The sequence below is a fragment of the Astatotilapia calliptera genome, chromosome 6 (genome assembly GCF_900246225.1).
Source record: "Astatotilapia calliptera chromosome 6, fAstCal1.2, whole genome shotgun sequence".
Classification (NCBI taxonomy): Eukaryota; Metazoa; Chordata; class Actinopteri; order Cichliformes; family Cichlidae; genus Astatotilapia; species Astatotilapia calliptera.
Genome location: NC_039307.1, coordinates 25,581,683 through 25,653,771, shown reverse-complemented (window position 1 = coordinate 25,653,771; position 72,089 = coordinate 25,581,683). Strand labels below are relative to the sequence as shown.

Here is a 72,089-nt window from a genome sequence, read left to right as displayed (position 1 = left end):
GAGGTGATGGAAGACTGGCTTGTCTGCCAGAGAGTCGTCAGAAACAGGTGAGGTTGGGTCCTTGTGGGGAAGGTAAACCTGCATTACATTGAGACACTGACACTGGAGAGGAAATGATGGTACTCTTTAAAGGTACAGCAACTGAAGTATTGAATCAATCAAAAGAACAATAAAAGAAGATCAATCTGTACCTAGATCCTGCAGGTATCTGAGTTTTTTTCCACTTCAAACGTCAAAGTCTAACTTGAATATGCCTACAGTCACCGTGGCTGAAAAGTTTTAGCTTTCTTCCCTCGCAGTCTTTTCCTCCTGTCACCACTTTGTCATGGCTGTTAGGCTGTAGCTAAAGTGGGAGTACACAGTGTACAGAGAGGCAGTGCAGCCATTAGACACAGAGCTTTGGAGAGATTAGGATGCACACAGTACACCACCACCACCACAGGCAGTCTGTGTACCAAAACGAGGATTAAAGATTTGGCAATGGTGAGGCAGCACCAAAGAATAACTCTTATACATGCAAAAAAAAAGCTATCAGGAAATTGTTAAGAAAATTTATACACCAAATGTGTTTTTCCTCTTATGTGGCACCAATGAGAATGAATTGCTTCTTTCCTAAGAAGAAATGGGCCATATTTCTTTTTCAGTGCAATATTTCACAGAGAAAAGTCTGTAACCTTCCATTTCTGGATAAAAACAACTTGAGTTATTTATGATTAATTTTGTAGAGTGCATTCTGTCACTGCAGTTCGAATTATAGGGGTGCATTTGGGTGATTGTGTGTGGGTTTAACTGAGAGGCCGTGTACGGTTGCAATTTGTTGTGCTGGCAGGACCATAAACAATCAGATTTCTGTTTATCGAGGCTTTCGTTGCCTCTTTGTTACACAGTCAGTGTTGATTTATTAGTCAAGTTAAGAGGTTTTTCCCTTTCTTTAATGTTGACCTCAAAGGAATAGTTAATCATTTTAGGAAATAGAGTTTATTTAATTTCTCGCAGCTTGTTACTCAGCAGTTTATTGTTTGTACAGTAGGTATGAAACTGAAAGCAGATTAGGAGAACTTAGAGCGGTGTGTGTAAAAACACTCCTGCCATCGTAGTAACACATGCTCACAAAAACACGTTGGTGTTTGACAGATACCACAAACCAACTTCAGTAGCAAGGTGCGACTAGTCCATACACGTACTAGACACTTTATCATATCCACCTTGTTGGTACCGGCTCAGACCTCCTTTTGCCTTCAGAACTTCTATAATTCTTCATGGCAGAGATTCAAAAAAGAGCTGAAAACTTTGGCATGAGAGCATCGCACAGTTGCTGCAGACCTTCCAGCTGTGCATTCATGATGTGAATCCCAAAGATGCTCTATTGGACTGAGGCCTAGTGACAGTCGAGGTCATTTGAGTAGGGTGAATTCATCGTCATGTCAGGTCAGAGGGCCCGGTGGCGCCAGTGTTCGGCAGCCTCGCCTCTGTCAGTGCGTCCCAGGGTGGCTGTGGCTACAATGTAGCTTGCCATCACCAGTGTGTGAATGTGTGTGTGAATGGGTGGATGACTGAAAGCGCTTTGGGGTCCTTAGGGACTAGTAAAGCGCTATACAAATGCAGGCCATTTACCATTTACCATGTCCAAAAAAACTATTTGAAATGAAGACTTTTGTGACATGGTGTGTTATCCTATAGGAAGCATCAGAAGATGAGTACACTGTGGTCAGAAAGGCGTGGACATGATCAGCAACAATACTCAGATAGGGTCTGGTGGTCAAATTCTGACGTGTCCATCAATGTCACAGGAGGAATCAAGACTCATCAAGCCAGGCAACGTTTTTCCAATGTTTGGTGAGCCCGTGCAAATCTCAGCGGTGACTTCTGCTGCTGTAACCTATCTGCTTCAAGGTTCAACATGTTGAGTGTTTTGAGATGCTCTTCTGCATACTTTGGTTGAATTACTGCTGCCTTCCAATCAGCTCAAAGCTGTCTGACCGTTCTCCTCTGACCTCTGACGGCATTTCCGAGAACTCACAGAATGTTTTTCTCTTTCTCACACCGTTCTCTGTAAAACCCTGCATATGGTTGTGTGGGGAAAATCCCAGCAGATCAGCAGTTTTAGAAACACTCAGGCCAGCCTGTCTGGCACCAACAACCATGACACTGAAATCACCTTTCTTCCTCCTTCTGATGCAGGCTAATCTTGACCATTTCTACATGCCTGAATGCATTGATTTGTTGGATAATTAAATAAACTTTAAAAGGCACCAACACCATAGTCACGGCCTAGAGTTGAAATCGAGTGAATTAACACGGCAGGCACCTAGTGGCTATAAAGGAACCTGGGAATGTACTGGACGCAAACAAGATGTCAGCCCTGTTGGTGCATCTTGTGGGTTTGAACCACAGTCATTGGTGTGAAGGTAAGCTGACCTAAGAATTGTCACGTTTTATTTTATCGGTTCATCATAAATAACTTTTGAAAATAATATCGAGTAAATTGAGGAGAACCTTTGCACCTCTTTTCTCCTTCAGTAGGTTAAAAGCATCAGTCACATTGTTTTAGATCAGTTTTCTTGGAAACATCAAAAGTAGAATTAACCATTTGAGGAACTGCACTTCCATTATTTGCATATCTTTTGGAATTTAGGGAAAACAACGCCCACTCTGACTCTCTGCTTCCAGTTAGCCATCCACATCTGACTTTCAGATGCAGTTTCATCTAACTGCATCTGTGCTTAATTTTAGCCATTTAAACTGATGTAATCAGGTTTTGACTTTTGCCTTGCCTAGGCAAGACTGATCGAGAGTCCTGAGTATAAAACGATTACATGAAGAGGTCTACATTTGTTCCAAGGATGCATATAAATGCGTTTTGTGAGTCTGTGTGTTGCGCTATCACTTGTGCAAGACCCCAGCCTATTTGCCAGTGGTGTGTGATAAACACAGGAGAACAGACCATGCTGGTACAGATAAGAAGGTGGCAGGCATCTGGCAGAGTTCACTGGCCTGGACACAGAAACATGGACAGGCTGATGCAAGCAACAGCTCACTTCTCCTGGAGGAAACCACATCTTTGCAAGCACCGAGAAACCAATTGTGCTTCACTTTCTTTTTCTTCCTCTATTTCTTGTTGGGGAGCGAGTGTTTGAAGAGTAAATATGTACAAAGGCGTCGTCATCACGAAGTGCTTGCTGGTTACACAGATCTAGAAAATTGTTTTTAGCCATTTCTAATTGGGAGAAACCAAACAGAAGAGCAGCAAAACCGGGGACGTTTGCACTGCTGCAGTGGTCAGGTGCCTGTGAACATGGCTGGTTTCCTACACACACACACACACACACACACACACACACTATTTGACCCCAGTGTTAGCTCAAGTGTTAGCGGTAAGACTGCGGCGGATATCCCTCTGTTGACTCTTAGTGATGTAAGCTTGAGATGAGCCCTGCAGATTAAGAGTAAAGACAAACAAAAGGTCCTGCCAAGATGAGCCGCAGTGTATACAGATTAATTTAACAATACAGCCACACGAGCACTGCCGTAAACCATTTGCATAACTCCTTTTAATGTGTTTTGGAAAATTTCCTCGCTTTGCTTTGAGAATATACCCCCACGTGGAAACTTATACTTAGGTGGTCCATTCCAGCCGGCATCAGCTGTTTACCTAGCCTGCCCAAGGATCGTAGAGGGAAAGCAGGCAAAGAGCGCCGTGTTATCTTTGACAGCCACGCAAACGCTCACGTAGACTGGATCTTACACACAGACAAATATGTGATGCATGCAAATTTATACATATTTATGAACCTTTACAGTTCTCTCAAAGACCGATAACCAGCTTAATTGAGATGTTTGTGAACAAAATGCCAGTGGAGGATTTCGCCCTGGGTCAGCGGTTCTCTGACAGATGGAACGAACCCTTGAGAACCTCTTGGCAGCCACCATGTTGTTGATAACCCAGTTTGAGGTATAGTTAGCCATTTGAGGAACTGCAGTTGCTTGAATGTTGCTTGGCTTCATTTATCATTGCGCTACACATGAACACATAGAGCGCATAGTGTTTACTTGTAAAGAATCGGACTTTGGCACCAATCATCTTGCTTGTATAAAAAGAGTCTCTGCTCAACAGAACCTGCCGTCCAACATTTCGACTCCATCTAGACGCACATCATCAGGTCTGTCAAGCTATTCTTTTTTCCCATCAGGAGATACTAAATGTAAATTTTGACAGGATCCCCTCGTCATTCGTCTTTGACATCACAGATCAGTCGAATCCTGTCTGGAACATTTTGTTTCTTCTGCAGTTCAGGACATGAAACTCCTGCCCCCCCCCCCCCCCCCCCCCCCCCCCTTTCTCCCTTTTTTTTCAACCTCCATCCCTCACCCCCGTCACTCTTACCTGTCGGCCAACGCTCAGTGCTGCTCTGGGCTCTCTGTGGGGGTTTAGCATGTGTTAACATGACAGATTGAGCCCCAGTTGGAACCTTAATTGCATCATTTCATGGATGCGAGTCAGTGCTGTGGTCCGGGAGAGTAAACAAGCTCCGAATCCAGGAGCCGAAAGAGAGGAAGGAGGAGGAGGAGGAGGAGGGGGGTGGGGGAGTGAAGGAATGAAGAAATGATGGAGATGGGGATGAAGAGGATAAATACAAGTGCTGAGGAAGTGCTTGAGAATGGGAAATTTGAGTTAAACTGGGGGAAACACGAGAGAGCAGAAGTATAAAGAAGTGCAGGGTTGACAGCAGTGAAAAAGAAATCTCTAAGATAATAATAATAATTAAAAAAAGAGACAAAGTCAACAGCTGATATCCACCCAAACCTCCTCCAAGGTGGTCGGCGCGTGTGGTTTGTTTTGTTATGTGATGAATGGAGAGCTTGGTGAGGGAGGAGGGAAGGCGCAGCAGCAGCCTGGTTGGAAAGCGTGTCCTCATTAGTAAGAGATCGGGGGACAGGGGGAGGTAAGATTTCAGCAGCAGTACTCAGCGAGGCCGCCAGGAGTAAACACATGAGGTCAAGGAATACACTACAATTAGCATTGTGACAAAACCTGATATACAACTGGAAAACTTCAATTAGCACATGCAGTTGCAGACATGCAAGCTCAGAAGGAACCTTCACACACTCCACATCCAAAATTATCACATAAATCAGTTTTAGCTTATTCATCTATTTTAAATCACAAGAAACCTTTTTTTCTTTGGCTTTCTGTGTGAATGCAGAAGAAACATCACTGTTGCTCCCAAGCTCCTTCCTTGACAAGACACCATGATTTAAAAAGTTAACCTGTCACCACAAACTCAGCTAAATGTACAAACACACTCTAAATTTAACTGTGATTTTTGCGCTATTGTGGTGAAGACAGCGCTGCAGGGAAAGTCAGACAAGATATGAAGGAATGTCACAATCCTAATGAACATCAGGAGATGTTTTCAGAAAGTTGACATGTCACATGTGAGGTCACGGGTGGTGCCACGAAAACGCAATCGTCTGAGTTGTCATTTGAAATAACACAGTATAAATTGGCTTTGTGAAGGAAAGGAAGCGCCCGACAAGGAAAAACCCTCGAGACGTCTCGTTTTTCTGGGGAATAGTTAAAGGAAACATCACCCAGGGTGGTCTAAAAAATGGATCTACCAGCTTTAAGCGGCAAATCATATATGTGCAGCATATTCCTCATCCTCATACTACACTCAAAACCACAAAAAGACTGTTGAGAAATTAGGCCTTCGCCCATTTTAAACAGACTCAAATTATAAATAGAAAATTATATATAGTTTATCCAATGCAGAAATGGCCACATGTTCCTGAACTTGCACATTTCTGCTGTAGTTTTTGTTATAAAGCTGAAGTCTATATCCTGATTTTGACTTTTGTAGTGCCTACGACGTAACCTGCGTGACTGACAATGACTTGATTGGCATAGAAAGTTGCAGCTTAGGGTTATAGTTTCCTCTTACATCGTAAGTTAGGGCGTAGATTTCCCACAGAAGTCTATATCAGACTTAGGGAGGTGCACGTCAGGTTACATACTGGGTTATGGTGTAGGGTTCAGAGGGGTTTGATTTCCTGCTGAAGCATAAATTGGGTATAAGGGACCAAACTTTTTTTTATGGTTTATCTTTACTAAGTTCCCTTTCTTCATGTGTTGTGCTCTGAAATTTACAGAGAGAGAGAAAGAGTTTTCAAATAATGTTTTCAAGTTTTTTTTACAGGGGGGGGGATTCAGCTGTCATAGAGGGAGAGGTGGTGTAGGTCGCCCGTCTATCAAAGGGCTAACACTGAGTAACACAGGGCTGGAGACTGGTAGGTGACAGGCCTGGCCACCACCGGTTGCTAAGGAAAAATCACTATAAAAGTGATTACTAAAGCTCCAGTCATGCATGGCTAGAAATTGGTGCCCATTGGTCACAGTTTTTCCTATTATTATTAAAACCCTTGTTTAAAAATTGCTTTTCTTATTTACTCTGGTTATCTTTGTCTAATATTAAAATTAGACACATAGAGAGAATAGTGCCTTTAAACAGTTATAAATCAGGAAGGAGGCAAATACTTTTTAGCCATATATTTTATGCACTGCAGTGAAAGGCTAGTGCAAACCAACAAGCTGTGACAGCAGTGAGAAATGGCTCACCAGCACCATCAAAATAAAATTATTAGTAGCTTACAAAATAAATGTGTTTTAGTTAACTAACTAAATATTGTGTGGTGCTTGTGCTGAGGTTTCCACACCCTACAGGAGAACTGCGTCTAGATGCTCCAGACTGTTTAGGCAATCAGACTCTTGCACCTTAATAGCAACACATACAGATACACCCTAGACACACACACACACTGGCAGCCTGAACAGGGACTGTCGCAGTAAATTTATTAGTACAACAGTTTAATCAGTCTCATCTGTTAATGTCTTGCACAGTAAGTCTAATTTACTCCTTGTGCGCATCTATTCATTATTTATAGAGGTATTAATTATCATTTGCAGTCCCGAGAGTAACTGGCGACCTACTACGAAATAGAAACACAAGTAGATAGAGCTTAATGAATTATTTGCTTTGTTCTGGCTGAGGAGAAAAGGAATGACGTGTCTCGTTTTAATCACGGAGCTATTGTTCTGCTGCTCTGTGGGTCTCCTTCTGTTACCCTATAAGTATTGCTTGCGCTGACTCTTGCAGTCATGTATACAGTATTATAGCATGCACTTCCAGCCATCTCAGTCCTGCAAATATTTGGTATACAGGCTCCTCGTGTTTATTCAAAGTACTGGGTTACACTGTTTGGGAAAGATAGCCAGACAAGGGCCCGTTGGGAAGGAAAAAGAAAACTATTCCAAATGAAAAGAAATGATTCATGCCGCTGATAGTGTATAAACTAAAATATATGTTGGACCTCGCAGCACTATTGGACAGTTCCACTTTATGCAATTTTGATTGGATCTGAACATTGCATAGACAACTTAGTATCGCATTACTCTAAATATGGCAGTGCGGGCTCTTTGGTGTGTGTGTGTGAGTGAGTGAGACCAGAGTGAGGTGGGTGGTCTCCGCTCACTTATCATTACACAACACAAAAGCCTCATTGGTATTTTGAGAAGAAAATTAATATTGCCATCAGCAGCGGCTCTTGCGTGTGTGCCTCCATGCTCGGACCTGTTTGTGTACTTCCGAAAAACGGAGTGGAGAATTTCCACTTCAGATGTGGAATTTTCCCAGCCTGAACTTTGAGCGATGGCATGACGCTGCATGACGACATTGCAGCCATCACTGGGCTTGCTCCTCACTGACAGCTCTGAAGGCAGCTTTTCCATTTGAAGCGAGAATGAAGGGAAAATCTGCGGTTTGTAGGCGCGCTGTCTCCGGTTTAACTTAAAATATTTTCTCAGCATCCTCTTTTTTACTCTTCTTACCTGGCCGGAGGTAAAACTGACAGTGGAAATGTTGCAGCTGAGTTACCAGAAACTCACAATATGCGGCCAAAGGACGTGCTTTTTTTTCTTTGATTACCATCCCGTTTTGACAGATTTATCCAAAATCTTCGCTAACACTTCATTTTATGAAAGCCTGCATTTAGTAACTATACTGAGGAAATAGACACTGACAGGAAACATGCTGAAGGCGAGACAGGAAATATGTTAACTTTCCAATAAGTTCCAAGAATCGTTCAGCAATTTAGCATAAAATTTGGTGCAAATTACAGGAGAAAGTGACATGAAAGGAAATACAATTATAAAGTTCAATGCCTCGAGCCATAAAAAAACAAAAATCCTGGTTTTAATTTGGGCTTTTTCCCCTTTCGAGATCGTGTCCTCTTGCACATCTGGATAGCTTCCAGTGCTCCTGCTACTTTTAGATCGCTCTGTGGTTCTTGCACTTGTGGCTCAATCATCACTCTCTGTGAAATGACCTGACGTTCATGTCAATGATCTTTACTGGTGATGGGAGCTGGGTCTTTGGCTACAACTCAGCGTCAAAACAGCAGTTCTCAGTGGAAGATCCCACAGCGGCCATGCTAACAGTCCATGCCTCAGGTCAGGAGTGCAACATTCGACACCCACGGGGTCATGCACCCCATAGCATCAGACTTTCAGTGTGATATTCGTGCTGCAAGTTACTGGTTGAAATATTTATCCCAAATTACTAAACTGAGGTCATACTATTTGCCATTATGTACCAGGATACAGTGCTTTGAAAAGGAGTGGTTTAGCTAAGCTCTATGCTCCTCTGTGTTTTACCCAAAATGATGCCGTGTTCTATTTACCTCAGAAGTTGGATATTGGATTTGACATCACTCTCTGCATGCGAATGTTCCAGTAATAGAGTCAGAAAACCAAGAAAAACAGGATTTGTTTTGCCTCTTAGCGAGGTAGAGCATGTGTTTTTATGTTTGCAACCGCCATCTTGGATTGCTAACTGAGGGTTGGTGGGACTGCTTCGATCTTTTGAGCTGGAAATCGAGCTTGAGCGTTCCAGATGAAAAAAGTTAAGTCTGGGAAATGGAAATTTTAACTTCCTACTTCAAATGGAACTCAGTATGTCCCTGTTTTTGTTTTTTGTTTTGACACAGTGGAGATCCAGGAGACAAGTAGTGGGAACAGGACTTTCCCAGTGTACAGTGACGTTAACCTGAGCTGCATGAAGAAACATGGAGAGATTGCCCTAGCTGTGATTGAAAAGCGATATAATCACATGCTACTGTGAAAGGATGATTTTGTGGTCTGATTATTGAACTGCTTCCTGTTGGAGTGCTACCAAATTACTCGCCAAGGGACTTCCAGCTTGAATCAACACAGTGTTTGGATTCCTCCATCAGCTGAAGTCACCCAAATGACTGTGGTGAATGGATGTGGATAATTAATGGGATTGTTGTTATTTTACTTTAACAGTTAGTATGTAATAGTTGGTACCACACAGTGTAAAAGATGGGTGCTAATCACCTAAACTCACCTGTGTAAGGACACCTGTCAATCAGAAATACCATGCCCTTAACTCAGTTATCCAGCTGGACGAGTTTAAATATAAATCATCACATTCAAGACTTGTTTTGTGGAACACACTATCCACACAGGCCAATATTACTTTTTACACTTCTCGATACTTTAACTTGAGTTTGAGTTTAACATGGGAGTCTGTGGGGACTGACTCCCTTTAGGACCCAGCCTGAAGTGGCACCCACAGAGCTGTAGTCTCCGTTATCCCCGCATTGGCTTCATTTGTCATCTGTAGGGATGGGTATCGTTTAGGTTTTATTCGATACCAGTACCAAACCAGTACTTTTGAAACGGTGCCGGTGCTTAAACAGTGCTTGAACCGGTGCTTAAAGAATGGAGAACACAAAATTGGTCCAAAAACCTCTCATGTTCAGCTGGGTTTTTTTGTAAAAAGATTAAAAATAATAATAAAAAAAGATAACAAAAAGATAAAAAAGATAAAATGAAATAATGATAAATGATAAGTGATAAAATGATAAGATAAGATAAGATAAAAAGATAACAATGTTAGCCTTTTCTGCAGCTATGGGGCATATATGGTATCACTCTTGGATGGAAGCACTGCTTAAACAATGGAAAAAACACAAACTTTGTCCAAAAACCTCTCATGTTTAACTGTTTTCCACTTTTTCTTTGGTCATTTTAGCCTTTTTGGCCAGGGTGAAGGAAGTATCTGCCATCAAACAAGAAGACAGCCGCATGTAGCTATGATGATGTTTGCTACCTCACCTTACATGCATTAATGTAATAACGTGGTTAGCCTACTCAACGTAAATTACACACGAACAACATTAAGCTACTCACGCAGAGAAGCACGGCTGCTGCTGCCATCATCATCCGTCATCATTGTAATATTCTGTCTCAAACTTATGAATAACGTGTTCATAATCTGCTTCGTGAGCCACCATTATCTTTATTGCCGCTCGTCCATTTCAACATCAAACACACCCACTTTCGTGACAGCAAACACTCCCCGTTGCCACTACGGTGGACCACAAGGGACAGTAAGCACGGAGTGCAAACATTATCAGCAATACAACATCTCCCTTTTTTTTTAGATGCCCACCAGTGACACAGCTGGTATACATTTCAAAATAGAACATCCCGAACCTGAGGATAAGGAACAGTTTTTCAACATTGCCATGTGTAAAATTACTGCGGCCTAAACTAACAACAACAATGCGATGTGGGATATGCACTCATTAGTACATGGACATTTGACATGTTTCCTTTTTGTTTTTTGTTAGGGCAGCGATCCGCCTACATCCTTTACATCACAGGTCAAGAATAACCCTCGGTTTGACCACTCGTCCTGATCTGGTGGTCAGTGCAGGGCTAGTGTCCATGGTTGGTGTTGTAGTGTCTCTAGATAGTGACAGGGGCTCTGCTTGTTGTTGAGCCGCACTATCTGGCTGGGTTACCAGATCGGATGTTGGTGCTGAAGGTGCCAGTGACGCCTTGGCGCCTCTCAGGTGCCGTCGGTTACGCCGTATAGTCTGTCCCTCGCCAGTGCGGATCACGAAAGAGCGGGCAGTCTCTGCAGGTCGGATGATGACAGCCGGTTTCCAGGCTCCGGACTCGTGCTGAAAGCGAATGTGGTCCCCCTGCTGCAGCCTCGGTAGTGGTGTGGCGCTGCGATTGTAGTAACGCCTCTGATGCTCTTGTCTTTCCATCCGTGTTTTTTGCACAACCGTCGGGCTTATGATGCGAGGTACCAGGTGGCATCCGGTAACAGGAAGCACTGAGCGTAGACGTCGACTCATGAGGAGCTGCGCGGGTGACCTGAAGCTGTCGACTGGCGTGTTCCTTTGCTCCAATAGGGACAGGTAGGGATCTACTCCCTGAGCATGAGCTTTATCCAGAACTGATTTGGCCGTCTTGACTGTTCTTTCGGCAAGGCCGTTGCTTTGCGGGTACAAAGGACTTGAGGTCGTGTGGACAAAGTCCCATGTGACTGCAAAATCCTTGAACTCTCGAGAGCTGTATTGTGGGCCGTTATCTGAGATAAGCGTCTCTGGTATACCATGTCTGGCGAATATGGCCTTGAGCTTTTTGATGACGGACCCTGCAGTGGTAGAGAATAGCCTTTCGACCTCAAAGTAGCGGCTGTAGTAGTCCACAACTACCAAGTAGTCCCGTCCACGCCATGTGAAGAGATCTGAGGCCACTGCCTGCCATGGCCTCTCAGGGATCTGGTGTGGGATGAGAGGTTCTTTGGGATTCGCCGCGCGCCTCTCCTGACATATGGAACAGTTTTCCACCGTGGCAGCTATGTCCTTGCCCATGCCTGGCCAGAAGAGGGCGTCCCTTGCTCTCTGCTTACTCCTCTCAATCCCCATGTTCCCAGTGTGGATTCTCTCCAGCATGTTGTTTCTTAGGGCTGTTGGCACTATAATTTTGTCACCTTTGAAGATGATGCCATGGGAGTGTGAAATTTCATCTCTGAAAGTCCAGAAGTCCAAAAGGGTTTTGGGGCATTTTTTTCTGTCCTCAGGCCAGCCATCCTGCACAGTTTGCTTCAGCAGGGTGAGCTGCGGGTCGCATCCTGTTGCAGCCTGTATCTCTGAGAGTTTTTTGTCACTTACTGGGAGGCTGTTTATCACCGAGTGGATCTGGTCCTCCATGCCTTCACTCAGCGTGCTGTCTTGGTCGGGCAATGGTTTCCTGGACAGTGTGTCAGCCACAGGTATGTCTTTTCCGGGCCGGTGCACGATCTCTATGTCGTATCTCTGCAGCTGTAACAGCATGCGCTGCAGACGAGCAGGGGCTACAGAGATTGGTTTCTTCAGTATGTGCTCCAACGGCTTGTGGTCCGACTCTACGATGACTCTCCTGCCGTATATGTACGTGTGGAAACGCTTGCATCCAAACAGCACTGCAAAGAGCTCTTTTTCGATCTGTGCATAGTTGACTTCTGTTAGGGTCAGTGTCTTTGAAGCATATGCTATTGGATGTCCGTCCTGCATTAACACAGCTCCCAAACCATACTTTGATGCATCTACCTGTAGCCGTAGCTCCTTGGTCGTGTCGTAGTATGCCAGTATGGGGCCTGGTTCTCTGGTTATGAGATCTTTCATTTGCTGGAAGACTCTGTCGTGGGTCTGATCCCAGATGAACTCTGAGTCTTGTTTGAGCAGCTGACGCAGCGGTGCGTTCACCTCTGATAGTCGTGGTGCGAATCTGGACAGGTAGTTCGCCATTCCAAGGATTGTCTCAAGCTCATTCTTATTCTCAGGAGGTGGCATGTCCTTTATGGCCTGCAGTTTCTTTGGGTCTGGCTGGATGCCCTCCCGGGTGAGTTTGTGTCCAAAGTAGCTCACTTCTGTGGCGCCTATGACACATTTCTCTGGATTGAGACGTACTCCTCGCTCCCGTGTGCGCTCAAGCATGGCACGGAGGTTCTCGTCGTGTTCCTCCTTTGTCCTGCCAAACACGAGGATGTCATCCACGATGGCTGCCACTCCATTGAGCCCTTCATACGTCTCATCGATTTTCCTTTGGAAAATGTCCTGTGCTGATATTATCCCAAAAGGAAGGCGCAGAAAACGGTACCTGCCAAAGGTCGTGTTGAAGGTGGTGAGGAGCGATGACTTGGTGGTTAGTTGGATGGCCCAATAGCCTGAGCGAGCATCCATGACACTGAAGTACTGTGCTCCTGCCAGCTTTGGTGTGATGTCATCCAATGTTGGAAGCGGGTAATGAGGTCTTTTGATGGCTTTGTTTAATTCGCGAGGATCGAGGCATACTCTGAGCTTCCCAGTACGCTTCTCTGCGACCACCAGTCCGTTTACCCATTCTGTGGGTTCTTTTACTTTGATGATTATGCCGTTTTTCTCCATGTCATCCAACTCCCGTTTCAGTCGTTCCCGCAGTGTGAAAGGGATCCTCCGGGGGGGGGGGGGGGGGGGCACACAACGGGCATGGCGTCTGGGTCAATGTGTAAGTCGCATTCTCCTGGGAATTTCCCTATGCCCTCGAACACATCGGCAAACTCCTCCATGACATTTGTGATCTGTACTGACATGACCAGCTTGACTAGGTTTAGATCCAGGCATGCTCTCAACCCTAGGATGAGGGGTGCTGCAGTGTCTACTATGTCAAATGTCAGCATCTTGTGAATGCCTTTCCACCTGCACTTCAACTGGCATGTGCCCTTGATGTTGAGTTTTTCTCCTCCATAGCCAGATAGTGTGCGTGTGGGCGGTGCCAAGCTAACCTGCTTAAAACACTTCTTAAACAATCGGGCAGGGATGACGTTAGCAGTGGCTCCTGTGTCAAGCTTAAAACTCACGGTGTGATGCAGTGAGCCTACTTCTACGTCGGCGTAAGCCTGTTCATCGGCCTCCCCTTCGTTGCACTTTGTTATGGAATCTATGAATAGCTCCGCTTCATCGCTTGGAGTGTCAGGGTTAATAGAGTACACTGGGTTGGGTTGGTGTGGTGCTTGTGAACGGCATGCTTTGGCAAAGTGGTTCATTTTATTGCACTTTTTGCACCTCTTCCCTTTTGCAGGACACTCCTCCTTCTGGCTGTGTGCTCGTGCACATCTTCCACACACTTTTCCCATCTTATTATAATGAGGTGCCCTCCTATCTTTTTGCTGCGTACTCTGGCGCTTAGCGGATACTGCATGCGCGGGCGCTGCTCCCTGCAGGCTCGTGTGTGGGTCAACCATGGCTTTCAATTGCTCTCGTGCGATCTCATAGGAGCGTGCAATGTCTATGGCTTTTTCTAGAGTCAAATCTGACCCTTGGCTCAGCAGCTTTTCTCTGACTTGTGGTAAACTGGTTGCAAAGACAATCCTGTCTCGGACCATTTCATCACTGTTAACGTAGCCACACTGCTTGACGAGTAACTTTAACTCGGTCACAAAGTGTTCAAATGACTCCCCTTCACCTTGGAGTCTTTCATTAAACTTGTATCTGGCGAAAATGGTGTTCGTTTTCGGCATGAGGTACTGTTCAAACCTGTCGAGATATGTGGTCAGCTTTTTAGCTTCTTCATCAGACAGCTGCCATGTGTTATAAATGTCCCTGCCTCTTTCTCCTACCCACAGAAGAAGATAGCTGCACTGGGTCTCCTCGGGCTTGCCGCTTAGCGGGCCGCTAAACATTAGCTTCACATGTTGCACGAACCTCCGCCAGGCATCGGGAAGATTGGCTGAATCCCAGTCCATCCGTGGTGCAGGAACTCCCGACGAATCCATTTCGCTCTGTCGGTGGGCGTTTAGTTCGATTTACTCTGACACCATGTAATATTCTGTCTCAAACTTATGAATAACGTGTTGATAATCTGCTTCGTGAGCCACCATTATCTTTATTGCCGCTCGTCCATTTCAACATCAAACACACCCACTTTCGTGACAGCAAACACTCCCCGTTGCCACTACGGTGGACCACAAGGGACAGTAAGCACGGAGTGCAAACATTATCAGCAATACAACAATCATTTCTGCTACACTGGCAGGGCTAGGGGCCAGGACTCTACTCTTCGGGTTTTTGGGGGATGTTGCTAACTCCAGGTCCGATAACGGGCACCACACCCGCAGTAGATGTGCCCGGTGTGAGGTCTCGCAGCAAGCTATCAAATACGGCACATTTCTCGGCTTTTAACAAAATGCTATACGTCGCCAGGTTCGTCGAGTTACCTTCTTTGCACAGTATCACCTTATAGCACTTGTTGCAGGCTGCTGAGTTTGCATCTTTTGCTGTGAAGTACAGCCAGAGTTTGACCGCCTCGCCTTGGGCGTTTTTAATCTGTAGCTCTGCTCTAAAAGAACGTACGTACCTGGGCCCGCCTACTATCCTTGGAAACGTAAAATGATTGGCTAGAATCTAAAGTGTATGACATCTCAGGAAAAAAAAGCACAGAAATAAAGCACCAAAATGTGCGCTGCTTTTCGGTCTGGTTACTACCATTTTATATCAGAACCGATACCGGTACCCATCCCTAGTCATCTGTGAAGGTTGCTCCTTTTTCACCAAGCTCTGATTGAATAGGGAACCCTTTAATGGCTGTACCACTCCTTCATAAGTCATTCATGAAATGTTTTCACTCCTAATAGTTACATTTATAGTTATGTTGCTCCAAGTTGGTCAATTTTAACTGTTAAAATTTTTTTATGTTATAGTACACACTATGAACTGATTAGAAAATTTATATAAGAAAATAATTTTAAAAATAGATACTTTTTTTTAAAACATCTTAAACAAGAGAGACAAATATTTCAGACATGCTATACATTTTAATAGACATATTGATATTTCTGAAGAGAAACCAAGTTATCCCTACTTTTATTTACAATACAGGAATACAAAATTGTCACATACAGTACAATGGTAAAAACAACATAGAGAATTTAAATAATTATTTTATTTGTGTAACTACTTAAATAATGAAAATGGTTATTCTATTCACACCACGCCGTCTCAGCAGCTACAATGCAACTTTCACATTAAGTGCTAAAAAATTATAATTTTCCATTTTACAGCATGAATTCCTTTTTGATGTTTTAAGACCAGGTACAGTTGTTTTATTTCAGCAAACACAAGGAAAGCAGGAGATGAACAATAAGCACATCATTTATGGCCACTAAACTTCAATTGACTAAACTTTAATTGAAAATCAAGTTATTGAAACTAGATTTTCAAAATAAAAGCTGTGGATAAAGTACAAGGATAAATATTTTCCTTAAAAACTTAAAACAACAGCTGTCAGTTCTGGGAAGACTGGCTTTACGGGTAGTGAAGAAGAAAAGTAAAAAAATTAAATGTTCTTATTAGGATGAGTCTCGGGTTTGAAAGAATGCATCTATATGCATCTATAATAACAAACACATTCTTAAAATTTCTTGCCTTACTCTGGAAATGCTCACAAGAGAATTTGCACTTTCTTCCTCAGGTTAATGCCAGCCCTGTCTCTGAGCTCCTTCCACACTGACTTGGTGGCCTGTTGAGATCTTTGATCATCTTACTACAGAAGCACAATTCTGACGGTCTTGCTGTGGGGGTGGGGGTGGGTGGGTTTTAGATGAGCTTCACCAACTCCTCCGAATGACTATTTGCAGGCACAGACATGCGTTACTTGTACTCTGGGCAAAAAAAGAAAACATCCTCGCGTGTCTTTTATAAAAGCTGCATATGTATAAGTACAACATGAAATGACATGAACTGACGAGCTTAGTGTAAAATTGCTTTCTATAAACACCATATTCTCCCATATATTATTACGCTTAAAAAAATAAACCCTCCTCTATGATAACAATAGTAATGCTATAGATTTTTTTGTAGATTTTTTCTTGTATTACTAAGTAGGTAAGCTCTATTGGAAATATACATCAGCGCGTTTCATCCCTTCCCTTTATAGTTTTGACTTCAGCTTTCTGCTTCAGTGTGTGACGCAATGAAAAGAGTTTGTTAAACCATACCTGTGACAGTGTGCTGTGTGAACGTGTGGAGCTGAAACTACTCTCATTGCGCTTTTAATAAATGTTGAAATTAATTTTGAATAAAAAAGTGAATGAAAGGAAAACGATACAGTGCATGGGATTCGAACACTCCGTTCAAATTGCATGAAACTGGCGCTGACAAAGTACAATGTTCTCAACTCGCTCATTCCTACGTCTGTGTGTAGATCCTCTCTGTACACTGATAGCAAATGAGTGATACGTTCTTTATACTGTAAATTGCTGTTTATGACTATGTACCCACAAACTGAACACAACATAAATGAGTCAACACAGCCTTCCTCTTGTTAGTGCTTTTGGAATAGTAAAGCAAAAAGCACTGCAGGCTCTATGAGACGCATGCCTCGTGCTCACAGTCTGAGTGCGTAGACATTTATTTCTTTGCTAGGTTTTCAACGGACCGTGAACACAAACTGCATCTTGAGCCACCCAATTCTGAATCCTTAATGAACTCCTGAATAATCAACTGTCTCCACTGAAATGCCTCAAACTCCATTTTTCGTAAGGCAGCATAAAAGTCTCGGGGTTTTAACAGTCCGCTCCGGCAGAGTTCCTGTTCCTGTGGAGCCAGTGAAGGCGTTTTTAGAGCAGCAGAGGAAATGTCTTAGTGGAACTCATCAATCAGCTGTCTGCAGGGCTCTCTGAAATGTGAACACGGCTTGGATGCCAGGCCTGGTGTTCAGGAACAAGTAGCTTATAGGTAAGGAGAGGAAAAGCTTGGTATGGTGATGTGGTTTAAAAGCAGTCTGATGGGGTCCTGCATGTGTGTGTGTGTGTGTGTGTGTGTGTGTGTGTGTGCTTGCCCGTGAGAATGTGAGGGGAAATTAAGGGGCCACATTTAGCAAACCTCTTTAAGAGTCTTTTGAGGGCGAAAGGTAGATGTGTGTAGACTTGAGGATGGATGATGGGGAGCGGCCCCCTCCGCACACCACTATACGACGTACTTGGTCAGGTCTAAGAGGTACGAGGTCATGTCGATGATGTGGTCCACTATCCCGCCATTCTCCTGGTCGTTGGGCATACCCCGCTCGCTCTTCTCACACTGGTTTCCGGAGTAGCCACTCTTACACAGGCACTTGTTGGGCTCCACGCAGACTCCTCCATTGCGGCAGGCTGGTTCACATTTGGCTACAGTCACAGGGTATGAGAGAGTGAAAACACTTTAAACTTTGTTTTATTCAGACGTACTCTGATTTCTGATTAGGGAAACTATGGCAGATATTACTGAACATCTTTTCCACATCTGAAGTGAAAGAACACGTCGATGTTGGTCCATGTTATACGCTGAGGGCGACAGATGCACTCTTACCAACTCGGCAAAATTGTCCTTCCCAGCTGGGGTTGCAGCAGCATTTGCCGGTGGGAGTACAGCGGCCGTTCTTACAGTGTCTGGAACAAGCTGTCATCAGCAGCTCCGGTGGCTCCACCTGATGCTGGCACTCCTTAGGGGTGTAAGGCCTGCAGCAATTGTTAAAAAAACAGAAGAAGACAAAGTAAGTATTCAGCAGACAGAAGCCTCTCAATATGGTGATTAAGCCACAGCGACACAGCGACAATTTATTATAACCAAATAAATAATACAAGACATTTCAAGTTAATAACCGGAGAACATATTTCAACTCTTAATAATAATAATAACACAGAATCAGAATTGTGTTGATTTATGAAGGGAAAATGTGGTTTAAAGGCATGTAGCTTTGGTATAATTCACTGTTTGGATGACTGCATGTCAAGAGATGTGCTATATGTTGTTTAAATTCTACCTATTAATCAGCATCTGCCTCAAATGAATGAACTGCTGTTGTGTCCAAAACAGAAATCAGTCATTCAGCGTCCACGGGTCGTTTAATTGGGCTTACACAAGTCTGTTTAGAGGTTTGAGCCTCGCCCACAAACACATTTAGTTGCCAGATCACAACAGTTTCTACAAAGTTTCACGCAACCTTTAAAAAAAAAAGTCCTGTTAAACAAAAAGCTGAGACTAAACAAAAACAAAACACTCATCCAACTCACACTGGCTGAGCTACACAGTAACACTATACCATGATTTAGGATGGGACTGTAGGAAATGTGTTCTATTTAAGCATCTAACACTTGACTGTGATGTATTGTGGTAGCTATTTATTTACCGCAAAGCTATTTTTGAATGGTACAACAAGACAAATCTGCCATCGCACGCTGCGTCCGTGATCTCAGATTTTCGAGCCTATCAGGTTTTGTTGATATGTAACTTAAGTGGGAAAGCACTTTTGAAGTGAGGGACTTTAAGATGTAAATTTTTAACTTGCCAAGTTAAAAATTTATGTATTTGCTCCTGAAGGAGGCGTGTGTTTCTTTTTCCAGTGACATGCTGTTAAAGTGACGGCGGCTCTTTTTCTACGTATTACCAATTAATAGCAAGTTAATATTTAAGCGTGTAGTTGGGACATGAGCCGCTTCATGTGTGGTTGTTTTTATTTTGAATTCTTATTCGAAGAACGAAACGACATACGGGGTTAAAGCATGGCTCCCACAGATATGAACACGGTTTGGAAAATGCACACAGACACAAACAGAAACATCTCCACACCATATGTGTCAAGTTTGAACACCAGAGAAGCATATTATTCCATATTAAGACAAACATCCAGACACGCACATCAGCAAATGGGCTGAAACACAATTATTTCATATCACGCTCCACAAATCTGGAAATAATACAGTGAGTGCGTAATCAAGTTCGAATGTGAAGCGTCTGTTGGTGCCCACACACACACACACACACACACACACACACACACACACACACACACACACACACACACACACACACACATTTGCTAGTGTGTACATTTGTGAAAAGGAGAGAGAGGAAGAAAAATAGATGTGTAAACATTCTGCTACAAAACATTGTTGGACATTAAGGCGTGTGTGCATATGTCTGACACACAGGCAGGGTAACTGGACTCTTGTGGACCGGTGCTGGTATGAGAGGCGTGAGCAGTGAGGTCACTGAATGTGTATGTATGTAATTCTCACTCCACGATAGGACGGGCCTCATCAATCATGGCAGGGGAGCAAATAGTCAATCAGCAGGAGAAGCCAAAACTAGATTGAAGACATACAACCAGCAATTTGTATATTAAAGCTCAAATCAGCTATTTTTAGAATACATATTACTTCCATCTGGGTAGCTGTTCCTATGGTAGTCACGTTTTACGTTACAATAACATCTCAGAACTTATCAGAGTCTTACGATTGTGTTCTTTCCTGTTTTACCTGTCTCTAAGAGCGAAGGCTGCCCGCAAATGGCATCAATAAGCTTTTCCTCCATTTCTGAGTGTCGGAGGTGTCATAAGAGTTGCTCTGACAGGTTTTGGTAATGCGGTGTAAATGCCAACCTGGATTTGCATGTAGTAGCCCCACTGAGCAGGTTCTGTGAGTAATGAAGCTCCTCAAAGTGTTTACTTTGTGTTTGTTGTGGAAGCACCACTAGATACTCATTCTATTCTGCTTTGGTGAGGTGCTGATCACCTGTTCCAGCAGTCGGTACTTCGGTATAAATTATTTTCATTTTACTTGCTGTACAGATTTAAATGAAAGATGCAGTTTTATTACAAAAAATACTAACAACTGGGGGATAAATACACTTGATTTTGTGCATACTAATTATATATTTGAAGAATTTCACAAATATATGTTAAATAAAGAAAATCTTAAATGCTGATTTCCTGATTTGAAAAGTGTGCTGCAGGTGTTCTGACAGACACACTGCCTGTGTGTATGTGTTAAAGTTGCTTTAAATTTTGAGGATGGAGTGTCGGTGGGGGTTGATTCCCATGCTCCCATCAGCACCCAACTCCATACTCCATCTCTGCTGGCTTTTGTTGCTGCAGGCTGCATGTAGTTAAAAAAAAAAAAAAAAGAGCAAAAGAGGGGAGAAAACAGAAAGAGAAGGAGAGGGAGAAAGAGTAAGAGTCCCTAGAGAATTGGGGGGGCTGGTCTGTAGCTAACACTGTTAATAGCAGGCAGGGGTCAGCAGTGCTACTAAACAGCCTGTACGACTGCCAGGGTGGCTGTGAAAACAGCACCTGCTGGTAGCACCACTTGACAAAGGCAGCTGGGTCAACAGCCACTGTGGGAATTTATCAACTTTGGGAGGGGTGGCGTATGTGTGAGAGTAAGGGAGTGGGAGAAGGCGATAGTGCTTCCACAAGAGTTACAAGTGGAGAGACAGAAAGAGAACAACTAAAGTCAGAGAGTGGTATGAGACACTGATCATGCCATAACTGAACATAAAACAGAGCAAAAAGTGACAAAGCACGCAAGCACAGCTGCAAAGATAACATACAGAACAGGGCAGATGAATGCAGGATCAGGTTCTTTCTTTGTGTCCTCTCTTCTTCCCTTACGTCAGTTAAACATTAACAGTGACCATCCTTCAAATCTTCCATGTCGAAGGAGTGCGAATGCTCTGCCTCAAACTTGTTATCAGTGTGTATCTGTGTTTAGCTTGTTAGCTCGCAGGGTCTGTTTGATTGACACGAGGTGTATGTGAGAAAAGGGCTATGGAGTGGTGTACACTGTGCACTCTAACAATGGCCTAATCAAACGGCCCAGTGTGGTCTCTTTTGCTGTTTTGTCATCCAACTCCATTGTTTGGGGGCTCCTTTTGTAGCTTCTTTCCTTGTTTTAATTGTGTAAGAAATTTACTGTGTATTGTAGGAGCCAGGGCTATTCAGTGGGACTAGCAAGCAGCTTTGTCAAGGGGAGGACCACAGCGGAGATGTAGGAAGATTTAGGAGGGATAGGAAAATAAAGAAAAGACTTTTTTTTTCCTGTAGCGTGCTGGGAGCTGGCGTACCACACACGCACACAAGCTCGCATGTGTGTGTGTACCCACCACCCACATGGTTTACATCTATGCACACAACACACAGAAAAGCACACATATAGATAAATATATCCACGAAGGAGCACCCGTGGTCTCCTTCCTCAGCACATCTAGTGATTTGTGACTTCCATGTCTAATGCAGTTCATAAAGGAGGTCCCAGGGCCCTATTTGAAGTTCACTGTGTCTTTTTAAGGGCTCTGCTCACTGTAATTCAATCAGTCTAGCTTGCAGCTGACAAAACCCGAACGTGTGAAAAGTCCTTCTCAATACTGCTTTCCCTGTGACGAGCTGCAACATGAAGAATGGCAAATTGCATTTTGTACCAGAAAGCAGCAGGAGATCTGGCTCTATATGTTAATTAAGCTCCTGCCAAGGACTGACCATAGGAGCAAGGTGGGGGTGCAACGTGGGGATTCTGAATTATGATGTGATAAACACGTAACTTTACTGTATGACCCTCAGAACAGGTAAAAGGACATAAAACAGGTTTGTTCCTGGCACAAATATAATGCTTTCACTGTACAAATAATTGTTATTAAATGCAGACTCAGTGGGACAGAAAAGAAGCAAAACCCAGGCCCTGAATACCTGCAGTATGTTCGAGGCACACTCAGGAGTGCAGAACCAGGGTTACTGATGTATGTTAAAGACAAGCAACAAAGGGTAGAAATTACATTTAATCACTTTGCTGTGGAAAGGTGAAACATTAAACATGCTTCCACAGATACCTATTCTTATCTTCTAAACTCTAAGGTCCTCTCATTGATCGTTAAACCACAACCACATCTTACAGTCACCACACTGAGATACGGTCAGTAAAGATATTAATGATAAATATTAATGCATATTTCTATCCCACTGCAACACCAAAAACAAGCCGCGCCTTTCTACATTCTTGCTTTCTCTCGCGTACAACCTCAGTCACACCACACCCATTCGGCATGTTTCAAAATGCATGGTGGCCTATTTATTATTGGAGGGGTACTCCAACTGACAAACAAATACCTAAAAATGAAGTCATTTGGCCAGGACGTGTTTACACAAACACTGCTGAGGGATTTTATGGTTGATGTTTCCTTGTAAGCCTTTACCGCTCCCCTAACGGTTCCTCTTTTTCCCACTCTATGTTCCCAAACACAGAGTTGATTAAAACACAGCGTGAGATGCTATACCGGGCCACAAAAACCACCACACTCTAAAACAAACCTCTGTCTGAATGGGCTTCAGAGTCCAGATGTCCCTGCAGTAGGGAAGAGAAAAGAAGGGAGGACCACCAGACTTGATAACGTGCTGGGGTCAGACACGTTAGCTACCCTATTCATTTCCCCCCCTTTGCCCCCTCTCTCCATCCTCCCTGTAACAAAATCCTAATAACGAAGCCAGAGTGTATTAGGAGTCAGGACTCTAACACCACAGGGTCCACACAAACTAAACAAGTCCAGTTGATGGTGGAAAGAACTGTTCTCTGGGAGAAATGCGTCCAGCAGCCATGCCAGAAAACATAAATACGAAGCAAGCCATCAGGGCCCCCTTTGAAACATCTGTGCTGTAATTAACTGTGCTAATGCCTGGGTGGCACTGCCGTCACCCAGGAATAATAAGATGTGAATATGTTTCTATTGTGTTCTTTCTCCTCAGTATGCTTATGCTACTTTATTTACTTCTCTTAATCACAAGCCACTCATTCACTTGAACCGGTAGGCCTACAGGATCTTATGCTCTCATCTCCCTGCAAAAGCACTGATTAAAAAGATAAAGCACAATCACTGAGTGGGTTTGGCTTGAGACTTTATATGCAGTTGGTTTGAATTACAAAGTCTTCTTATGTTTGAAGTGATTTCTGTACTGCAAATATTACGGATCAAACTTTTTATACATCCCTCTTGTATTTTTGTGGGTCGAATTCATTCCGTTTTCATATTTCCTCATCTTGAGTGACAAATGTTTTTCACATGTACTTGGCTCTCCAAGCAGAGTTTATAGATCTATCACTATCAGAATGATTTCTAATACTGCGATGCATATGGTAAGGATTATGATATGGTGACATGTACTGACATATAAATGATGAAGCTGCACTTGTGCACATGTTCCCTCCACAGCTAATTAAGCATTAAACTGGAAAAGAAATGGATTTCACCTCCCAAAGGGAAGTAGACGTGTGCTGGAGGGTTCGAATCCACCACCCAGCTGTGGCCTTCTCTGCCTGCGTGTTTGAGCTTCCTCCCACAGTCCAAAGATACGCATGTTAGGTTAATTAGTGCTTCTAGACTGGATGTAGGTGTGAATGGCTGTCTGTCTCTCTGTGTTAGTCCTACAATAGACTGGCGACCTGTCCAAAGTGTACCCCACCTCTTCCCCTATGACAGCCAAGATAGACTCTAATCCCTCTGTGACCCTGAATTCAATAAGTGGAAGAAAATGAATGGATAGTGTATCTACATGGATATTTTGGCTATACAGAGTTTGTCCATATCACCCTGTTAGTGGTTAATATGTTGAAATGTCGCTACTTGACAACAGGTGTCTTTGTCTTTTCCCTCACACTTACCAAAATATCACTGTTGCATATTTAGCATCTAACCAGTAGACAAAAGTTGAATAAAGCAATAGAATCAGTGCTGCTAGCAGTGTTTTTCTAAGCAAACAATTTGAAAGGCTATTTTTTTTTCTCCAGTAACCACTCAGCATCCATTCTAGGAAGCTGTAATGTGCATAAACAATTCTACTTGCAGGAATGTGTGTAAGCAGTGAGGATGACACTGTTCTTCAATGTGATGATCTGTGAGTAACTAAGATCTCATAATATGCTGTTAGGCTCATCTAAATTTCACAACAAAACAATCACAGCATGAAAATAAAGCTGGTGGTTTACTGTAGTTCTTCCATCTGTAATAGGCAGTCCTGATTAGGGGTGTTAACGGATATGACTTTGCTAACAGTGAAGTATTCACCTGCATTAACACTTATTCACACATTAACACATATTGTAAAAAATATGTGTGTGTGTGTATATATATATATATATATATATATATATATATATATATATATATATATATATATATATATATATATATATATATATATATATATATATATATATATATATATATATATACACACATACACATATATATACGTATATATACACATATATATACACATACATACATACATACATACATACATACATATACATATACATATATCTCAATACTAAGAAACTAACTGACAATACAAAATTAATACTGATTAGATCATCTTTAGCAATAGTATTGATATCAGCACACACACACACACACACACACACACACACACACACACACACACACACACACACACACACACACACACACACATCATAGATAACTGCACAGAACCTAGCTGTTGTCTACAAGCATTATCCATCTACCGGTAAGTATTAACAGTTACCTTATAGCCACACTAGCTGTCTATTATCATTAAGAAAGAGGCTAGCAGCTATGGCTAATATAAAAAAAATGATAACCTTAATGCTTGAGAAAACCTCCTGCCTGTCTGTAATCCTAATACAATGAGTTCATTTACCATGATATCACAAATATTTGTATCTAGAAAGTATTGTGTTTCTTTTGTTTTTGATCAAAAATAAAAAATATGGTGCCAAGTCACGAAAAGTGCAGTGCGACCTCAGCCAACCTTACATGTTTACCTTACTGTATTTTCTTTATGTCTGGCAACCTAAAAATGCTGTCATCATTGATGTTATTCGTTTTATTGTTCTAAGAGGAAGTGTAATTTTTATCAAAATCAAAAATTCAAAAATTGTATCTAGTATTTAGAATATTTTCCTGGGTATAAGGAAAATCAAGTATCGTGACAACCTTAGTACGTACAGCGTTTGCTGCTTCACCTTTCAGATATCATCCTCCTGAATTATTTTTCCAAACTTTAGCTGTGATTATGAATTCATGATATCGGTTAAACAACTTCACACTGTTGAATTATTTGCTTGTATTTTTTAATTTTTTAAACCTCCTTAACTTTTTAAAGCTGCGTTAATATGCCTAAAACAGTTAACGGTAAGAATTGGCTAATAGGCTAATAACATGCTAAGGTAACAATTATAATTGCTGTCTAAAAAAAATCCCAAATTCTCCAATACTTGGGAACGGCTGTCCTGCTTGAATATACTGAAAATAATCTGTGTTGTTGTTGACAGGAATCACAATCAACACTTAAAGCTACTGAAAATGTTGTTCAGACTAACTCGAACGAATAACTCAATTACAACCTTTGGGGAATGAGTTTATAACTAAACTCAACTCAAGAGAGAGCGATTTACCAGTAGTTTTGTCTCTCATTGTCTTGGTTTGCCCTCTTGTGGACGTAATGCAGGATTTTTTAATGAACAGCTGAATGTCCTCCCCACTAAGAAGGAATCACTTAATCACCGAACAACTAACTACATACCAGCACAAATTACCAAGGGACTTCCTGCTTTTACCTTTTCGGGTCCACCAGCTTGTAGAGTTTCCCACTGTGTGACTGCACCATGCTTTTACTACTTGCAAGTATGTAGACTTCACCTGCAAAAGAAGAACAGTTAAGTGGGAATCCCATCAGCATCATCTGATGGAAATACTTCCAATGTCCGAACAACTATTCAGCAGATCCCAGTGCCTAACTAAAGAAGAGACAAGACAAGACAAGGAAACACAAGAAAATGAAAGGGGAGGACATGAGGGGTTTAGGAAAATGAGTGTATCACAGGCTTCTGCATTTCTGCACTTGCCAATGGATTTTAAAAAAGAGTTTAATGAGACAATTGGATACTCATGACTGGGAACCAGGCAGATGATTTAATGAGGAACAAGCCTGCAAGAAAATTCCATAGGGGGACAAATTGTAAACATCTGTCTGTGGGGCCTCTTTTTTGGGACATAGGCCTGGCCCCCGCTGCAATTCTTGCACCACTTGCAAATCCTGATCGAATACAGAAATCTTTAAATATCTCGTCAAACAATAACTCCAAGACCTGGCAACAACTGTGATCAAAGATTTCTGATGGCTGGGCGAACAATTTACATCATGTGTTCATTTTAATCAGAAACATCAGAGCTCACGGTTTACAATTCTTCGAGTGTGTGGTGGGGATCCAACTTATAAAACTGTCTTGTGTCAGTTCATTTCAGGTTACTCTGCATATATTAACTTAATCTTTAACTTGCCCAGAGAAACACTTAACACATGTCATGGTGGCACAGTGAATTAAGGAGGTTTGGAAGATTATGACTATCCTACAAAAATGACAACTAACTAAGATGTTTGGACTACTTAATGAGAGGCGTGTTGGCTTTATCATCCATCCATCCAGTCGCATCTTTATCAGGGTTGTGGGGGGCCTATCTCAGCTAACATAGGGCGAGAGGCAGGGTACACCCTTGACAGGTCACCAGTCTGATGCAGGGCTAACACATGCACACTCCACACAGAAAGGCCTTGGCCAGACAGTGGTGTTGTGAGGCAACAGTGCTAACCATCACGCCACCATGCTGCCTGTTTTCAGATTTTCAGTGGTGTTTTATGCTGTGGTTATGTGTGTTATGTATGTATGTGCTGTACACACAGACATACACACACAGAGTCAACAAGCCTTCAAGGAGTCATGGATTAAAACCCTTGCTTCAGAAAATATGTCATAACATAGGTCAGGTGTAAATCTAAAGAAAGATCAGTGCAAGAGAGAAAAGAAACAAAGATAAAAGATCTCAGAAGCAATTACATTTTTAGCTTTTTTATTAATTGCCATACTAACCCAGTTCATCCTCTCCAAAACCCAAGATGTGTCCAACAAGCATAGTGCCACAGGAGTCAGCTGAGCCCAGGCACAGAGCTTTTTCCTGCCACTCTTCACCACTCGCTGATGTGGAAGATGTAGACTTCTGAAGGATGCGAAGGTTACTAAAGTGAAAAGTAAAAATACTCATGGTAAGTGACTGCAGACTGGATGATACTGTAAAAGGTTTAGTACTACATTTGTGCACAGGGGAGAAAGCAAAAGAAATCAACTGTAGTAGCATGGTACAGCATGGTTCATGACCCATATTCTTTTTCTACACCATGTCCCACATGGTGTTAGTTAGGAAGTCAGCCTTTAGTTTCAAAACAAACATCATGCCGGAGCCTTCACTTTGCCACAACAAAATGCTCCCAAATTGTAATAAGGCACAGAATTAACTGATCACACATTGTTTTAAACACGGTGCCAGCTTGCGATAATTGGACGGATTGGGGAGGGGACACACTTTACCCCCTTTGTTTACTCAACTGTCAGTGTTTGACATCAGCAAAACAGAGAAAACCAGAGAAACCAGAGAAAAGTGTGAACAGCACAGAGAACAATGTGTAATCTCCACTGACACTCAATGGTCCGCGCTGTCATGGTGACATGGGAGTCTATGTTTTCCTCCCATGTGGATGAACTTGGTGTTTACACTGGCACATGCTAATGCAAAGGAAATAGTTTTTAATATTAGAAGAAAAGTCATGTTGATCTTACTAAGTCATAAATCAACTCTGGGAGGATAAAGATGTTAGAATGACTTTGAAATATAGATTTTTGTCATCATGTAAACACAGTTAATTCTTAAAAACATACAGCTACTTAAATAGTCTGTTTAAATATATTAATCAGTCATTTCTTTATTGTACTTACCCATTTTTATCTCCAAAGACATAACTGCCATAAAGTCTCCTAGACTGACAGCCCCTGTAGATGAAACCCCCCACAGGTGGTGCTCCACCACTGGAATGCAGGTCATAGGCAGAGGGCTCATTTTCTATTGGGACAAGGAGACATAGGTCTTATTTAGGCACTTCCAATAGACTCATAGACCTACTGCCATTCATCTGTAACACCATCACAAACTGTCTGCATGCATGTTTTATCCCAGAGACAATCTCTTCTGTCTCACTGATGTTGCAGGGATTGTAATCTACTTAACTGCTTTTCTTGATTCATGCACTGGTGTTGTTTTGTTTGTTTTGGAATCAAAAACATAGACCACGTTCATCAGACATAATTGCTGTGTTGTTTATATGAGACACAAAAAAGGAGGAAAGAGGGAATTCTAGATTTAAATCGGACGTGTTTTATCAAAACTGGAAAAGAATGTATTGATCTTTTATTCAAAAGCGTGATGGTGAGGCAATGTGGCACATTTACTGGATTACGATTTCTTGGCAAGGAAAAATATGAATGGAGGTTTGCCGCCCTTAAAAATTTATGATCCGAGACGGGGTGTGCTCATTTCCCAACCGTAATCACTTTGGAGTTTGGGTAACTGGCTAAATCGGGCATCAGGCCAAGAGAGAGGTGGTCTGTGGCAAGAAGTGACATTTTCAAATGGAGTGAGAGATCAAAGTTAAGGATTAACTTAGCGCAAGGATAACCTGCCTCATATATTTTGGAACAAAGAGCTGTAATTTTCTTTTTGTGGAAAAAGGAAGGATAAGCAGTGTAAAGTGCTGCTGTTATTGATTATTTTCTAAATGTGAGAAGAGCTAGATTCCTCTCAGCTGTGTTTTCAACAGCGCCAAACCATCATCTAGACAGTTATTATTGTTGACAGCTTTAAATCTTACTTGTGGACACCATCTTACATTCCACTGGCAAATCTACACACCACAAATGGGGAATATTTCTGGATCACATCATTTTTACATTTAACCTTCACTGTTTCTGCACTCAACCTGGTGTGTTTCTGAATCTGTTGCCAAAACACTGTTCTTACAAAATGAAAGACATTCATAAAAACACATGTCACTTTCAGGGAAATAAATGTGAAAGGTTATCCAGGATGCTAATGTATTTTCACTTCTTTCTCAGGATGTAATGCAATCAAACAAAACTCCAGCAAAGACTGTGCACAACTGGGTATATTAAAACTCCTTCCAAACATGCGAAAAAGGTAAATATTGTGAACATTTTTGGAAATTCTCATGGAAATTGTAACTCACCATAATCGCCCCCCTTAGTAATTTCCAGTATTCTTCCTGCTGTTGTGTTTCTGCCACTGGCATCTGTACAGAGGATTACAAGACTCCCATTGTCTGACTGAAGTCGATCTACTGCACACCTACAGAGCACAGCGTGCCAGGAATGAATATAACATAACTAGAAGTAATATCCAAACACCAAACAAATAAAAGGTGGCAATACAACACAAGCACAAAAAGGTAATTTGCATGCAGTTGACTATTTCTTTATTGTAACGATGCATCTTGGTAAGAACTTTTATACCGTTGGAAAGCGTGTTTATTTCCCATTAAAGCTAGTGCTACATTTGAGCACCAGAGTTGAGCATGTGCTGAACAGCTTGTTCTGCTATTGAGTTTTGTTTCGAACTTCTAGTAGCCTAGTTGCTGACAATCAGGTGCCTGACTGGCTAGTGTTTAGCAGCATCTTGAGATGAGCACGGACCGTGGTACACCGGTCAGTTGGTGTATGCCCCAGGCCATGTTTGACTGATCTTTATAGGGCTGTCCCATAGGGCTACTTCCAGCTGATGTTAAGCAAAAACCAAGCTGCTGCATTATTTGGAGGGAGGCCTACTGCCACCTCCAAAGTGAAGTTCCATAAATTGGGCAATGCCAGAGACAGGCTACAAGGTAGGCGTCTCCGTCAGGTTGTTTCCTCACTCTCAGCACTGGTGAATCATAGGCAGTCTTCTACAAAACTACAGTCAAGGTTTGCAAGATGACACGGCCAACAGCTTTCTACCAAGACAACCCTGAACAGTCTGCATACAGCTAGTCTCCAGTCTCACAGGGCTGCCATGACTGCCTTCCACTGCTGGCATCAGCAACATGTGCACAGGAACCTGAACATGTGGAGGAACGTGACATTTAGCAGTAAGTCCAGGTTGATGCCATCACACAGGAGTGTGACCAAGCTGGTGACCAGCTGTTGTGGCTGTGTATAGTTCTATATAGCATCAAATGACAACAGCAGTCACCTCAACATACTTTATACTGACATACTATATACTAAGGTAGAGACCCTACAATAATACAGAGAAAATCCCACCAATCAAATGAGACCTTTTGATCAAGCTCTTGGGAACAGTGGGAAGGAAAAACACTGTTTTAAAAAGGAAGAAGTTTTTATGGGTGCAGATCATATATCAAACTCTGTTGTTCAACCTGTAAATGGATTTTACTTGTGTCACCATATAAGAGGAAATAAACAGGCTTTCCAACTGCATAAGATTTATTGCCGGGAAGCATTGTTAACAACAGAGAAACAATCGACCCAACACAAAATGCCTTACTGTTTGTGCTAAGTTCATATTTTCTACAAGAGCAGTAATGAAAATACCCTATAGTATGAGCAGAATTTCTACATTTGAAAATTGCAAATCAGTCATAGCAAGAATCTTTAAAGAGTGCAGTGTTTCACTTACCTGCCTGGATCATGTAATCCATGTGCAAAGATTTCAGGTGGCTGGTTGGTGCTGTTGAAGTAAGGATTGCTCCGTGGTATGGAATATGGAGAAGCACAACTATCTGTGTCTATGTCGACCCTTAGCACAGACCCCGTGAAATCACTGCAAGCAAAAACAAGAACACGCATTCAAAATTGTACACGGTAGGTCACGATTGAAACATGGAGCACAAAGCAGTATATAAACATCAATAAAATGACCCTTGGACTTTTGATCTTACCTCAGTCCATCCATTTCTTCCATATCATCCAAAGTGATCATGCCATCTCCCAGGATGATGTGCAACAGACCATCAGGACTAAAAAGAAGTTGGCCCCCAAGGTGCTTCCTATGCAGCTCCGCCACTTCCATTAGTACTCGGACTGTCCTTGTGTCTACCTGGTTTGGGTTTTTCCTGAGAAAATCATAAAAAATTGCAAATGCAAAAAATATGTTTGCTAAACGGCATTTATAAGGAGTACCCACAACATTTCTATACCTTGATGCTTTTACGCTGTCTTATAAATAAATAAGGGGACTTTTGTCTGCTCCCTTATTTTTAAAGGGGTCTGAGTTCAAATGTATGATATCTGAAAGTGGACAAATGGCCAAAAAGGTCATTCTGACTGATGTAAAAGCCACAGACATATGGTCATATAGTGTTTTAAAATATACAATAAAAGATAATGCTTTTTGTAAATGAATTTTCTGAACTGTTATCTGCTTTTTTCTTCACTAATTTGGTGCAACTTTATATCACACAGACTGTTAATGGGGAGCTGGCAGGTTAAAGGCCATTCAATTCAGCGTTCATGTTTTCACATGTGAAAAGCTCATGGTGATAGTGCATGTTATACATGCACTATCACCATGGATTGTCTGTTTGCTTCAAATAATGACTCTGTTAATGGGTACAATGACACCAAGGCATGGATAAGATATGCTGACATGACACGCGGAACAAAATCCAACATTAAATTACTTTAAATACTTTGTTTTCTGCAGACATTTAGTCTTAATCTAATGTATCGCCAAAGACAGTGGGTGGAGATGTAAAGACAGGGTGCAAAATGTTGCACAATTTCAAGTGAAGTGCAAAATGAGAATTTAGTTTCACAGTATCAGCAACTAATATGGCAAGTTGCGTTGTTTTGGGTAGTCGTGCAATTTTTAAAAAGCCTAAAGTTAAAAAAAAAAAAAAAGTATTTTAAGCTACCATTAAGTACTTTAACTACCATTTCTCTATTGGACCCTCAAATTAAGGACTATGTGCTGCAGTTACCAAGACTGCATGCCAAGATTATAATTAAGATTAGATCATTAAGTCAAACATACAACTGTGATTATGAAAATGAAAATGTAACACTTAAACATGTTCGTGAGAAAAGATTGTTTTCTTAATCACAGGTCATTGTGAAGGGAGTGTAAGGTACAGACACAGGAAAAGGCAAAACACTGTTATGATAATGAGAGCGTTGCACATCTTATCAAAACACTTTTCTTGGCGATTTGACCTACTTTCTAAATCCTCAAAAGACAAAAATTATCTGTTTTGATTTCTTTGCATGTCTAGAAGAATCCTCAGTGTGCCTTTGAAGGTTTTGTTACCATGGTTTCTTGCAGAAATTGAGGTTAGCAGGTTGGATTTATTAGTGGTATAATCAAAAGATCCACAATTCAGTAATCAGAAACTTCCATATGAGAAAAGTTTGTCCTTTTTATCCGGTTGTTCAGTCTGACGTCACTAGCCGTGTCTGGACCTAAACTCCGCTGCAGGTCCATATATCAAACGATCACTATGGCATTACTGAGAGTTGAAAAACTGTCTAAAGTCTTTCATCTTTAATAAAATGATCAGCGTTCTGCTCTACCAGGTGTAACTATTGAGTTTAACATCCAGGCATCCATGAAAACGGAATTTATGACATTTAACGGAGTTAGAAGTTAGCAGGGAGTTAGCTCGCTAGCTTCTATCTAAATACAATATAGCATGTCCTGACTGCGGGGTTTTGGAAACAAATTAAAACGTACAGCTCTGTTATCACTTCCAGCATAAATGAAGACAGAAAACTAAAAAGCAGTGACGTTTGTAGGGTTACTGAAGTTGGGCTAGCTGGTATATAATGATGTGCTACGTGACCGCTAGCGACACAGCTATGTTAGCATAATATAAACAAGCTAACTTTTTTTCCACTCGATAAAAGTTAACGTGAGTGTTCTCGGTGGTCAGGAACAAATGTAATCGCATGGCAGGATGCTGTAAAAGGACCAAACTTCAGCCAGGAGAACAACTGAGTTAATCCATCCACAATACGAGGTTAGTCATTCATATACTGCTGCATGGGCTGGGCTGTAGTTACATTCTAAGGTTTTAAAAACTGAGCTTAAATAAATGATTAGCGGTAATAAAAGCCGAGGGAGGTCAACGGTGATCACTGACTGTTTTAGGAGCTTTTTGAGATCAAATAGAAGAAAATACATAACATTAAACATGTTAACAACACAAAAGCCATATTAAACGCAGACTACTTTAGGCCCGGAAGTAGGATTCGTCGTGTCATCACTGAACAACCGGATAGTGTTTAGAATTTAAATAAAATTAAAAACAATGGGAAATGGGAATGTTCACCACATTTCATAGGTACAGTACTACAAATCACAGTTGTCTAAAATGAAAACTGTTTTGCATTCATGTGCTAAAGATGTCTTAAAATAAGTTTGCATATCCAGTCTCTATTAACCTCGACCTTTTATGTACCCTTATGGTGTCATTTCAGGCAGTGGTTTGGTGCACTACTTCTCCCATTACCTCGAAACGGTGTATTCAACTACACGGAGAATGTGGTCGTGTGGTCCGATGGCCCAGCGCTCTTGGTTGGTGGTGTAGGAGACGTAGAGCTTGCCATTCTTCTTATAATTGGGGTGGAATGCCAAGCTTAGCAGGCCCCTTTCATCTCCGCCCTGCAGTCAGATGATAAACACAAAAGATCCAGGAGTTAATTATGTCCCTGCTTGGCTTGTGCTTGGCTGTGTGGGGTTGGAATCACCCCCCTTGGTCATCTTCATCATCCCCAACACACAGCCTCTATACATCCATAACCCCCTGCCTGTTTTAGTTCTCCCACTGTCCCCCCCCCCCCTTTTTTTTTTTTTTAAATTTGACGTTCATCTTCCCTTTCACTTCTTTGCTTTTCTCTCACTCTTGCTTCTATTTCACTACACACCTTTAAAACATATACTTTTACCAATCATTAGGAAGCATTTGACTCAGGGTTTAGCAGCATCTCCTCTGCAAATCATAGACTTTGCCAGGTCTTCTGCAGCCTGTTTATGTGCGCCTGTCCCCAGGGTCGGGGGCCCCAGTGACGCCCAGACCCTCCCGGTGGCCTCTATTGTGCGGTGATTTGTGTGTGTAATCTTTGGGGGATATCTGTGAATGCTATGCTGAGTGGCTGAAAGAATTTATTAGCTCACTCACAGTTCATAGAGAGCACAAAAGTGCAGAGTGCTTCAGTCCCTGCTTTTCGCTCCCCATCCCCTCACTCTTCACTGATTTACACAAAATCCATGCAAAATACGAGGCTTGGAAGGTGGTGGTGGTGGTGGTGGTGGGGGGGGGGGGGGGGGGGGGGGCAGTAGGGCTAGAGTAGAGTAAAAAAGGAAAAAAAAGACAACCTAAACAAGGAAAGAGCTGCCAACTCCCACTGTCTTGGCAACATGTTTAGAAAACATCTAAATTGCTTGTGTAATATGTAAACCTTTGTCTAACCCTGCAGGCAGCTACATCAGTTGTCGCTACCTTGGTGGTCCTCCTGTCATAGTTAGCTGTAGTAATCAGCTATAGCATTTCATTCCCCAGGCAAGGAAAGTCAAGTTGGCTTTTTTTTTATGTTTTACTCTCTCCCTGTATTTCTTCTTGACTACAGAATGAGCAGAATTCTCAGGTGTTAAGAACATTTTTTAAAGTGATCCTTAAGCAAGTATATAACAGCGTTTCATTTACTATCAATAATAGCTTTAAAAAGGTCTGCAGTTACTACAAAAGCACTGATATTGCACTCATATTCCTCAGGTATTCATTCTCAAAACAGTAACAATGAGAAAGAAAATCAGAAAAAATATATACATATAAATATTTGTTTGCACTATAGTGGCACTTTTCTGGATAGGTGTAGTTTATTTAACAGGACAAGAAAAACATAAACTGGTATACTGGATCTACTAGTTCGGTTCACACTGCACTGGACCCAGTGCAGTCCAAACACAGGCTCCATACACATGTAAAAAGATGACTCTTTGCCAAGGTATTACTCAAAGTACCAATGAGGAAAAACAGAGACCCACAGGATAAGCCACAGGAGGTCTATCAATCTGAATATAAAGTGAAATACTGTGAAGGTTTACAAATAAGTCTCCACCCCAAAAGGCAGGGTTCCTCTGCAAAAATTTATGAGTACTACTAAATGTCAGACCATTGAAGTCAAATAAAAACAAGAGTTATATGGGAGTGGATGCAGCACTCTTTACTTGGAGACACAGTGAGTATCCTGTGTCAAAAAGTTTCTTGATGGGAAGAGAAATTCTCCACCTCACCTTTGGAAATTTTGGATCCATATGTTAGATTGAGAGATGCAGTGACCCACATCCCCAAAATAAACTCACCATAGGGAGTGGGTCAAAAGCTGTGATTCCAAAGAGGCCTAGATCCGGAGCCAAAGGGGGACCACCAAGGTACACAGTGGTAAATGGGCTGAAATATTAGCTCCCTTGCTAATGACTAGCTCCTTCAGCAGCAGGCAGACAGCAGAGCTAGCACCAGAGCCATAAGAAACAAACACTGCATCAGCGAGCCTTTCACTGTAAGCCGGTCCATGGAGATAGCTTGATTAAAAGAAGACAAAGTGCCAAGCTGGGAATCGTGAGCAGTGATCATGTTAAAACTGCTGCCAAAGCTGCAGTAGGTAAGATATTTTTGGCATGGTTCAAAAACTTACAACTATATAAACAACCTCATTTAAAGAATGTACAAACTGCATTTTTGTGCATATTGTTAGGTGTAAAGCCAATTCTGAAGTTTTTAGGGTTCTCTAATGCACCTACATATAAAGATATTCAAGTACATTGACTAGAGTGATACCACGTGTGTAGCTGAATGCAGGAGGAGCTACATGTTTCTGCCATGTTTTTCCATCTATATAAGGGATGATTCTCGTAGTTATAGATGCTGCACCTGTACTTCAAAGCTCCCTGATTGTTGTAGTGACTCTGTCAAATTGTACAAATCACCATGCACATTGTGTCAACTTAAAACACATTTTTTCCATGAATTTCTTTGTCTTTTTTATGACTACCATCATTCTTCCAAAGCAAAGTAGGGGGCTTCTGATCTCTCACCAGGTATTATTTCTTCATTTTTCACAAATACCTGTCCCTGCATTTCACTTTTCCCTCAAACACTGTTCTCTGGAGCTCTGGGTTTGGCTCTATGGAACATGTGGCATCATTCCAAATAAACCTGGGAATGTGAGGTGCAGGGATAACAACCAGCTGATATCTCTCAGTGATTATTTTCACAGAATTATGAAGAAAATGTCACAAGAAATGCAGCAATTTCCAATTCTGCAGGGATAGCTGTCACTGAGCATCAGTGACACATGTGTTGGTTCATGCATTATAACCCTGAACCTTTTGATCCTCACTCCACAAAAAGACATTCCATTAGAGTTGATTGGAACAAAAACACCCTCTACACCCTTCACTCAAAGACAACCTGCAGCATGTATGCTCGTACCTCCCTCACAAACAACATACACAGTTTTTTTGCTGTCTCTTTTTTTCTTGTGCAATAAGAATCACACAGTCAAGTTTCCACTGCAATGCCTTCAGCTGGTGATACTTAAATTCTTGGACCATCGAGAAGCCATGCACAAATTCCACTCCAACTAACCAAGAACGAGATATAATCCATCATCAACCACAAAGATGATGATTTTTTTTAAAGCCAACAATATTTATATGAGCACTGCAGCATTTATGTGCAAAGCTGTTTTTATAGTACTGTGGTGTCCACTTGCATAGCTGTTCAGCTACAGAGAAGGAAGGATTATAGGATCTCGATCAGCGCAGTGGCTACAGAGATACACCTTTGTGCATACTATCACTTGTTTGTAATATGCTGATTGGTTAAAAAGTTTACTTAAACAGGAAAAGGAATAAGCACAAATAGGAAGAAGTGGGAAACAAACCCCAACAAAGATCAAGGATGCATGAATGAGAAATTCATGGCTGCAGTGGACAGTTTAAATTTTCCTTAACACTCGGTTTCACTCCACTACAAACATGTCCTTTATATAGCTCAACTTCTGCCCTCTCCACCATGGGCAAAGCTTAAGGTAGAACTACAACCTGAACAAGAGCAGCCAACATTACATACTGCTTTATTTTACTCCATCATCTCTGATCTTCTGATGCCAAGGACAGCACCAATGCTCTGAATCATTTGGCTGAATAGGGAAATATTTTATGAGAGGCCCACTCACCCACATGCATAGTGATTCATAGGACTACTGTTAGCTCTGGGATGCTGGTCACCCATATCTGTACACTGTTATTATCATGCATTGTACTCTCAAGTAGCATTTCTAAAGTTTTTTAGCACACCGTTTCTGATTGCATCTTCATAGGTTGCTTTGAGAGCAATTCCATACACGTTCAAGGATATTTGTGGTTCCTGACAGGTTTAATAGTGTTCAAATGTATGTTTGTAAAAGCACTATAAAATTTTATGTAATCTTTGTATGCTGCAAGCATTGCTTTCCATAAATCATGAAAAGTACGCAACTGGAAATACACCTGTGGTTCACTGTTACTGGCAAGTAAACAGGCTAACACATAACCATGTTTGCAAAAATAAGCTATATAATCTAAAATAAACTATTAAGTTTGCCGTCTTGATGCATTCTCAATCGAGTGACGAAATGTTTCTCCCACAAAACGCTACACCCAGATGAACACCATCAACTTTTGGAGATATTAAGTTTGCCCCAATAGATACTAATGCTGGGGAATGAAGTTCAAAAGATCAACGATAGCTTGCCAACTCACCAATCAAGGCTATTTTTAGCTCATTTCCAACTGATGCATTAAATAAATATTATTATTATTATTATTATTATGTGATTCATAATAAATTAAATCTGCCTTGCCATAGTTTCATGTCACATCTGGAGGATACTTATAGCAGCTGTTTTGATTTTTAAACTGTAGCGTAATGTGACTATACTTCCTCTATGTAACTTTTTGGTCCACCAAAGTGGGGAGAAAACGGTGATGAGTGAAGGGGAATTAGGTGAGGCATTTTAAACAGAGTGGATGAGTTAGTAGAGCTACAGGTGTAAAAAATTGGAACTGACATTTGAGAAATAAATTCTCAGTGTGTGTGTTTCTCTCTCACCAGTGTGTAATGAGTTTTCTGAATTTAGGCCACACATTGTATTTTAGGGAGTACAGCCCTAATTGGTGCATGTTAACCTCCTCTGCCATCCTTTCCTGGCAGCAATGCTTTGCAATCCAACAGGAGAAAGACAGTATGATTGAACTATGGAGCAAATCGCCCAGCCCTATAGGCTATGTAAAACATAGAGAGGATAAAAATAAATCTTTGTATAATTAACTTAAAACCTATATTCAATTAAAAACAATACAAATGTAACATATTAAAACAATCAAGAATATGCTCATTTGATGCCAGTAACAGATTAAAACAAACAAAAAAAACCCCCAACAAAACAAACTTGGAGCAGCATATGGGGCCATCCTTTTGTCCCAATTTATTGCTTAATATAGTGTCCAGTGTTTCTAATGGTTTACAGGTCTGAACTGCGGGTATGTGAGTTTTTCACCTGGGCTCTGTTATAGTGAATTATTGTTTTAAAATCTGGATGAGGAAAGCTATCATGTAAAAAGGCAAGAGATGTAAACCCAGTATATATTATCTTCACTGATGTGCACCTATGCCACAAACAGTAATATAACCACACACGATCACAGATAATCGCTTTGGAACTGTGCGCTGATAACAAACCCAATGGTCCCTATTCTTTTTAACCTGAAGGATGTGGAATAGATTTAAGAAACAACCCCCAAACCCCGGCAAAAAAAGAAAAAACAACATCAACAGTTACTCAGATTTGACATGCTATATTGTTTCTTTGCAAACAACAAGTCCAAAATAGGGCTTAAATTATTTTAACAATTATAGATTTCTGCAGACAGGATCCCGCTGAGTTACATAATCAACTGAAAGTTTGTAACATGAATATATAAATGGACAGTATGACTTTAAAAGCAAACTGAATTTCTAAGAACACCCACAGCCATGTAGAAGCCCACACCAGAGTGTAGTATTGTTTTTGTGCAGTTCAGCTAAATTGGCACCGAGGGATCCATGGAAGGAGGGGGACAGAAGAGTAAGAGGAAACATAGAACATTACAATCAAAGCATGTGCATGAGGTTGATGATTAACCCGTTATCTGCCTTGTCTCTTGAGAGCATGGGTTCCTCTTTATGTATAAAGGCAGCTCCATCCTGTTGATTCTGCCAGTAAACACCTTAGCCCTCCCTTGGAGTGGATTGCACCGTTATGGCAGCCAACAGTTCAGAATAGGACTCCTGGGGCTTGCAGGGGGATTGAGCCACATCTAATTGTCATAATAGTGACTTTATCCACAACTAGTTTGGAGTAAATTAAGATAAGAGAGCTGAGAAGAGTGGGGTGAGCATCCCAAAGGGTGCAGCTTAATATTCAAATGCTCTGCTCCGTTTGACTCCTTGTAAGCAGAGGACCTTGTCAGTGGAGGAGCAAGAGGCATGCGTGATGGATAAACTTCCTGTCTGGGAGTGTGCCCCCCACAGACATCTAAGCTACCACATCTCCTCATGCAATCTAAACAATTCCTGAACAATTACCAAATTCAAAATCTGTGATTACCCAAGCTCTACGGATATAAAAATAAATCTCAAGAAGATTAAGTGTCTTTGGAAATGATATATCCATAGAGAATTTATAAAAAAAAGAAAGAAGACATTTCAAGAACTAGCAGCGTAGCACGGCACACATACTTTTGAGAATACATCAACTCAAGGACACAGCAAGCCTAACTATTTCCAAAAGAGTGTATCATGTTCAAAAGACATAAACAATAAAATTCATGTGCACTTTTTTTTTTTATTGCTTTGGCTATGTTTACTTTTCCCACATAGGGCAGATAGCCAAACAAAAGTAGAACATATGTTTACCCTGCCATCCTCCCTCTTCTGGCAAGAGAGATGGTCAGACAGACAAGTTAAATGTTACAGAGGTGCGGCTAGATCCGCCTTTTCAGGTCTACAGGTTTTATTTGTATTAATAACACCCCAATGACTACACTAAGAGTGCAGGACGAGGAAAAAAAGATTTCACAGACCTCTAATATGAAGTTATTTGTTTAACTGAACTACAAGCATAAACAAGGTTACAATTTAAACTTAACTGTCATTCCCATTATCACGTGTGGTAGTCATATAAATAAGATCCTATAATATTGGAACCCTTAAAGGAACAATATGGAAGAGATTAAGAAAGCCATTAACCATTCTAATGAGAGGTAGCAGAAATTATCAGTTTGCTTAATGTTTGCACTGTGTACATTTAATTAGCAGGTAATAGCGCAATGCACAATCACAATTAATGAATGACTGCTTGTTTGGTCTAATCATATAATATAATACTAATAGTATGCAAGCAAGACTGCCAAGGGATTTTCCTTGCCTGGAGACATTTCATTACACAGGTGAAAACATTTTGTGTTGGGAAGACATGTGTTGTATTACTTCCTTACTCTAGAAATGTAGCAGAAATATTTTATGTACTCTCAGCCATGTTTCTTTCTTTCTTTCTTTTCCCCTTGTTCTTTACAACTATGATTATCTAGTTCAACATATTACCTCTATAATTCACAGGTAACAGTATGAGGCAAAGTTGGTCCTACCTTCAAGCCGCTCTGCACTATCTTGTGGATGTCCAAGAAAGGCTCCTTAATTAGCTCGAGGTTATGGTTGAGTATCCTGACAATTCCCTCCCTCTCAAGGACAAAGAGCCGCTGGGAACCATCTCCACAGTGCACCACAGCCACCGGCTGCCTTAGACCACTCAACACCTCCTGGGCACAGTAGCAGTTGTGTTTGTGTTTCCTGGGTAACAAGGAAGATACAAAATGTCAAGGGCCCTGTTCATATTTGCCATCAACATGCGTCTTGGGTGATCCGATCATAAACGGACCGTGCTAAGTGCGTCATTTCACACTTGGCATTAGCATACGTATCGAGTGACCACTTTTGACCGGATCTCACTCTCCCACTTTACAGGCAAACAAACAAGTACTCTACATTATTTCCGCTTGCTAAGACCAAATGTTAGAATCCTGCATGGGCTCAAGTTTGCAAACTCAATTCTGCTTGCAACCAGAGAGCAAACGGACTACTAAATTACTGGAACTTACTTGTTACCAACAATTATCTCTAAATTCCAATCCAGAACCACCACCCTGACTGACCAGTTTTGAGCACATGAGCTGAACCATAGCTAAGCAAGGTCAAACACTATAAAGTGTTTTATTTTTCCTTGCACAACAGTATTATTCAAAATAAATGGTTAATGATAGCTGCAGGTAAACAACTCAATTCACTCTGCCAAAGTGCTGTTTTTCACTAGGGAGAGGCAAATCACTAGAGTACTACTAAAAGAACTGATGCCATTTGCTGTGCAGACCACCAGAAATAATGGACTGACTGACTGACTCAATGTGACTGCTTCATGGGTGCATTCAATACTCTACTGTACTATACTATCTCTATACTTAGATTTATTCAGCAGTGAACAAATAATCTAAGACACATTTTAATGCCAGATATGAACAGGAACAGAGAATGACTATGTCAGTAAATCCAGCAATAAGACAGAACAGGAAGACTTTCAGGTAGCAGTACAGATGAAAGATAAAAACAAAATAACCCCCAAAACATACCAGGGTCTTTATAAGATATTTGGCAACCACCTGCCACCTCAACAAGTTCAGTGAATCTTGGCATTGATTCTACAGGAACATTTTTCTCACAAAAAGATATCTTGTCATTTTATCAGAACATAATCTAAAAGAAATGCAAATACCACCAAGAGCTATGGTTCACTGATCCACATCATTTTCATAATCATGACCTATTATGCTCTATAAATGTCTGATCACAGGCCAAAGGTGATCACACTGAACAGATCTGCAGTCACCCTTACCTCTACTGGGACAAACAGACCTGAAAGCAGTGAAACCTCCATAGCTTTACGCCGTAGGCTTCAAATGTTGAGGGTTTTTCCATACATAAACTAAAAGAATAATACACTATATCCAGCAACAGTATACATTACCTGGACAATGATTAAAAACAATTATTGCTGTAGGTATTTAAAAGGTGTCCTAGCTGATAACTACTAAATCCATTTACATGCAAAGCAAAACTAAATCAGCTGCACTGTCATATTTTATTGACTGTCATGATCCTGGGTCTTGGAGCTCTGAGGGTTTTTTTTAAGCTTTGTACTCTTTGTTCTTAGACATTTTATTTGGTTTCTTTGCGAGTTTATGTTCTTAGTTGTCTGATTATAGGTTGAGGGTTTACTCCTGGTTTAACTTTATTTCATTTTATAACCTGTTTACTCTCCTAGTGTGTTTCCCTGTATTTGTTGTGTCTCAGTTCGTGGACTTCATTATTTGATTATTGAACATCACGTCCACCTAATAAAGATAGATTTTCTGTTTAACCTGCCTGCCTCCAGGCATCTGCACTTGAGCACTCTATCTGCAATTCATGACACTCAGAACAATAAAATATTATAAGAAAAATGTCATTGCCCATCTTTATTCAAAACATTGATTTTTCTGGGCAATAATTGTGTGTGTCAGATCTGGCTCTTTGAAAGAAGAAAACCCAGTAAGTTCAACCTCATCCACCTACATTTACCCTCAAATGTGCCAGTGTGAGACGAGGGCAAGAACCCCTGCAGATTTCCAGGCTGTGGACATGACTACTTAGGTTAATCTACATAAGAGAGGTCAATATGAAGTGCTATGGCAAAAATCAGTCTATAATCATCCACACCACCCAGTGACAACATATATGACAATTTTTTTTGCCTATACCATAAAAGTGCACAATTGCCACACTGCATTGTGCAAGGAACACAGGGCATTTAAGCTCTGTGCCTTAAATCACCAAAATGAAGCTCATATTCTCAGTCGATAGCTCGGCTGACTTAATTCTGGCTCTTTCTCCCACTCTTTTAAAGTAATGGAGCCTGTTCACTGTCATTTATGTGCTTACACTTCTCAGAGGATATGAGACAGAAGAGACAATTTAAGCCCTTAACTCAGTGACTGTCGGAAGTTATTTGACGGAAAGTTGGTTGCTGCTGTTCAGGTGCCTAGTCTCTGGCCTTTCTGCCCTAGGGAAAACTGAGATGAAAGGCATCCCCCCCATGGACTAAAGGGCAAAGCTCTCTGTGATGTACAGACCTTTGCAGTGAGGGAGGAAAACAGAATGACGCAGGATAAGCATTTTCATTATGTTAGCAAAGCTGAGCAAAAGCAGTCTGTACAAACTTTAGGATTACAGGAGAAATTGCATGGCATGTCAGTTTGAAAGTATGGACCATGTCAAAATGGACCAGTGAACCCAAAACATGTTCCAAAGCTATGCCTGCTTCTCATAGGTATAGAAAAAAACCCAAGAAGCTAATTTTGTTAGAACATATGGCACTGTCAAAACTTATTTTAAAAATTACTTTAGAGCTTCCATAGTATCACGCAATCAATGCAGTAAAACACTGTAAAAGTCAGACTACATACCTGCTGATTTCTTCTATTTTCTCATCTCCCAAGTAGTTAGAATCCTGATGATGTGATTGCTTTCGTTGAAAATCTGGAAAACACAAACTGGCATCTCTCCTCCCATAGTATTGGCAGAACTCATCCACATCGGCTTGGAACAGTTCTAGAAAACACAACAGATACCGAGATATGGAGTCATACACACTAGATACTGCATGGCTTCTTATACTTGGCTCGTCTGGCCTGCTTGCTTTGGTTTGCCTATAATGTATTGTGGCTATTATGCAAGAGAAGATGAGATTGTAAGTGGAGGCAGAAGAAGAGAGATGTGATGAGAAATGATGTGATGTGCTAGTATGTCGGGGAGAGTTGGAGTTTTACTTGACGAGCCAAAACAAATCCTGGCTAGACTGAGCTGAAAAGAACAAGTGAAAGCAAACTGGGCCAAACCAAATGGATCACAGATTAGAAAGGGCTCTACAGTGAACTATACCTCTTCCGGAAAGAAGAATGACTGCATTCTAAATTTTAGTTTACCTTGTCATTATTTTTATTCATGAAATAATGCTCATGCCTTAGTCCTAGTAGAAGAGACTGTCTTTCTATTCAGTTGGTTCAACACCATGCAATAATGAGGTTGCATTTGCTACAGCTGGATGATCCTTTAATTATAACTGCTTTAGATAGTTAAACCCAGTGTGCGCTGTCGATGTACACTAAATGAAAGCTTACTGGAAATGAACAGCAACACATTGCAAGTGGCAGCAAAATTCATCAAGCTTGCTGAGGAAGTACACATCTCAGCCGTTGTACATGAAAAAAATCTGAAATAAACCTAGTACAAGAACTGGCATGATGAGGACTATAATTTTGTCTGTTTGGCACTAAAAATATAATTCTTCAACTGATTCATAGATCATTTGATGGTTGACTAGGTTGTGACATACACAGAAGTGGTCTTAAGAAAGCTATTTCTAGGGAAAAAAAGAAAAAGAAAAAAACCCCACTGCATCCCAACGAAGACTCCACAAAGCTCCACAAGGAGTTCAATCATTTTGAAAAATGTGAGACACAAAGAAAGCCAAATATATGATTACTAGAATTATTAACTAGGTAAACCCTTGCCAAAAGCATCTGACTCTATACCAGAAACAATATGTCTCCATCGCAGTGAATTATGGGAACCAAATTAATTTCATGAATCACACATATACCCCCTTGAATATATTCTGCAACACTATAGATACAGAAAAAATAATTTGAAAACAAATGTCAAAAAAGTTACCAAATTACAAAACTCTTCTAAAACTACATTTTTACAACTTTTCCCATCATTATTTCTCAAAATCAACACATTTAACGGTTAACTAATCTGGTGACGCTGGATGGCAGTTTCCAATTTTCAAACTGTGTTCATTCACTTAGCTGGAGTTAAAAATGTTATTCCTTCATTTTTCTTGCCAGTCACAGGTATCCTAAAATGTTCTTTGATCAAATAAAAACAAACAAACAAACAAAAAAACCCAACCAAATTACTTGTTTTACTCTTCTGGTCTGGCTGTTTTGCATTACAGAGCTGCACATGGGCATAGCCTGTGAAATGAAAAAGTCCACCTGTTTAATATGGCATGTGACTGAATAAACAAAATTGTTTTCAGGGTGAGAGCTTTTCATCACTTGAATTGCCAAACAAAGACATGATGTTCCGAAATGCTGACTGATTGTATTTCCATAAATTCTGCCCATGAGTTCAAGGTAAAACTGACATCACATCATTCCTTATTTCCCTTTGGCCTGCTAGTTTACCTAAAACGACTTAGTGCCAGAGGAGAGGGTAATCTGCATAAACACAGGAGTCACACAGAGCTGCCCCTCGAGCCAGTGCAGTCACAACATTATTCCCGGCAATAAGCAGAGTGCGCAGTGGGTCTTCGGGGCCCTTAGCGACCTAAAAACAATCTTACCAATATTGTTTCCTTTAGTCAATCCCTCAGAGGACAGAGGAAAGCAAATACACCAGTGGTAAAAACACAAACAGGACTCTCCCTGTCCCTCCTTTCATCTACTCCCTGTGCCCCACACCGCAAGGGTTGACCGCACCAAATACTGGAGGTGATAGGATATCCCCTCAAACATCTAAACATAACATGAAGATCAAACACACGTAGAAACACACACACAGCTCTGACTATACCACCCACACTCTAGTGTCTGCAGTTATCTTAACCATGCTGGTTGGGGACATCGAATGGAGGGTGCGGGGATGAGTGGAGGAGGACATAAGAGAAGTATGGAGAAGGTGGGAGGCCCCCAGGCAGAAGTGAGAGTCAAGGCAGTAAATAGCTTTATGGAGAAAAGGGGTACATGGGCTAATCAAGGACTGGTAGGAAGTTTCATGGGTGCAGAACGACAGTTATGGGTGCAGTAAAGGCTACTGTTTCAATTTAATACCTGTGACTGGTGATTTTGTATTAGCAAAACGGGTGACACTGATAGGCAAGGTTTGTGGTTATGTTCACTTTTGCTGCCTCCCATTACAATATTCAGGTACAATAAAAAAAAGGAATTGCACATTCAAAAATTCCAACTTAATTGTTACCATTTATGCAAATGCATAAGAAAAGCATTGCTCATATTGTACATCATTCAATCAAATTAATCTGTCTGTAGTTTGGAGATGATTTTCAGGAATCGCCAATACCTCCTTGTATGCTTGACAATGTCTTCTACCTTCATTGCAGGGTGTGCACTAACAAAAGATACTGTAAAAGAGTTAACATTAAAAAAAAAGGCAGGAAACAAATCAAAGGAGAAAAGAAGTGAGAGAACAAGGGAGCGAAGGCAAAGACACACAGAGTGAGAGACAGAACTCTGTCCATATTCCTGGCTCCCCACTGCTAAAGTTATACTTCCATCTGGTTATCTTCCAAGGCAACCTGGGTGGCCCACCCAAAGTACTTGACATCTTGATGCACTTCAGCAGTTTTACATACACACAACCTTTGTAGAAAAATAAATGTGTCATTCGTCACCACATATGCTGATCTGTGGGGGCTGATGGGGGGTGTACAGGGAGGAGCCTACAGTGGGGGGACGGGGTGGGAGTCTTGTCTGGATTCTTCTCTTGAGGTTTTCTGGTTTGACTCTCTGAGCCCATATGTCTATCAGTTCATAAGGAAACAATGTAACTCTGACAATGCCAGACTTCTTCTTCTTTGCCTTTGCTCTGTAGAGTCCGTCTCGCCAACATCAGTTGTAGTTGAATTGTTGTACATGATACTACGGTAGGCCATTAAATGCAGATGAGCAAGGACTCCGATGGAATGTATGTGTTTGATATTTGACTTGAGCTGCAGCGTATCATGTGGGTGGATTGCAGACAAGTGTGTTTGAAACTGTTCTCTGTTTGCAAATCTTAGCAGATCTAATCAGTTTGTGGCGACCGAGACTGGAAGAAGACTTGGCTGTAGGAGAAGAGACAGTCAAGAAGTGTTTGATCTTGTGTGGTGTGCACTCTGAAGGTACCTGTGATCTTCTGAGAAGAAAATGCTTCAGTGATAGAGGCGTCCCATTTAACAGTACATTACACATATAGAAAACTGTTGCATCAATGGCTTTTTTGTTTTTTTGTGTTTCTGCCATCTAATAGTCAGGAACGACAGAGGCCAGTACAGCAACACTTCAGCTATGTTTACAAATCATGTTAACCTACTACCCAAATGAAAACAGTTTAATGGCAGAGTATGAGAGAGTTTTTTTAGTTGACAGTTTATGTCTGAGGAAGGCAAAGCACCCAGCAGTCATGTCTAGACCACAGCTAGGGTGCATATGCATCCCAAATACAGAATCAACTCCAGCAGTTCAGTCTAGCAAGTTGCATCCAGGAACAGGTTATAAAATAGTTCACTTTTCTCCAGTCAGTCAAGTTTTCTGGAACACAGGTCAGGCCGGCTGGATTTTGTCAGTGCATTCATGAAATTTGTTTTCACACCCACCTTCGCATATCTAATATTTTCCATTCACATGTCACGAACTGTCTCAAGTCTGCATATTGTTACTACCTTCAAGGGCTTCAGAAAGTTAATTTATTGCAAATTTCTGCTGATTAAAATAACCCTGCATGATCCCAACAGACCTAACAGAGACGTGAGAACAACAATATCGGCACCTGATGACATAAACACAGCTAGACTCGATACTGTGTCATAAGAAGCACAAAAATCACTCTCCAAATTTGATTACTCAAATGTGCTAGGCCAGCCTGCACACTAATCAGGTGCTGGGTCCGTACAGCCAGAGTGTGGCAAGTGATTTTACTGATGCATTAAGAAACGAGGTAGAAAGCAAGAAAAATGGGTGAGACAAGCAACAGCAAATCGGGGTGAGGTCAGATGAGGTAAGAGCTGAATAAATAAATATCCACAGACCAGACTATTGACGCACCACTTCTTGCATAAGTTCAAAAATCTTCCAGCTGCACATGCATGTGAAAGCTGAGTCTCAATGAGAAGTGTGGCTGGGTTTGATTTTTTTTTTTTTAATAAATCAAAATCAACATGTTCGCATCAATTTGAATTTATGAAAATTACAAATGACCAAATATAGCACATGCTTACTTTAACTTAATCTTTTCCACTATGTATGTTTACTTGGATACCATCAGGTAACCACACTGGCAACATTAAAGTTATAATAATGGCTATTATTATCTGTGTAATTACCTGGTATGTGCCCCCTGCAGGTGTAGTAGAACTCGCGGCAGAAGTTCTGGCAGAGCCGTGGCAGGTCTGGCTCCCTGTGTGGCATCTTATCCATGTCCAAGGAGTGGAACAACACCTGGGCATTGGGGGAGCAGCGAGCACACTTGATCTCCTCCAGGAGACGTCCACATTCTGTATTGTTGGTGGAGAAAATCTGGAGACCACACGCAACAAGGGCATACGCCTGATTAGAACGGCTTGCTGTTTGCTTTTACCTCTCACTTCACACTCACTACGCAAGCAAACATATAGTTTAGGTTTAGCTGGACATTTGGTGATAGCAGCATGATAAATATTACACTATGAAGAAGGGAGAGTTTAGATTGTGAGATTCATTTTCAAATCTTTGTTATAAATTCCTGAATATGACGACACTGAGAATTTAGAAAAACTACGCAAGATGCTTTCAAATGATCTCACTGAGTTCAAATTATATACTTTTATATATTTTTGTATATTTATTTCAGTGTTAGGCTTGTATATATCAGCTCAGTAAATATGTGTATATGATGTCTAACATTATGCTCCCATTTAACTACATGAAATTAGCCAATGTGATATATATAAAGCAAGTACTCACAAGATTTAAAGATAGTTATAAGATATATATGACGTATAATTTGTTCACTACATACATGAAAAGCTTAATGTTAATGCCATGGACTCTGTTAATGTTCTACAGTGGATATGTTTGGGGTGTTTTTATTTAGTTTTAGTTTTTATTTCTTTCAGTTTGAAGTCTTCAAAAACTCCACAATTGCATCTGCATCACCCGACTCCACATTTTCAGCAGCAACTAGTGATGTCACTTACCTCCTTGTTCTCCCACTGGATAATGCATGATCCCATTCATAAAAGTGAATTCTAACAAAGGTCTAAAAGTTGTTTTTGTCTTTTCCTGAAATACTCAACATGCTTAAATTTTCTATACAATTGCAACATTTTTTATTCAGTCGCCTTTTGTACAGACTTGTCAAGCCTACAGTCTGACCTCCCTTTCTGTAAACAGAAATAAACAAAAAGATCATCTCATTCTCTGCCTACTTACCAAGTTCACAAACACTTAAAATCAAATTACGATACCCACGCTTGACAAATTTCAAAGCAAAAAATGAATGAAACCAAATAAGCGCCTCAAAGCCTGACTTGGGGTGATTATGCAAAGGTATACATAGACTTCATCCAAAAGAAATTAGCAGGATTATTTACATAACAAATTAGCTATAATAAAACACAATGTAATCTGTTTTAGGTCAAGTGCTGTTTGCAGGCAGCAGGCTGGTAGTGCTTTGCTCTGTGTGAGGTCCATGTGTAAACACCAATTTAGAGATAGACAGGCACATCATTCCCTCTCTGGTATCAACAAATTAGCAGTCTGTCGAAGTCAATTAGACCAGGGGACCCAAGGCTAACATATGGACACCTTACACTTTACTCTAGTTGCAGAGCGAGTTGAAGCTGCAGAACAGACTTTCTCTTCAGAAGTTGTACAGTGCTGATTTTGCCCATAAGGTGAAATACACTTTCAGACATGCAAATAGGAAATCGCAATTCATAGAAGGCAATGTAATGGACTAAACAAAGACAGAATCATACTGAATGGTATCTTTGTTCTGCAATTTATCTAACCCCTTTCCAAAAGGGAGCTCTGCACTGTATGTACAGTGTGTACCTCTGTCTCGGTATCCTCTACGCTCATGCCCTGTAGTGTTGCGGGCATGCCTGCTCTCCTGCTCTAAATTGCCCATTGATTCTGCGTGCCATAGGCTGGCACAAGGTCCACAGAGAGTAGCATTTGTGTGCTCTCAACCATGCCCTGTGTCCATATGTTACTGGGATGGGCTCCAATGTTGCCATCATCCAAACCAGAACAAGTGAACCTTTGTTTGTTGTCTCTCGCTCAATCTTGGTGAGTACACGCCTCAAAAAAAACAGGGAGAAAACAGCAACAAGGAGGCTCAGCTGTCACACTTTCACAGAGATCAAGAGCAGAGTCACAATCGGGGAAAAAAGTGGAACTACAATGGGTAAGAAAATTAAATCATGAGTAACTTAACTCCCCTGTCATTTCAGATTTTTACATTGCATTTTTTTATTTATTAAAACTCCCTTCACACCTGCAAAGCTCAGCCTTGTGTGGGAGAACAGCTGCTCCTTCTATGATCGCATCTGCATGACTCAACAGCAAAAATCCACAGAAGAAACACATTAACACATAAAAAAATGAAAATGTAAAATACGATTCAGCTGGAATAAAAAAAATAGAGAAAAAATCTGGACAGTCCTCACACAATCAGGGAGACTGGGATAGGAGAAGGGAGACAAGCACTGAGGTAGGCAACACTAAGCGTTAACAAAACACTTGTCCTCGGGGAATAGGTGTAAGTTTATTGCGCGGGGGGGGGGGGGGGGGGGGGATATAGTGAAAGACACGCACCCTCTCAAAGGCATTAACACTTGGACAGGGGCTCATGACTGGGGGGAGAATGATGTTCTCCAGCTTCTCCCATTAGTGAAACCAACAAACACAATGGTGTTGTTGTTATTCTTTTGCCATAATCAGAAAGGGCTCCGTGTGTGGGCAGTGTAGTTGGGAGGAGGAGAAGTCGAGTTCGTCCTATTCAGTTTCGACCCCCCCACCCCTTCTTATTTGCATGACTTGAGCAAATTAAATGATGCAATATGGCTTTTTGTCGCAACACAAAGTGAGATACCACCCAGCCACTGAATGATTCGAGGGGTGGTTTACATGAGAATGGCCCGGTGAGGATCCAAAGGAATCTGCTACAAGTTTGGCCGCATACACTCGCTGTTTTTTTCTCCTTCCTGCATTTCCGAAGAGCGGTTTAATTAACCCCCCCCCTCTGAGCTTTGCGCTGCATTACATTTTAACACTTACATTATTACCTCGGTTGGCGCCATAACGGTCAAGAGTGGAAGAGCGCGAGACACTTAAAAGACGTTAGACAAACAAACGTCTGAGCGTTAACTCTGAGAACCAACGGCTGCCAAACAGCCGGCAAGAGGGGAAAAATCCTTATCAGCTTCCAGTTCCAGTAAAAAGGTCGACGGCTGACTTTAAAAAAAAAGGGTACAGCCGAACTCCTACCTTGTCGGGTAAATGGCTCAACAGTTAGTTACCTAGCGCCTCTTTCTGTCACTCTCAGCCGGCGGTTGGAGCTCACTGTGGCCAGCGTAGAAGTAACGTAAATCGGGCGAGTGATTGCCATGGTAACAACGAAGCGGATTGGACACACCGAATTAGAGTTGAACCGTATTATGAGAAGCTGGTAAACATTTTATTGCTGAAAGCAGGATTTTTCTTCACTTTTAAGGCTGCCTCCGATAGAAGCAGATTAAGTTGTTCTCCGAAGATTGTATAAATGCTACAGCGATACTGAAAAGAGGGGGAAATAAATAAAATTAAGCCACGCATATGCTTACAGTTTTATGAATGGGGATTACATCTGAAGCTATTTAAAGGTCGCCTACCACTAAGGCTACAATAGCTTTCCCACAGCAACATAAAAATTAGGACTTCTTCTTGGCAGCATAGCCCAAGGCAACTTCCTCTTGCCATCCTCAAATTCAGCTGTCGGTAGTAAGAAGCAGAATGACAATGCACAAAGGCTGTAAATGCATGTCCTCAGGTGCCTTAGCAATAATAATATATATATTAAAAAAAAGCCAGTCCTTTCATTAGAAGAAAATGCTGCGTGTGCGGACGGACTTTAACTTACCCTGGGATCCCTGCGGTGCAGGATCTGATAGGCGGCTCTCCTGGTGGGGCAGCAGGATACGCGAGGATACAGCCTGTGGCAAACTTCTCCTCCGCTGCTGCCGTCAAGCAACAGTTTTCGCTCCCTTTTCTTCAGCCGCTTGGGCAAGCTTCCGTCGTAACATCTTCTTCTCCTGGGGCTCATTTCTCCTCTCTCGCCAAACTTTGCGTCCCCACATTCCCACACGTTGACCGCGATGGCCAGCACAAGCACAAATTGCAAATGCTTCATAGTCTCAAAAGATAATAAAATGCACTTGCAATAATATTAATTATAATAATAGAAAATAAAACAAAACGCGTCCCTTTAAAAAAAAGAGAGAGAGAGATGTTGACCTGGAGTGCACTATATTTTTACATGTATATATTTCTCCACGCAGGAAAAAAAAAAAACAACAGTCAAATTTGTACACGCAGGTGTTCTAAATGTGATTCGTTAGTATGAAAACAGGTGTTTAAAATAAATTAGCCCTACTTTTCCCTTCTGGTTATACAGTATAACTCCGAAAATTAAAATAATATAATAATAACAATATGAAAGCAAAAATAATAACACATTTTATCCTGATGAGCAGAAAAAGCCAAAACCCGCAAAACAGTGGAAGTGGAAAAAATACAAAAAATAAAGCCGTGACGTTCCGTTAAGATGTAATTCCTTTTTGAGCACAGCACGGCAGTTTGGACATGCACAGGTAAAAAAACATATAAGAAAAATAAAAGTTGCCTCTCACTAAAGTCCTCAGAGCGCTCACATGTTTTCCCGTGCTCTTTCCTCCTTCTTTTTAACCAGCGCGCGAGAAGAGGAGCGAGCACAGTGACGTATGACTTCGCGGGAGCGCGCGTGTGGCCACAGTCGCGTCCACGTCGAGGTAAACGGTTACCTGGCAGAGCGGCGGACGGAGACAGGAGGTGGTGGGGGGAGTAAAGTACCGAACGCTCATTCGACGGTAGAGGCGATTAAAACGACTGTTGCTCATTATTCACTGCCTTCCTGTACTTATCACGTCAGTGTAATGACTTATTTTGACAATAGCGAGAGAGAAATGTAATAGACTATTAAACTTCTCCTGAATTCCCTCCCTAAGACGGCGGTCGTTGTTCATAAATATGAAAAACCTTTACAGTTGTACGTCAAGTAAGCATTATTCTTCTGATGTAGTGTGGTGTACCTAAGGTACATTTACTAAAACTGTACCTGCACGGTTCTGGGGAAAGCTAACGCAGGCTTTTAAGAATGGGTAAACTAGCCAGTGACTATTTTAATACGCAGTAATTACTAGCTACGTAAAGACTTGCATATGCTCTTTTAAACTTGTTAAAAACAATCAACCTGTGCCTTTTTATACTACTTTTTTGTCTGTCCCCCCCCCCCCCCATATACAGATTCTCACCGTATTTTAGTTAATGAACAGTCATGTCAAAAATGACTTGCCTCGGTTCTTGAATGGCTTTGCTGTGGCAGCGACTGATATCTCTTAAGAGACTGTAGCATTAGAGAAACGTCACACTGCATATTGTGTCATGGGTTGTTTGACTTCGTTTATGGTCTAAAGGCTTTGCTCTGCAGTACTTTTCTTGTAGGCGGTGGAAAATTGGCTACAATGCGAATCAATCACTAACAATCTGATGCCCAGTGATTTGTTCCTGTACAGTCGTACTTACAGTAAGGCATCTTAATTTGGCTAAAGTCTCCTGATAATACCAAATGTGGGACAAACCCTCTTTCATTCCGCTCTTCAGGAAAGTCACATGATAGCAATCCAAAAGGGACTGTTCAACCCAGAGCAATTACCGGGGAAACATTGGGAAAACCTGAAATCAGTTACATTAGCGGCACCTGTTCTTACTTGGGGGTCTCCAGCACTCACCAAAGCTGCGGCACAGCTTATCTACAGGAATCTGGAGCGGGTGGAATCCAAGAGGGGTTGGTTTGATTGTGGGCAATTATGGAAATGACTCAGTGTGCTATGAAGCTGTGGCAGACCCTGCCAGTTCTGACCCCCTACCTTCTACATTCTTCACATTACAGAACTGGAGATTTTTCAGGACCAAAGCGGGGCCGGAGTGCTACTTGCTTAACTCTGGTTTAAGGGCAGATCAGGGCCATAAGAATAGTAGGAATCGTCCACCACCAGCACCACCAGTATCACCACTAACATTAGAGCTCCGAGCAGAAGAGAATATACGTGCATTGTCAAGCAGCGTGAAAACATGTGGGATGCAGCTGTGGAGCAGAAAAGAGTACATCTGCTCGGAGAGATAGACCCAGAGAATCACAGTTAGACAGACCACAATTCTTAGCTGACATAGTGAGGCACAAGCTCAGAGCTGAGGCACATATACATGCATGAGAACAAAAATCAGACGCTGACTCTCTCTTTGCTTGGCCCATTTGGCCCATTCAGATCACATATTCAGAATGCTGACCTAAGTGAAACATCCACATGCAAAGTGCGTGATAATTTCCTGATGTGATACCACCTGCTACACCCTTTCATTTCTGCAGGGTCAGTGGGGGAAATCATCTTTTCGATCAGCATCTGAACCTCTTTTAAGGATATCCCAAGGGATGGTGGTTAGGTTTGCATGTGACCACATAAGCATCAACAACATGACTCTCATTGCCGCCTCTGCTGTTTCCCCCTAAACTGAAGAAATGCTTACTCTGTTCTCTCAGTCCGTCTGTTATTGCGTTGTTTGTCTCATAGCTCAGCATCGTGATCGTGTGCGTCCACCAACGGAGTAACAACAGGACTCCACTTGTGTATTTTGTTAGTGTTTCCATTCTAGGCAGTCAAAACCGCCACCTCACACCTAACAGTTCATAAGTCTACCTAAAGTTGTCTCTGAGTGTTGTTGGAGGTGGCCAACATTTAACTGCAGGGTCAGCAGGGTTCATCTGCAAAGATGAAAGCACAAATATAATTTTTGTTATTGCACTGAATAATAATAAAATCTTGAACTTGAACAGAACATAATGTCTTTTCTAAAAATCAGTGGAAAAAAAGAACAAAACAAAACACTGGAATTAGTCAATTTCTATCTCTTGTGTTGTTGGTGTCATTTTTAAATGTCTCTTAATTAGAAATCTTGAAGTACCTCAATGGTAACTGGGTTTCCATGGGCATCAGTACAGCTACAGCACCTCTACAGCTAATACAGCTTTGTTGATGGACTCACAAACAAAGATGGACATAGCTAGAATGACATCACCCATTTGTATCTCCATTTCTGACTATGAAATCTCACACTCATTAGCTACCAACTTGTCAGTCACAAGTCATTATCCAATGAGCATCACCCCAGAAAGCCTTCCTTCCTGAAACTTTAAAAATAAATTTTCATTCAGTATGGTCACAGATTAGTTGCTGAGCCTATAAACTCATTATGAAAGTGCCAACAGAGGTCAAGTCCAGGACTGTTTTTCCACTGATTTCTAATAGGTCCTATTGCAATCAAGGGCATCGCCGCCTAGTGGCTGTTAAAAAGAATGCAGTTTAAAAGCACTTCAGGTTTCACCTTTCTTGCAAGCTAGGTCCATCTTTTGTGGTCTTTATGGATAGATCTTTCTGACTTCATATTAAGAAATGCATGTGTGTGCATTTAAACAAAAATTAAGATCAAGGTGCTTTAGATTGGGAGGTAAAGACCCTATAATAGTGCAGAAAACCCCAACAATCAGATGACCTTATGAACAAGCACTTTGGTGACAGTGGGAAGGAAAAACTCACTTCTAATAAGAAAAAAACCTCTGACAGAACCAGGCTCAGGGAGTGGCAGCCATGCGATTATCAGTATTATCTGATTCTAATCTCAACTTTGACAAACATATAAACAAGTTCAGCCAGTCCTGATACTCCCACATGAGGAATAGCTCAGAAACATTATCAATCGTTTTAATAACACTTGGACTATCATTCATGCTTTTATTGCTTCTTGGTTAGACTATTGTAATTGTCTTTCAATAAATATCAATCAGAAGACATTAAACAGACTTGAGATTTGCAGGAGCCAGACTTCTTACAAGAGCCAAGAAAAGTTAAGATATTACTCCAGTCTTAATGACTCTATACTGGCTGCCCATTACTTTTTTAAAGGATTTAAATATTTTACTTATTACTTATAAAGCCATTCATTGTCTGGCCCAGATTTTATACCCAAACTGCAGTACTTGCACTAACCATTACACAACCTCTGATCCTAAGGAAGAAACCTGTTAACTGTTCCCACCTCGAACTTAAAAGGCAATCGAGCTTTTCCTGTTAGGACTTCTCAGTTGTGCCTCAAGAAGTTAAGCTTAATTCTTTAAAATGCTTCTTCTTTAAAAAAAAAAAAAAAAAAAAAAAAAAACAAAAACACTGCTAAAGACTCATTCATGCAACAAATTATATCAAATTTTAGAACAGAATTTTTTATTTTTTTTTTGGGGGGGGGGGGGGGGGTCTTTTATTCTGTGTTTCTGGGAAGCTCTTTGTAATGCTGGTTTTGCTAAATGCTATAAAAAAATAGGCTTTATTATTTTTTATTCAGATTAGGTACACATGTCAGTGTTCCCTTTAGGATTAATTTTTGCTTTGTAGGAATAACCACTGGTTATGTCAACTGGGCATATTTCCTAAACTTTCTAGCAAACAAGAGTTTGTGAAAAGGAGTATTGTGTATCAAATGCTTTTTTCAGATGGAACAAAATAAAGCTCATGGGAAGGAAAAGGAGGGCAAAAGCAATAAATTGCGAGATGGATTTTTACTAAGCTGTAACCTGAAATTGGAAGGCAGTAGAGGTGATTATTATGCAAATTGTCTAGTGGGGTCTAGAAAGAAGATGACCAAGTAATACAAAATGAGAAAGGTATTGATTTACACATATAAAGGTAAATGTCTTAAATATGTTTTTAAAAGAAACATTAAAAAAATGCTCATAAGATAACACTACTGTGTATATATGGATCGAATGTTGTGTGGGCAGCTGATTGCAGCCATTTTATTATAAAATCCATTTTAATTTGACCTATGTAGTACAATATTATTATTAATTTTTCCAATTTTCCAAGAGGCAGTCTGACTATTTGGAGTGAAAACAATGTTTCCGGCGTAGTTTTGCAGTCATATGGCAACTGTGTTTTGTTTGTGGTGAGAAATGTGTTTGCTTGCTTTAGATCTGGTTGGTTCAAGTAAAAGATCATTTGCTCTGAGTTAAAGGTGCAGTCAGTTGTTTTTGGAAGTTATTTAACATAAGAACAGGATACTGTGCTCATAAATATACATTAATAAGTGTGTAATTACATCTTCTAACAAACTCAGAATTCAACCATTAAAAAGGGTGCACGTTTGTAGAAGCTGTCATGTTGACCCACTGTCTTGTATACAGCTGCTGATATAGACGTCACCATTCTGCCTAATTGTGTTTTATGTTTGTGGCTGGAGACCGGCCAAAGAGGAAGTAGTCGTAGGGGTTTAAGTGCCATGGAGGTAAATTTTTATTTGTGCACATTTTTAAATGTTCTGCATGAATTTAAATGTGACGTAAAAGCATCGTTTACAGGCATCCATATGTGTTGAGTTGCTACTGATGGACCAACTCGTTAGACAGAGCACAACAAAGGACACCTTGTGCATAATTTGGAGACGTGTGCAGGTTTGACAATTTACTAGCGCCAAATCACAATAACAGTTGCTTCAAGGCGTTTTATTTTGCATGATAAAGGCCCTACAAAAATACAAAAAAATAACAATCAGATGACTTCTCATTAAACACTTGGCAAAAGTGGAAAGGAAAAACTCCCTTTTAACAGGAAGAAACCTGCGGCAGAACCAGGCTAAGTGAGGGGCAGACATCTGCCACAACTGACTGGGAGCGAGGGGAGGGAGACAAGACAAAAGACAAAGGGGCAGCATTTGGTAACCCAACCTACTGAGATGCTAAGATGGAATACTATGAGGGTGAATACGATAAACATTTCACCTGCCTAAAATCAGCATTTTAGTATTATTGTGACCAAGAGAGAAAGGAGATTTCAGGAGGGCTCTAACGTCGCTTCACAAAGCCATCACAATTAGACTGTCAGTGCTTCATGTAGATTGAATAATACCCTATCCTATCTGACCACATCAAAAATCCCAGTACAGATATAGCAGTGAACATTTTTAGATTATATCTCTGTTTCAGCCTAAAAGATATTGCCTTTTTGAAAAATACTGCTCCCCTTCTGTCTTATTCATATAACCATAATAAATGTGGCTAGTAAAAGTATGACCATCACAACGTCAGATAATTGGTCTTAGAAAGTCACAGAAACAGTCATCCACCTGCTAAAGATGCAGTTATGGTGAAGTAGTCCTACTTATTTGTTTGGATTTCAACAGTTCACACTTTTTAAAACAAAAGGCAACACAAAGCTATTATCTGAATGAAATTACTTAGTTGATTTAACAGTGGTATAAGCCCCAGAATCAAAGCACATACAGCTCATACATACAGTATGCACTGCACAGTGAAATCATTCAGCGCACTCCTACGGCGCTGAAATCACATGACGTTATTTCATTTTTCTCCCCTCCACTGCAAACATGAAATCATTAATGTCAGCTCACTGTTAACAGTCGTCCAGCCATGTGTGTACTTTTCTTTCATGGCATCCATCCCTCACCTTGCAGCACACAGCAGCATTGCGTTACTCTCACACCTTCTTTAATGACCCTGCTTTGGCAATCGCGCGCCTTAAGGCATACAGACCTCGGAAAGTGTTCACAATGTCATTAATAGTTCTGACAACAGCTTAATGAGCCTCTGCCATCTGTTTATGAAAGCTTCAGGGAAAAGCAGGAGAGAAACAAGAAAATCAGATCCAGTAGCCATTCCCAGCTGTGCAAGTGTGCCTGATTTCCACTTGAACAGATCTAAACACATGAGGACATTTTAAGTGTAGTGACTTATGCAGCGTCATCCGTGGTGAGTCAGTGACTGAGCCTGGGCTGTCTGCCCAGTATCAACAGCCTCTAAATCACGGGCTTCAACCATAAGACCACACTACCTCGCCTTTAGCTTCCTCGCCCCTCCTTCCTCTGTACCACCCCGGAGTGTCCTTAGGCCTTGTTTGGCTAAAGTATACACATGGCATGAATAAGTGAAGCCACCCAGGGCTCCCTAGTATGGTGGCACGAGCTGAGAAGATGGAGTGTCCCGTAACTGCTGGAGCTATGCTAAATGCCTGATGCATGTAAATACACACAAATACAGTGACACAGCTCCATGGAAATAAATACAGCAGCTTTGGCTTCCATTGCTCCTTTCAGGAAAAGTAGAAAGCCAATCAGTCATTTCTTTAGACAGATGTCTTTCCAGATGTTTCAACACAGTGACTCTTTAGATTTCCAACTCAGAGAGCTTATGATGAGTCATTCTGTCTTTCACAGGTCTCGAATCTCTCGCTCCAAGTCTTTTTTTTCCCAGTCATAAAGGAGACAGCAGACAATAATTGAAGCAATTATAAAGTTGTTCTGTTAGGATTTGGCTAATTTCTCCTATACTCTGCTTTGAAAGAGACTATTTCCCTTTCCTCCTTTTTCCACTTTCTTTGGTCTTCCCCTCCTCCAAGTAAGAGGTTAATGTGCAGATTGATGACTCTTCATGGTAACTTGTTTGTAAATGTTTCCATCGGGGTTAAACAGATCCCAAAGTAGTACCATGTTAGGCACTACATATGTGTGCAAATTGCAGATTCATTACAGCGAAGAATCACTGTACTGAAAATGAATTTGGTGGGATGGGGGCAGGCAGGCGGCTGGTGGTAAGTGCAGTCTGGTGTGGGCAGCAATGATGGTGGTCCCTGACTGTCGATGCTCTCTCTCTTCTTTCCCTCCCTTTGCTCCCTCATTCCCAGTACCCCGCCGTCCTCAGCCCATCTGTTCCTGCTTGGCCTCTCGAGCTCTCCATCAGGTAGGCCTGAGCCATTGAGTGCTCCTTCAACTCATGGCATCTGAATAAACCAGGCTGAGGAGTGTGTGTGTGTGTTTGAGCATATGCACCTGCACAAGGTCTTTTTTTAATGTACCATCTACAGTGTTTGATAAATAGGGTCCTTCAAAAGTTATTAGCCGACTACTTAAACTGGCCAGCTCTGTCAAGGTGACATCAAAAGCCATGGCGCACATTTTTTTCCTCCCATTCCATTTTGCTCACTAAAAACCCTAAAAAGTGACTGTTTTAACGCTCTTTCAAAGCTAAACAGCGTTTCTCTCTCCAAGCAATTTCTACCAGTGTGAAGAACAACACTGCTAAGTTTACACCCCAAATTCTTGCTTTTACTTGACGAATGTGGAAAACATCAATTCTCGCTAAACGTGAACATTTTATCTGAGGAGTCAGTCAAACAAAACGAGTAGCAGGCCCACCAACCAGATTAATCAGTTCCACTCTTATTTAGATTAAGCAAATGGAAAGAATTTTACTCCATCATTTGGAAAAGTACTGTAGTTCTCAAGGTGGTCCTCAGCATGGGTGTAATTGGTCTGATAGTGCCCTGTACAGCTTCTCCCAAAATTGGACGTCATATAGTTTTTCCAGGACTTGTAGTCAGTTGTGAAATCTCAGTTTGCACAGTCTCTTTGCGTCTGGCTCATTTTACATCGGAAAAGGAAAAGAGGTGACTGGAACAGAAGGTGTGGAATCAGTTAGAGAGGTTTTTTTGCCTTGCATGCTCCCATTTAAAGGTCACTGTTTGAAAAACGACTTTGTTTTATTGTCTGTGGGAATCGTTGCGAGGTCTGATTTCAGAGTAATATTCCTTTGGCTGGTCCTTTTTCTTCTGTATCAAAAAGTCAAAGTGAAAACTTCCCCTTTGTCTGGGATCTGATTACCAAGCATGAGTCATTTTTTTTATGATGCACCAGTCTCACCTGTCAGGATGCTTTTGTTGTAATCCCTTTCACTTAGTCTGAGGTATGTCTGCTATAAAACACTGCCCAGTTATTACAGTATACATTTTCACATTTCTTGCCTAAATGTAACTCAAACTCTGGTCTCTTTTGTGATTTCGGTTCATACTAGCCATGGAAGGTTTTTGGTTGTAGTTCTGATAGTTTTGAAGTAGGCTAATAGCTTGAAAAAAGTCAAGTACCTGATTTGCTTTTCTTAGCTTCACTTGCACTTGAACTCAGTGTGACGCAAATTTGTTTTATTATTCATGTTCAGGTGCATTTCTATCTATCTCGCTTCTGCTAATATTCCTTATGAATCACGTAGCACTTTGATAGCTAGTTGCTTGTGCACAAATGCATGTTAGTCAGATGTGTTTTGCTTTCTTGTGGCCTGCCTTTTATTAGCAGCAGAGCGATGGCAGGTTTGAGTCAGTCGCTTTATATCATGAAAATGGGCAAGAGAAAACAACTCAATAGGTCTTTGGAGTTGACGTCATGCCGCAGTGCATTGTGGGATTGCGGCACCATGTCAGAAGGCAACAAATCAAAACAAACACACTGTGTTGGAAGCGGGACTGCCAGAACCATGCTTAAAATCAGCGCAAAAGGGCTGTATCGCGACCGATTGCGCCCAGAAGCCAAGAGATGGTACTTGGAAAAAATAGCGTGCAGTGGACTGGAAACCCAGACAGCCTATCGCCGTTGTCCTATCCCGATATCTTTGCGTACCTTGTCTGTAGAGTCAGCGCATAGGGGAAATCATTTTTGTAATTATAAATCCCTGGAGGCGCACATCTGATTCACAAACGGTTGGGTACAAGATTTGGCCGTTTTTAAGCCTGCACGTTGTGAGTACGTTGACCATATGACCAAGATACAGCCAGAGGTTGCACATAACATTGACTTCTCCTCAGCACCTGCCCCAAAATTTGCTCTAAATGAACGATTCACGATTGATGCCAGCTGTGCGTTGCCATGTAAATAGTTTGCATTTCATGTGTATGTCCTTGCTAAGTACAAGTGAACAGATCTTGAATAAAAAAAATAAACATACTTTTTTCTGTTTTATTGAAACCACTTTACAGAAAGTACAATTATTTACAATGAACTGTACATGCAACACAGCAGTTTTATGAATATTCAACAAGAGCAAGTTTCATTTGGCCCTGGTTTGACAACCACACTGGGGCACATACAGGGAGTGCAGAATTATTAGGCAAATGAGTATTTTGTCCACATCATCCTCTTCATGCATGTTGTCTTACTCCAAGCTGTATAGGCTCGAAAGCCTACTACCAATTAAGCATATTAGGTGATGTGCATCTCTGTAATGAGAAGGGGTGTGGTCTAATGACATCAACACCCTATATCAGGTGTGCATAATTATTAGGCAACTTCCTTTCCTTTGGCAAAATGGGTCAAAAGAAGGACTTGACAGGCTCAGAAAAGTCAAAAATAGTGAGATATCTTGCAGAGGGATGCAGCAGTCTCAAAATTGCAAAGCTTCTGAAGCGTGATCATCGAACAATCAAGCGTTTCATTCAAAATAGTCAACAGGGTCGCAAGAAGCGTGTGGAAAAACCAAGGCGCAAAATAACTGCCCATGAACTGAGAAAAGTCAAGCGTGCAGCTGCCAAGATGCCACTTGCCACCAGTTTGGCCATATTTCAGAGCTGCAACATCACTGGAGTGCCCAAAAGCACAAGGTGTGCAATACTCAGAGACATGGCCAAGGTAAGAAAGGCTGAAAGACGACCAACACTGAACAAGACACACAAGCTGAAACGTCAAGACTGGGCCAACAAATATCTCAAGACTGTTTTTTCTAAGGTTTTATGGACTGATGAAATGAGAGTGAGTCTTGATGGGCCAGATGGATGGGCCCGTGGCTGGATTGGTAAAGGGCAGAGAGCTCCAGTCCGACTCAGCCGCGTATAAAAGAAGAAAAACTCATGACATGGCCTCCTTGTTCACCTGATCTGAACCCCATTGAGAACCTGTGGTCCATCATCAAATGTGAGATTTACAAGGAGGGAAAACAGTGCACCTCTCTGAACAGTGTCTGGGAGGCTGTGGTTGCTGCTGCACGCAATGTTGATGGTGAACAGATCAAAACACTGACAGAATCCATGGATGGCAGGCTTTTGAGTGTCCTTGCAAAGAAAGGTGGCTATATTGGTCGCTGATTTGTTTTTGTTTTGTTTTTGAATGTCAGAAATGTATATTTGTGAATGTGGAGATGTTATATTGGTTTCACTGGTAAAAATAAATAATTGAAATGGGTATATATTTGTTTTTTGTTAAGTTGCCTAATAATTATGCACAGTAATAGTCACCTGCACACACAGATATCCCCCTAAAATAGCTAAAACTAAAAACAAACTAAAAACTACTTCCAAAAACATTCAGCTTTGATATTAATGAGTTTTTTGGGTTCATTGAGAACATGGTTGTTGTTCAACAATACAATTATTCCTCAAAAATACAACTTGCCTAATAATTCTGCACTCCCTGTATTCACCAAAACACAGCACACCTTCACAATCTTATCAAGCAGTGTTGTGTCTTCACCCTCACATGATGTGAGTAATCAGATTGGCATTGTAGTGCGTAGCATTTTGAACTTGTTACGCCAACTACCTATTACTCGCTCAACATGAATTCTCAGGTGGGCAATTGCTCTCGTTTGGGGATGGCAGAGAACTCGATATCCGCTCGTCTGACCGCTGCAATCCAAGCCTGACGTCTTCGTTTAGTATTATCGGATACATGAGATCCCTCCCGTGACATGATGGGAAACGATGAAAAGAGAGCCCATTTTCCAGCTTCTTGCCTTCCCTATGGTGTGATCTACCGTTGCAACCGACAACACAGTACGTACAAACCACAGCTGACGCTTCCGTGTGCTTTGTCTGGCCTACTGTCATGGCGGGAGGGGGCCGCGTGACATCACGCTCCAAAGCCCTATAAAAAAGATTACCAGGAAGAGTCAAGCTTACCTCAGAAATCACAGCATGGGTTTATATGTGTGTTAAATGTAATATGTCATCGATTTTTGAACAAATGGCTTCTTTTTCTTTCTGTTGTTTAATTTATTGTATGCACATTCGGGTATACAGCGCAGTTGGGCAACAGGCTCCAAAGTGAACCACATAAAGTTTTTACTTGCTGTCCAAATGTTTCTTAGTTCTACAAATAGTGTTCAGGTCAACTTTGGAAATTGATTTACTCAACATAATCTGTTTTGGAGTCAGGTTCAGTTCCAGTTGAACTTTGGATTTTATTATTTAGAACGCAAGTATGTACAACTACTACAGGTAGCAATTGTTCCTCTAACTCCTGTACTGCTGTCAAAGGACTATTTTTCTGGAACTCTTTAACATGACCAGGCCCCGATGGACATACTGTTGGCATGCTTTTGTTGTTTTTGTTTGGTTTTTGTTAGCCACTGTGCATTCATAGACTGTATAGGTGGATAACAGTGACACTGATATCTGCTATTTGACATAAGTGCAAACATAAAGACAGTATTAGAATTTCACTCACTAGAACTGAAGAACAGACTATCTGTTGTGCAATAGAAAACCTCCAAAAAGCACCACAACAACAAACACAATTAAGAATTAAAGTTCAGCAACTCAAAAAAGTGATGCCAAACAAACTACTAGTGGTCAAGATCACACCCTGTCACACAATAATGTCAGCAATATTTGCTTGAGGTGATTACTGGAGAAACTGCAGTTTTTGGTGTTTGAGCACTAGCTTCATTTTCATTTTCTACAAAGTTTTAAGTAGCTGGGCTATCAAATCCACTGTCCAAATAAACTTATTTGGGTGTTTCAGTGTCATTTTGGTTTAAGGTCACGCTTGATATACTGGTAAATTTACCAGTATATCAATGTCTGCCCCTCACTTTCCACTTTTGCCAAGTGCTTGCCCATAAGAAGTCATCTGATTGTTGTTTTTTTTTGGATGGCGCTAATGCGTTAATAAGCTAACCACGCTAACGCATTGATGCCGTGCAGCTCCACGCACGGGGCAATATGCGTTAACTCACTAATGGAGATTTGCTGCGTTAATGCAGTTATGGCGTTAACATCATTTTAACGAGATTGCTGACAGCACTAATATCTATATCTATATATATAGATATAGATATAAATATATATATATTAGGGGTGCAACGATACACAAAATTCACGGTTTGGTTCGGTTCAATACTTCGGTGTCACGGTTTGATATTTTTTCGATACACAAAATGTTCATGCCTTTTTAATTTAATTTAAAATTATAAATATATATTTTAACTCAAAAGTAGTTTTTAAATTTAATGTTGCTAAAACAACAAAATAATTTAAAAAAAATAAATCTATCTGATTGAGAAATCGCTCATCTTTTGAAAAGAGAGTGTATTACAGAGAAATGGCTCTTTCCAAAATAAAAGCTATACTATACCCTTCTTCTGCGGTATATTCTCAGCAGCATATTAAACATATCAGGTCCCCATAAGGAGAATCATGTGCTAATGGCTGTCTAAATGACTCGGGTAAAGTTTGTAGCATGCGTGCTTGTTGTTTTTGTCTGCTTCCACTTGTCTTTGCACTAGGATGATGTTGGCGTAAATGTGGAGTCATATTCATTGTGTTCCCACTAGTGCTGTCAGCGTTAATCTCGTTAAAATGACATTAACGCCATAACGTGGCAAATCTCTGTTAATGAGTTACCACGGATCACAAGCTAACTGCGCTAACACACTAGTTCCCACCAGTTGAGCATTGCGTGGCACATCCGACATACTGTTTTACTTTTGTCCATGACACGCTTACCATCAGGGTCATGCTTCACATGAAAACCAAGATAGTTCCAAAGGTCAGATCTGAATGAGGGTGGGGGAGGTTCAATTTGCCATGTTGCAACGAGCTTAGCTTCTGTCTTGCTAGCTTGCGCCGCACTCAGTGGTTCTGCGCTCGACAGTGCAGCCTAGGCGGAGTAGTCGAACGCAGATCCGCTGAGCGCTCAACACAGACAGCATCGTCGGAAGAAAAGTTGATAAAATAGATTAAAAAAATTGTATTGTTCGATACATATGCATACCGAACCGAAAGAACTGTATTGAACGGTTCAATATCGATACAAGTATTGTTGCACCCCTAATATATATATATATATATATATATATATATATATATATATATATATATAAACACATTACTACTGAATTATAGATACAGAAGATTTAATACCCAACAGGTTGTTTCATAGTATCTCATGACATGATGATAGTCACCCAAACTTTAGCTTCTTATTCCTGCACTGTTGTCATCTGCTCTACGCTGCTATTTTCTTTCTGCTATTTTCTTGAAAGCATTTTTATAGTAACTTATTTTGATAACTTGATCAATAATCAGTGGCACTGTGAAGATTCAAAATTACTGACTGTAGCATAAAGAAAGGCATGATCTGTTATTGTTGGTGTTGATCCTACATCATCATAATAATGTCGGTACAGGACCCTAGCAACTAACCAGTCAACTTGACTGAGTATTCAGCTAACATTAGCCAAGAAATTAGCTAATACTAAAACTATCAGTAGCAAACCAACAGGAGTAACCTAAATTTGGCTAAAAGCAAATCTAACTCGATATTTGTTTGTTATTCATCAAACATGCACATGGTGAACACAGTCGTAAGGACACCAGTGCTCAACTGAACGGTCAAATGTACAAATATATATGATTGATTTGATATATATGATATATGATTGTGGGATTTGTATAAAAATAAAATCTTTGTTGGGACTCCTGCTGTTTCGCTAAGCTTTCACTTAATCTTTCAGCTGGGTGAGGAAAGCAAAATCGGAATTTATTTAACATAATGCGGCAATCGGCTAATGGCTCTGTCATGAACGTGCATGTTAACGCGCTGAGTGTGATTGAGCAGTTGTGACCCCGGCCTTAGACTTCTCTCAGCGGGGTTCATTCAGACGAATGGGGTCAGCGCCCTGTCTGCCACTGTATGCACCCTCCCATTCCTCAAAGCTTCACACTAACACAATGTAAAGGTTTGAGGTAGGCTCACATGGTCTGTCAGACAGGCTCATATGCTCTGAAACACATTGAGGTCCTCCAATCAGCACGAGAACATAAAATACTCAAACAGTCGCACTCCTTATACCACTAAGCACTCAAAAACATAAACACTGCTTCATTATCCCCATGCTCCCCTCACAGCCATTTAGAAGCGGACAACAAATTAACAAAAGTCAGTGACCATAAACACACGCAACATGTGTGTAGTTTCTTGTGGGAATGATCATTTTGTAAATAATTTGGGAAACAAAGTATAAATCAGGACAGTGTAAAAACCCGAGTTTATCTTCAGCTAATTGCAAAGATACAGAGCTGAACTTTCTGGGTGCAGTCCCCACCGTGCTACATTCCACTTGCTGATAGCAGCATTGGACCACCAAGGATTTTAAGTATACTTACATGACTTGATATGTACAAAGACTCTGATAAAATGCTTCCCTCTGCTGCTTATCCATCCTCTCCTTGTCAGAGAAGCAGAGTTGTGCCAGTAAGACGCCATCTCCTAGATGACTAGTCTTAAAGAAGAGCTTTAAATTCTGTGCATTGCTGGGTCTCAAAGACAGTTTTCAGCTGTTTCTATTCATGTGCCCCAAGATACATTTCAGTTACGTTTTCATTAATTATGGATTAAAAATGAGTGCCAGTTTGCAAAAAGCCCCACCAAATTATCCAAAAACTAAATAACACTACAGCAAAGTACGATTCCTCTGTCTAATTTTGGCAAACCAACCCTTGATAAAGTATATTTGGCACAGGTGTTGTACATAATTGTGCACAGCAGTATTATTTCGCAGATTATGTTCAGCACAAGCAGGTGTTTAGCGCCAGTGCTCGCAGATGAACCATTTGTGGTATAATGTTGTAAATGGCTTTATTTTTACTCACTTTTTGGCAGTGGAATGTAAAAAGAGTAAATGGGGTGACTTGCCAACCTCAGGCCACAACTGGAATCAGTATTCCTTATACACAATGTCTTTGATTATAAGGTTGTTATGAGTCTACAGTCCAAGTCATAGAAACCATGTGGCCTGTTTTTTATTAACATGCTAAATGAACTGAGCATTTATGTTCTTGTGGTGCGCTCGGCCCACCAAAAGAGAAGGAACTCGCCGATGCTGTTGAGATAAACCAGCCAGCAAATTAGGGGATGGATTGATCATAAAACATTCAAACAAATTTCAACACTTGTCTTTTTCTTGGGAATGTGATTTTTTTTTTTCTTCCAGTCTTTCACAACCTGTGGCTTGCACGCCGTTTAAGAGACAGAGGCTGCCAAGTATCACCGCGTGCTCCAAATATTTGTGTGGTCATCTGGATAGTACTGTGGAGTCGGATCACATCAGTAATGTTCAAACAACTTGAACCCACTTCATGTTTTACACTGTGCTGTCCAAGTGTTATTGCCTCAGGAGATAAAATGGGAGCAATAATGTAATTAATTTTAATTCAGTTTTATTTATATAGCACCAAATCACAACAACAGTTGCCTGAGGGTGCTTTATTTTGTAAGGTAAAAGCCCTACAGTAATACGGAGAAAACCCAACAATCAGACAACACTCTTCAAGCAAGCACTTGGCGTCAGTGGGAGGGAAAAACTCTCTTTTAACAGGAAATAACCTCTGGCAGAACCAGGCTCAGGGAGGGGTGTCCATCTACTGTGATCGGTTGGGGGTGAGGGGAAGGAGAGCCAGAGATGAGTAATAACCGATGATTAAATGCATAGTGAGTGAAAAAAAGGTGAGTGAAGAAGACACAATCAGTGCATCATGGGAAGCCCTCAGCAGCCCAGGCCTATTGCAGCATAACTAAGGGAGGGTTCATATTCACCGGATCCATCCATAACCATATAGTTTATCCTTTTAATGGACGTCTTTTTATTATCTATTTTCTTCTATTTTAACAAAACACCATCATTCAGTCAATTTGAGTTCCAACTGAGTATAATTGCTTGACAATGAGAAAGTACAGTTATAGTACGTATGTCTCTGGAAATTATGTACAGGTCAGTTTGTGGATCAATACCAAGAGACTGAAATTTTAAGATGTTAGAACGTCAGTTGTGAGTTGGTTGTGAGTTCACTTAAACTCTATTTTTTTCCTTTTCCATTGGACTAAATATGATCGATATTTACCTGCTACAATTCATCCTTTGTTTGAAAAAAAGCACCTTATTTTAAGTCTACTGTCTTCTGATAGGATGCCTATCATAAACAAAGAAATGTGAGTGAAAAGAAAAGTGTTCTTTTGGCATGTCAGCTATAGCTGACATGCCAAAAGAACACTAGTAAAAAGACTGCTAGTAAAAAGACTGCTAGTAAAAAGTACTAGTAAATAATATATAGTAAATAATACTAGTTAATAGTATTAGTAAATAATACATAGTAATAATTTTACTAGTAAATAATACTAGTAAAAAGACTGCAATATATTGCAGTGTTTTTACTGTTGAAACATGGTTTTGTTGTAGCATCTTTATCTTACAATACTGACACTGAAACTACATTCTCTTTTTATTTCTCACAAAAAGCACCATTAGGACAAATTCAGAATACATTTCTGTTTAAGGCACTTTAAACACATTTCAAGCTAATGATTTTACCGTGGTTTGTTGCTTTCATCCCTACTGTTTACTTCTCTTTGTTAGTGTCTAAACCGTTTTTACATTGTGCTTTGGTATGTCCTAGGAAACGATTTTTAGATCCACACACAGAAATATAGATTTTCACCCTTTCTTTTTTCAGCACATGGCCTTTAAATTGTCTCATTTCAGACTTTGTGCTGACAAGCTTCTGCCTATCTAGCCCACCTTGGATCGCTACCACAGCATCATCTGGTGACCAAAATAGTGTCTGGCGGTACTGACATCCGCAGTCATGGTATACAAACATCTGTCGTTTCACAAATAAAGTTATTGTACACTCCTCGTTGAGTCATCACTGCCGAGACCTCCAGTGTAGACGGAAATGTAACTTGAGCGTGTAATACAAACCTGAGCGCATAAAGCACTGAGGAGAATAGCTGCATTTATTGGAAATGGTGTGGTCTCCAAGATCAACTTCTGCACATCCCTAAATCACCATGCCTGCAGCCTCATTAGTAGGCTGCAGAGGAGGGGAAGCCATATTTTAGCAAATGTTTGCATACCCAAGTGTGACAACTTCACCCGTGGCCAAACAGAGAGGTGTCATATGTTTGTAAGTGTCTTTGTTGAATGCTTAGCAACCAGTGGTTCAGACATTTATGACTCTTGTAGATGCATGACGAAATCACTTTCCATCCTAGCACGCAGTCCCAAAATGTACTGGGTCCCCAATGAAGGCCATAAACCAGAATAGCTGTCACAGCAATAAGTTGTTTTATCTAATTAAATACAACATCAGGTACGTACATAAAAAAAATGCATGATTTTATGCTGCAGATATATGCTTAAATCATGGAACGAGTTTCAATTCAAGTCAATTCTGTGGATTTTATGGTCTGTGGATAAAAGTATTCCTAAAACACTGTTGTGATGGCTCTCGGTCAACAGCTTGATAGCCAAAAAAATCAAAAACCATACCTCAATTCAATTTGGCACTTTCAAGGTCATCTCTGAGTGCACATCTGGAATGCTTCCACTGAAATTTAAGGCTTGTTATTTGCTGTCACCTTCTCTGTTTTGCTGACTTGGTGTAATCTACTTTTGAGCCTGACCGTCTCCCTGAGTTCTGTATGCGAAGTTCAAGTTTTTGTTTTGTTTTATGTACTTACTGTACTCTATTGCCATTAAAAGCAAAACACACATCCCCAACCACTGATTTATAGAGTGGACTATAAATACGTGTTTGAAATGCACATTTTCTTGTTCTGTGGTATCAGAATGACAGTTGCTACAATTTGACATCTCAAGCTAACAAAATATCACACAGCGTTTTAAAGCCAAACACTATATCGACACATGGATACATGATGGAGGCAGTTCAGTATACAGATTATGCCAATGATAATTGTTTAGCAGGTTGTTTGGACTGGCTGTGTATCACAGTGTGGAGTCCTAGCTAAATATTTACTGGGTGCCGCGGAGGTTAGAAGGCATACTTGGCCGAGCTCGTGTCTCTGGTTCACGAGCAAACGAGGGTTAAGATCGCCACCAACTAATGTCGTTAGCAAGCCAGTGATGCTCACTCCTGACCCCTTTACCATTTAGGGGGCCCTGGACTGATATGAGTGTTATTGACCCAGAGGCCAAGCGTGGCATGTTTGGGGTCTGCAGAATATATCCCAAGCTTTAACCTATACAACGAAGCCAATTATAGCTGCGAAAGGCCAAACAATACAATCCATCAGTCAGGTTTCTTGGATAAACAGGAGTG

The 72,089-nt window shown here is 41.0% G+C and overlaps 1 protein-coding gene across 1 annotated transcript; it reads right to left on the bottom strand.

The window, feature by feature from the left end:
* Window positions 1–15,743: 15,743 nt before the first annotated feature.
* Window positions 15,744–53,019, bottom strand: hhip (hedgehog interacting protein). Its single transcript, XM_026171335.1, has 13 exons — window positions 52,694–53,019; window positions 48,915–49,107; window positions 44,212–44,356; window positions 41,305–41,506; window positions 34,085–34,236; window positions 31,517–31,690; window positions 31,255–31,398; window positions 29,810–29,928; window positions 28,506–28,629; window positions 27,606–27,751; window positions 26,295–26,376; window positions 18,241–18,389; window positions 15,744–18,059 (listed from the first exon to the last, which is right to left on the bottom strand). The coding sequence occupies exons 1-13, from the start codon at window positions 52,961–52,963 to the stop codon at window positions 17,863–17,865; spliced, it is 2,097 nt and encodes a 698-aa protein (XP_026027120.1). The 5' UTR covers window positions 52,964–53,019; the 3' UTR covers window positions 15,744–17,862.
* Between the last annotated feature and the right edge of the window lie 19,070 nt (window positions 53,020–72,089).

Bases quoted from the DNA above. Each gene is read 5' to 3' on its own strand.
- hhip (XM_026171335.1), bottom strand. From the start codon at position 52,963: ATGAAGCATTTGCAATTTGTGCTTGTGCTGGCCATCGCGGTCAACGTG. The intron at 49,108-52,693 runs GTAAGTTAAAGT...TGTGGTCTCCAG, and splicing joins TGCACCGCAGGGATCCCAGG to ATTTTCTCCACCAACAATAC. The intron at 41,507-44,211 runs GTATGTAGTCTG...CTTGTTACCCAG, and splicing joins AAAATAGAAGAAATCAGCAG to GAAACACAAACACAACTGCT.